We start from the raw sequence: 72,089 nt of genomic DNA, 5'->3' as shown, positions 1-72,089 counted from the left end.
GATTGGAGATGGTCGCCAAATAAATTCATATAAGTAAATGTTATTTACTTCTTCGAAACTCTACTATTTTGAACAAATTCTTTGAAATCTCAATAAAATCAAAACCAAACATTTAAATTGATCGATATTGGTACGCATTTTTATTCCACGTGTGTTCGCAGCCTAACTCTCACCAATATTTTCAACCTGGCTTTTCTTTATGAGCAATTTCTCACGTATTTTTGCGTTAAATGCTCTTTCTTTTTTACTCTCCTAATGTGTTTTAGCGTAACATTTTATACGAGCTCTGCAGAGTTTGACGGAGGGAAACTTACGAGTTTTTTTTATAGCCATTAATAATTATTTTTATGTGTAATTTAACCGAGTATATCTTAAAAAGTGGAAAAAAAATTAGGCATTACTTATTATTTTATATTTTATTATATTTGGCCGCAACTATGCCCACGTGGATTTTTTTTCTTTTTTTCCGGGATAAAAGTAGCCTCTAGCATTCAGGAGTAATGTAGCCTCCTAGTGAAAGAATTTTCAAAATCGGTTCAGTAGTTCCAGAGATAAACCCCTACGAACCTACAAATATATTCGCAAACTTTTCCGCTTTAGATTATTAGTATATATTATTAGTTTAGTAATATGTATGTATATATTATATTAACAAATATCTTTACTATAACCACTATAGTACTCATCATAACGAGGATAAAACCGTCTTGTGTATACACGAAATGTCTCATTTTATGAACTTTAATCTGGGTTTTGTTATGCAGGATTTGAGGCTGTCATGTTTTGATTGTAAACAAAACCTTTTGTAAATATAATAAAGAGGATTTGTGAAATTTTTAACTCGTGGTTGCATTGTAATTTGCGTATAAAAAAAATCTGACTGCACATTTATTTGCAGTCAGAATTTCTCTCCTTAACACATACTTCTTTTTATGTAATTAAAAAATGGTGGTTAGCTATTATTAGTGCCACTTAGAAATATTATATACATATATCAACAAAATCACAGAAAATTTTACTATGAAATAAAAAAATAACACATTTTTCTATGCGCTCCTGTAAACTAGCAATTTTGCAGATAACTCTTTTAACTTTGCACCCGTCAACACTATGTACATAACTAGTATACAACCCAGCTAGTTACTAAAACGTCTCTAACTTAATCAGTTAGCATTAGAAGCAGCTGCATACTCCGTTCTACAATGTTTGCATTTTCTTCATCTTAACCTTTAAGTTACAGTTTGTTGCAATATTATTTATGTAAGTTTTGAAAGCGTGTCTCCGCATCTCGCCGGAGCTTTATGCGCAACAAACCGTGGAGTTTACGTGCCTTTGTTTAAGAAACGCTGTTTAAATAAATATGCGTTTGTGAAATGGTATTTAAAATACGTTTGATGAATGAATTTTTATAAGGTATTGGAGTTGGAGTTTGTTTAAATCATACTAATGTTATAAGTAGGAAAGTTTGTGAGAATGTATGTGTGTATGTGTGTTCCTTTTTCACGAAAAAACTATTGAACGGAATTGGATCAAACTTTACAGTAATATTGGTTGGACATCAGAATAACACATAGGCTAAAATTTATAATGATTTTGTGTAATTTAATCATAATATAACTATACGTATCAAGTAAGTCGGAAAAAATTATCCCGGAAAACTTCTTCACGCGGCCGAAGCCGCGAGCAAAAACTAGTGGTTCATAATATTAAAAGACATTGACGATTGCGTTTTTAAGATCGTTTTGGCTGATGTGAAAAATATCATGGAAATTAAAGTACAAAAAGTTTAAACCTTCATGTCATATATTATCGGCAGTGATACATTACAGAGAAGGTACAATTCGAAGTTTTGATTTTGTTAAACTACTTCTTTGCCTGACTGTACAAAAAGCAACACTAAGCTCAACAATTAAGTAAAATGTTTCTTTAAAATCTTATCACTCTAGGAAACAGTTTCAAGAATAGCTTCCTATGAATCACACTACGCCTTAAAAACAAATACATGCTATTAATATGGCACTCTGCCAGATTAGTTTCATTACTGGCTATTGCCCGCGATTTTGCCATTTTCGTAATTAATGTACCAAAAATCTTCAATAACGACTTTTATATCAAATTTTAGAGTTTCAATATACTAAGGAATTCCCTAAAAAAAATATACGATTTGTTTATTTGTTTTTGGGCGTACTGTTACGAAGTTTCGAGACGAATTTTCTTTTTAATATTGTTTTTCTATATTTAGAACCTCCATTTTATCCCCGGATTGAATTTCTAAATATCTTTATTTATTTCTTGTATATATAAAGAGATCTTCTATGTAAAATTTCAACTTTTAAGTTCAAAAAGAGTTGAGTCGTTGATGAGTCAGTTGACTAGTGATAGGAGCCAGGACCTTTTATATATTTAGTCATTCTATTCAATGAAAGGGCCTACTATATTTCCAATTTTAAAAGTAAAGCACTCAATTTTTCTCTGGCATTTCAAGCATTTTCATAATACTATTATAATACCCACTTACTGATTTGGCAGCCTCCTTCGATAAATGTGATTCAATCATGATCGATTTATACGAAACTCATATTTTACGGAACAAATCGTAAGCATACGTTGGAAGCCGTGGCTACGTAATGGTACGTAAATTAAATTTATTCGAATAATAATCGCACGATGAACTTTCTTTCATATCGACTCGACAAAGTGACCCCCACTGCAGCTGATGGTAAGTCGAGTCTAATAGAATGTCGACTGACGAGAGATGATTATGAAATAATTTATTTGCACCTGTAAAATGTTATACATTATTTATATTCCGTCAATATTAATTCTACTATCAGTTCGGAAAGGAGTACTTACCAGCAAAGAACGGGCAAGAAACTCTGGTATGGCTCTTTTCAAAATAAGTTTAAAGTATTTACCCCTCGGCAGTCGATACAATTAGTTTTGATTAAAGTCGTTATTTATTATAAATAAAACGGCGATAGCCTAGTTGGTTTTGGAACGGACTGCCGAGATGAATGTCCGCAGGTTCAAATCACAAGAGCACACACCTCTGACTTTTCTAAAATTATGTGTGTATTCTTTGTGAATTATCGCTTTCTTTAACGATGAAGGAAAACATCATGAAGAAAGCTGCACACCTGAGAAGTTCTCTATAGGAAATTTCGAAGATGTGTGAAGTCCAATCCGCACTAGGTCAGCGTGGTGGACTACAGCCCAATCCCTCTCAGTAGTATAGGTGGCCCATGCGCAACAGTGGGACAGTATATAATATAGGGCTGATATTATTATTATTATAATATTATTTATTGGCTCTATTACCACAAAATATGAGTTCACTCCATCCATAGTTGCTTAGTCTTACATAATAACATAGGCAAAGGTTTTCACCCCATTGTTCATCTTTGACATTGCCCTTTACAGAACTTTCGGTGCGACTTGGCTGTACTTATGACTATACACAATACAACTTGTTCGAGATTTAAAAAGCAGTATAACTGCAAGCTAGCCTGTGTTTGTATATTTTTTTTCTCTAAATAATTTATTAATGTAGGTTTTGCAGCCAGTATTTATTCTTTTATAATTAATAGTAATATTAACCTTTGAACTAAAAGGCATATTGCTAGACAGGCAAATCGTAATATTGAGTCATTAACAAGAAAAAACACAAAGAGACCCTAATCTTTTACTGTTCGTTAAGCACTGAGCCCAAGAAGTTTGCTTCAGTGGAATTGTCTAACAAAATTAATTAAATAAACGCTGCGCTACGGCTTTTGTCCTTTGAATTCTTTTAACATTATGAAGTTAAAAACATCTGGCTTAAACGCGGCTAATTTTAAATACGAACAACTTCGTTCTGAAACAGTTGTGCACTTCTGAATTTTCATATAAAATATTTATATTTTGTGACGGAAATGTACGTTGCTTATTTTTTTAGAACAGGTTGTGAAGTATGCTTTATTGTAAAGTACAGCTTGGCTAATTTAAAAACGTTGTGCATGCGTTTATTGGAATATATGCTTTAATGGAATATATTTCATCGTCATAATATTAATTGCATAATAATTAAAGCATACTGTATCGTTTTACGTTATTATTTAGTTTTTGATATATTTAGTTGTACGCTATTGCTTAAAAAGTTTTATTAATAATTTAATGTATTTTTCAACTTAAGGTCCTACTTATTAGCTACATATTTATGGATACAATGAATAATTAATATATTATTTAAGAGTAAATATCAAAACTAATTCAAATAAAAAAAAAAACACTCACCATTTATCACTATGGTTCATTTTAAAATTAACCAATCACTATCCACACGTATCAGTTTAGTCAAGATGAAAGTTCACTCTAATCACAAGAAAAATCACAAAAAAATAAATCACACTTTAATAACGAAAATGATTTAAAAGTTATTTTTAATTTCCGAACGCGGCGACAGCGCGGCACCCGTGCGGCAGGCTTGACGATCGCCGCCGAATGGCAGCCACAAGTACCGGCACCTGTTGTATTCGCAGCCTTATATTTTGTCCTGTACGGTATGACACGAACCTTCGCGAACTTAAATTCGAATTTCGAACTCCGATATAATCTCAAGAATAAAATATACCTATTGAACCAATATCTTATTACGCACCTCGTTTTAATAAAATGAAAGAGATAGTGCTTAGACAAGTATTTATTTAGATTTTCGATCCTTCGAACCCGATTTCTTTAGTTGTAAATGTTTGAAATGTGCGCTATTCGTACAGTCTAAAATTCTAGCGTGAAATATAGCGTGATTGGTAGATTGGAACCAGCTATCATCGACTGTCGATGATATGTGGTGATATGTTGAAATTGCGGCAGTGGCGCGTGGTACCGTGTGCATACGTCTTAACCACACAAAGAAAGTAGAGAACACTTAATTGAGGTTCAAGTAAACAAGGAGTTCTTATTTGAGAAACGTGTGGGTGTTTTCCTGGTTTTGATGTACAAGACTCGTGTATCAAAATGACATGGGTAATTGTAAGTGAGGTAGTTCGAAATCTAAATGAGGTCTTTGTGTGATAAATTTGATTATAGGACTGAGTTAGCGGTTCAGATTTAGCAGGGGTCAGTTTTTACCAGATTTTATTTAATTTGCCACTGAAATTTGAACTCTAATTATGTATCGTAAAACACTTACTTATATTCTTAAGTTATGAAATAGAAGACAGTAAAGTGGACTTTGAAAAAGCTTCACGAAAGAAAAAGTTTATGTTGAGTTTTGTAAGGCGTTAAATAAATCGACGTTCTTTTTGAAATGGGTTTCGCGTCTTATTCACGTATGAAGGTGCGTTATTATATAAAATCTATTTTCCAGAAAATATGACATTTATTAGAATACGTCGTATAGAAATGTCAGGAATACGTGGGTGTTTGGGAGTTACCTTTATTTATATACCCAAGTTCCAATGCAATTGCGTGAAAATATAACTGTCCTTCATGTAATATGCTTTGCTATTGTGCACATTTATCAATAAATTCTTAATTTAATATTTATTATGTCTAAATATTTTTTTACAGGAAATACCTGAAACTGTCTTTAATGACTGTTTTTTTTAAAAGACAATCTGATCATTAGGTCTAATTTATTTGTAATTTTTAAATATATCATGCTTTGTTATTAAATATATTCATATATTTTGCACAATTATAGAAATTTAATAAATTATAATTAATTCCACTATCCCTATTTATATCTGCTAATTATCTCGTAGGCTGTGACGCAAGTCAATACTACGCGTAATGGCTACGCTACGTTTGGCTACACGTGCTACATCGCTACGGCCGTAGCACTAATGATTTAAACTTTAGTAGTTTTACTAAGGAAGCGATTAAATTAGCTATGAGCTTGTTGCTGATTAAAGTTTCAAATGCCATGATGAAGCTACTAATATTATCTAAATGAAAACTATTTATATACTTATCAAGGATTTTACTATGTTTTTTGCAGATAACGACCATGATCTTTTCATTTCACTTATAATTTTGCAAAACGAGTATGCACTCGTTATATATTATAAGTGAATACACTCATTATAAGTGAAATGAAATAATGCTATGTAGCCAGTATAATCGGTTGTTCAAGAGTACATTTATAAAATGAAAAAAAAAAATGGTAGAACAACCATAATTACGTAATGATAAAATCAGGTATTAACAAAACTCAAGATCTTACGAAAAAATAATTAATTTATTTTTATTTTTGCAGGGAGTTGCCTCCAACCTACTACTCTTTACTTCAAGCCGTTAATTGAGGCTTTCATAATTTAAAAAGGCTCACTAAAATGCCTATTAAATATAACATACCTGAATCGATTACAATTTATTTCTCATAAGGCGATAGGCTCACCCATCCATATGGGACGAAAAAAGCTTGGCCATAAGTTCTTACACCACTTACCCTTCAATTACAAAAAAAAATAATATTGTTCTGTAATATAACCCCTGCACAATAATTGGGATAAATCTTCTTCCATTTCTTATCCGACATTCAAGATTATAACTTTCTCCTTCAGTCTATAAAGGATGCACGTGGGTGGCGGTAAGCACTTACCATCACGTGTCTTAGCCATACTTTGAATTTTTTTGGTTGTGAATTTCGGTTTTTATTTCGCTGATTACGACGACCGCACTCATTTCATCTTATATAAGTTGCTAGATTCTGTCAGTATATTTTCTATTGTTTCCTAAGTTTTGCCCGCGTCAAATGTTTTTAGGCGATGGAATTTTCACTGTGATATACTCAAGGAATAAAAAGTATCCTGTAAGTTGTTTCCAAGATATAGATATAGGGTATAATTTCGTTTCTAATTTCATCCAAATCCGTTAAGGGTTTTTGCGTTTATTTCTAATAAACATCCCAATCTCAGCTCAAACCTTTAAACATACATAACGTTATCTTTCCATTTAAAACATTAAAGTGCTGAACAGGTTATTTTAAAGCATTATGAACCGACTTTAACAAGAGGAGGTTATTCAATTTGTTATAACTTGCTTAAACATACATAAATTTTAAGAATATGATTGTTTGACCTTGAACTTCGAAGATGAGGAAGAATCTCCTCTAAAATCAAATCTACCTTTGTATTACATCTGCAATATTGTTTTTTATTGCCTTAGTAGGCAAACGATCAAGCGGTCCGCTTGATGGTAAGTAGCGTCAGCCACCCATGGAAGCAATGCCAGAGGAGAGAAGGTGCGCACTCTTTTTAAGTCTTGTTTAAAACGGGACAAGCCATCGGTGTTCCCTTAGTGCTATCACTAAGGGAACACCGATGCAGGGAGCTAATTTCAAAGTATTTTCACCTTCTTAGTATACTTCTGAACCTGCAACAAAAGTTACATAGAGCAAAACTCAAACGGAGAATGGTAAACGATGTTATTTTATACAGCACAATGGCGGTCTATTTCCAGTCCTACAATTTAAACTATTTCAAACGGTTTGCGTCAATTGTTTTTCCTCCCTTAGTTCAGTGTCGCGGGGCTAATAAAGAATGTATAGGTTCAAATGCTAGGTCAGATGGTATGTACGTCAGTGTGGAGCAAGGTCAGAATAAAGCAATAGTTATACTGATAATGTTAATTAAGTTACAAGTGGTTATTGCTACACTGAGACATAAGAATATAACAGGAAATAATATCTAATTAATCAGGATCCAATGGATTATCTCTGACGTTTATTGCACGCCCACGCGCTTTATTCACAAAAGGGTAGGTAGAAGGGGGGAACAAGTGCACACACCTTTTATCATGTGTATTCCGTCCCAAGATATGATAGGGGCCGAGTATACCGCCATATCGAATACTTCGATGTAATGATGGACTTATAATTTATCACGAAAACTCATTTATCCCTCGCTTTAACTGTGGACAGCAATATTGTACTACATACTAAAAAACCTTTGGAAGAATTTCGAATTCGTAAATTTCGAATTCGTATTCTATTTTAATTCCATAGAATTATATACAAATACAAACTGTGAAGTTTTCTCATTAAGGAAAACGATCAACACCTCTAAGACACCGAATTAATGATCGTTTGAATGCTTTCGCTACCATTTTGATATACTATCAACTGGAAGTCAGCAACACAATAACTCCCCCATTACTAATGTCAACTCACTAAAAAGAACTCCATTGTAGATATGTATACAACTTTATCACAACTGTAACTATAAATAGGATTCTTAAATACGTCGTCCAATGTCGTAGGAAAATCAAGGTTGATAACATTGTCTTACATTTTTAAACGATACCATTCTAGACAAATTGACATTGATTTCATTTTATAGTAGGATATGTATAAACGGACACGATAAATAGAGTAATTATATTGGTTTAGTAACATCAAAGATTTACTTCGAACTATTTTAAAAATAGGTTTTATTGACTTTAATAGATAAAATTGTTGTCTTTATATTTGAACTTTATACAGCCTTATATGTATTTTAGGTAATATTTTTATTACATGTAATTAGTTACTCATACTTCTGGTAGAGGTTATTTCAAAGGAAAAGTTAAGGTGAAGCACATATTCTGGTAAAATTGGTCTAAACTATTTTTTTACAAGAGCTTTAAACACACGGCCCTATATAGACTTTATACATCCTTAGGTCTTATTTAACTAAAGATTTATTTGATACTTTATATACAATGAATTGACAGCCTCGCTGGCTACGTTGTAATACATACGATACGAGTAAAACTATCGTCCTGAGGTCCTGGATTCGAATTCCGGGTCAGGCTAAAAAATAATGATGATTGCATTTTACGATTTTTTAAATTACTCAGTTGCAGCTTGATACCCTTGTGCCTGGGAAAGCACGTAAATTCGTCGGTCATGCGCCTGATACCTCTACAATAGTATCGGATGGCTGTCTCACCAAACTATGAGAATAAAGAAACAGAGAGTGCACCTACAATACAATACATAGGTATTGCGCGCACACTTGTCCAGTGTGCACTGTAATATTACCTGCGTACCTGGCTGATCTCCGTTGAAATTGGTCGCCGGGGCCGAAATTTGTCTTTGAGGGATTAGTTTATACAATAAGTGTATATTGGCAGACCCAACTCTTTGCTATTGCGCATTAGCATTTCCGACAACTTGTGGTCCAATTTTATCATTTACTAAAAGATTGGAATGAAATATGCGTCCAAAATCCATGTAATATAATATCTATATAATATAATATCATGAAATCCATGTGAATTAATATTAATATTACAGTTTATAGAAATCCATGTACTCTGCAAAATATAATATGATTGAAGGGGGATTTAATAATAACGATTTTCCACTGTTGTAATCATAATATTAATATCACAACATATTTGAATTGAATTCAAATAATTTTTGATATTAGTATAATTCAAATATTGAATATAGCAAATGACTTTTCATAGTCGAATATTGTAAACTAGTATTTTATATCAATTTATGATTATTAATAAGTTTAACTGACTACCTTAGGCGTAGTTGTATAACAATACGATTGCAGTGCTGAGGTCTCGGGTTCGATTCCCCAGTCGGGCAAAGTGATACTAGATTTTCTACTCATTATCAATCCGGAGTTTGGAATTCGTGCCCGATATGTCGATAGGCTCGCTTCCAGTCATATTATGGGACGGAATATGTAAAGCCGCAAGTGGGTATCTCAGTTGGGTCTCTGCCTACCCCTATGGGGATAAAAGGCGTGAGTGTGTTTGTTTTAATAAACTTAGTTATATTTGTTATCAAATTTAAAAAATAATTTGTTCTACTTCGTTGAATGCACGTCGGTAACCTATACATATGATAAAACAAAGTCCCTTTTCCTGTCTGTCTGTATATTATCGATTTTCTCGAAATCTACTGAACGGATTTTTGTGAACAAATTTCATATGGATAATTGAGACTCTGGGAAGATTATTAGATACTTTCTATTCCGGAAAAATATATAACGGAACTTTCAACCCGGAAAACTACTTCACGCGGGCGAAACCGCAAGCAAAAGCTAGTTTATCATAAATAACAACATTCTACTTATTCTCTATTTTAACATATTATATCTATACTTAAGCAATAACTTCCGCTCCTGACTTTTTAGAAATTACTTACTACTATTTTTTTGCGTAAAACTAATTTACTTTATCATGTATGTAATTTTGAAACCATAAAACATTAAAACCATCTTCATAAATACATGCTATAAACCTAATATGCTGTTAGAGTACTTAGTTCCAAAAATAACCGTTCCATGAGACCCGAGCCCTTACTGTGACCCAATTGATTTTCCATATGTGGGCCACATCTGGTCCTTATATACTGTTTTATCATTTCGCGGGAAACCTATTGGCACTTGGCCTGGGATATTCGTAGAAAATCTTTATCATATTTTCTATACTTTAGTATGAAAAATCATTTTATTATAGGGAAGAATTGAAGGAGAAAGTAAAGCTATTTTTTGTTATTTACATAACTAAATAATTTTAATATAAAATTATGAAAAAACACAATACGCGGCGTTGGTATACAGTAATTAAATATTCAAAAAAAGTACTAGTACTGAATTTCCAGCCCGCCAGCCTTAATTTTAATATCTATCAAATATTTATAAAACTGAAGATATTCTTTGTTTGGTTGAACGCGCTAATCTCAGGAACTACTCAACTGATTTTTTTTTCACTAATAGGCAGCTACATTACTCTTGTAACCTATAGCATTAAAGGCTATTTTATTATCCTGCTAAAATATATAGCGTGAATTTTAACCCGAAATAACTTATCACGCGAGGTGAGTCGCGAGAAATTTACAATAAAAAACACATGTACTAAAAACAATTTAACGAGTATTTAAAAAAATAGCTTGTTATTTTAAACCAAGGCAATCCAATACCCCGATGATTCCTTTGGTTTTGTGCATTAATATGGGCGGCGTTAATATCGTACACGTTCTCTATTTATGATCATATATCCCTGCTTAACAGATATAGAAGGTCTATAGAATTTTAGCACCGAAAACCTGGCTGTCTAAAGATTTTTTTATACAGTTATATTTTTGGCGCCGAAAATCTAGTTTTCTATAGAAATTCTTCCTTTATAAACGACAAACTTTTACTTGCGGGTTGTTGTGGTTGCTTTCGCATTTATAATAAGAGTGATAGAAGTCAGCGCGTATTCTAGTTTATAGACAGCTGAAGGGATTGCGATCTAAGGGTTATAAAAAGGCCCACTATTTGTTTACTTTCTGCGCATTCGACCTAGTTTCCATCAAGATTTCAAAGCGTATGCTGGGCGTCTCGAAACAGATATTAAAAAGTCTAAATTAAAACGTCTTGGGTTTACAATATATTTTAGCATTTTTTTTTTTAATTGCTTTGAATGACGAGACGAGCTTGCCGTTCGCCTGATGGTTAGCAATACGTCCGCCCATTAATAGTAGAACCACCATCCAATACCTTTAATTACAAAGTATTCTTTGGTATTCCACTGTGATCGCCATCTTGTGATTTGAGACATGAGATATTAAGTCTTATTGTGTCCAGTAGTTACACTGGCTACAATGTCCTTCAAACTGGAACACAACAGTACACAGTGACTTCACACTGTTGCTTGGCGGCAGAAGTAGACATTGCGGTGGTACCTACCCAGGCGGACTCTCACATATGAGGAATATACCATTATAAAATACCAGTAAGTATTTACAAGCCTACGACGGCTTTTACACCAGGAGTTTAAGTCCTATTGATAGATAGTCCTACTGATGAAGACAATTTTTAAACAATGTGCTTACAAATTATGGTTAATTTAATTTTCAAAGTTTCCTCTAGAACTAATACTGATTCAACTATTTCTCCAAAGCTTCTTATTTTCTGTGGTAAGTCTTTCTAGGCACGGTCTGGGTAGATACAACCGAAATATCTATTTCTACCATCAAGCAACCGTGTGCATACCAGTCGTGGAGGGTGAAATTTTCCGAAGTAGATCTCGACATAGCGGCGATAGCCTAGTTGGGTGTGGAACGGACTGCCAAGGCGAATGTCCGCAGGTTCAAATTCCAAGGGCACACACCTCTGACTTTTCTAAAATCATTTGTGTATTCTTTGTGAATTTATCGTTCGCTTTAACAGTGAAGGAAAACATCGTGAGGAAACCTGCACATCTGAGAAGTTCTCTATAGGAATTTCGAAGGTGTGTGAAGTCTACCAATCCGCACTAGGCCAGCGTGGTGGTCTAAGGCCTAATCCCTCTCAGTAGTAGAGGAGGCCCGTGCTCATCAGTGGGCAAGTATATAATACATGGCTGATATTATTATTATAGATCTCGACACAACATAAGTACTAATAATATGTGTGAATGCAGTCTTCACAACGTTCTAATGATAATTAGATTACATAAATTACGAAAGGGTAGCCGATAGGAATCGGGTTATATGGACTCTTCGCCATCGGTGTATGTACTGGTGCAGCAGCGAAGGGTGAAATTTTTCAAAAGGTAACCCGTAGCAAAAAAATTGCCTTAGTTAACATATCGCGATCAACAGAAAACAGATAAGATAATACTAAATAGACTTAAAAAGGAAGCCGGTAGTAATTGGGTTGCATTGACGCTTCGACACTACACTGCTGTGTTCCGATTTGAAGAACATTGCAGTAAGACAGGGTTACGAGCGCAGTTGAGTGCCAACACTTTGTAATTCAATTTACTTTATAGTGTTGCTATCGTTTGTGAGTGGACGTAACGCTTACCTTCAGACGTGCGGAATACTCGTCTTGTTATTCAAATTGTAATATTATGATTGTTAATACGTGATGTAGATTTCATACTCAAGATGACCCACTATCCTATTTTATAATAAATATTTGACAAGAATATAATATTAGCTGCTATTAATGAATATTTTTATACAAATATAATAAAGTACAAAGAACATGATTACAGTGCAGTTCAAAGAAATGTCAAGCAACAGAATTGTAAGCGCCCTGACGGTCGCTATGATTAAAATTTAATAATACTGAGAACTAAGACTTAAACTTCCTTTGCTTCTTTTTTCTTTTTTATATATTACCTTAGTTTTTAAATAGTAGCCAGCTATATCTCTGATGATGATTAGACTACTCTACTCATTATTATTTTCTTTTTAAATTAACATTTTTAATAGCATTTTTAAAGCGTTACACTTATTTTACCTAACAGTAAGTTAATATGCTGATTAATTTACATATTTGTTAAAAACTTACACAGCATATTCTTCTAACTAATGCAATCATAAACTCAGTGAGTTTTTCCGTGCATCATTATCACTATCATTGACAGTAATATATTTTTATAATTGTTGTGTACAAGGTAGATTACAATAATTTAAATAATATGATATTGTGTATAACCTACTGAGCCGGCCGTCGCACTGCGTATCGTTAAAAAGTATATAATGCGGCGGTAGATGTTAATTTCAAGTTGAAATAGAGGCTGTTCCTAAGATTTTTAAGTTTCTTTTATTTATTATTATTATTTTTTTTTTTTGCTTAATATTGTAAGCACTTGTTTTTAATGGGGTCTAAGTATTTTTTTTTCCGATTCTTAATTTTTTTTTAGTTTTTTATTAATTTATGTTTTGCAAAAAGTATTTTTTTAACTTATTTTTAATATTTTTGTGAGTTATTTCATCACGCAATGATGATGGTAGTTGATTAATAAGGTAGGGTATTAAATATGTTAATGTTTTTTACCGTGTTGATTTATATACTTTGAAAGTAATAACTTGCCATTAAAGACGCTTCTGGTTAGTATATAATTATCTTGTTTTTCTTTCGTTTTCTTAAGTTTATCATTGAAAAATTCTTCCGTTAATAATGAGAATTTAGTTTTTTCGTGTATAGGTATTATTTTACAGAACTCAAATAAGTCATGGTAGTTACTTTCATACCTTTTCTTAATGTAGTCCGGTACAATAGATTTTAATAACCGTAACTGCAAAGTGTAAATTAGATTAATGTGAGACTTATATGTCCTACCGTAGCTGGATAGACCGTAAGATATCGTCGACTCGACCAATGCCTTATAGAGCATTAACCGTGTAGGATAGGGAATTTTGTATTTTACGATTGAAAACTTAGCCAGAATGCTTCTTAATTTGTCACACACAGCATTTATGTGTTCCTTCCAGATAAATCTGCTATCAATAGTCAATCCTAGATACGTTTGTTTTTCTACGAGATCTATGGCGTCACAGTTACATCGTATTGCTACTTTATTATTAGATTTAATATTATGTTAGCAATTATGACATTGAGCTGTAAGTTTAGGTAATAATGGACTTCTATTCTGACTGGTGCATATATATATAAATTTTGTCTTATTAGTATTGATTATTAGTCCAGCGTCATGTGACCATTTTATGAGAGTATTAAAGTCATCTTGCAGTTGCTCTTGAGCTTCAATGACACTTTGACCTGCAGCTACTAGACAGGTGTCATCAGCATATTGATAAATTTCACACTTTTTAATAATATTTGGTAGGCTATTAACATAGGTGAGGTAATGTAGGGGACCCAAGACAGAACCTTGGGCCGTGCCTTCAGTAACCCGGACTGTATTACTAATCGTATCACTGACTTTAATCATATACGTTCTCTCGTTAAGGTGGTTTTTGCACCAGTTCAACAGTTTTCCTCTTATTCCACTATCTTCAAGACATTCTATTAGCCTCTCATGTCGGAGCGTATCAAAAGCCTTACTATAATCTATGAATACTACTAAAACATGTCGTTTTTCGTTGAGGTGATTGTGTATACTGTCTGTAAACGCTGACAAGAGCTGAGTTGTGTTCTTTTTTGGCTGAAATCCAAATTGCTTGTCCGTTAGTATATTGTTTTTTTCATAAAATTTGTATATTTGTTTACTGATGTATTTCTCTATTATCTTTTCAATCGTGGGGAGTATGGATAAATACCCGACTTAAGACTCCTATACGAATTAGTAATAGAATCGTATTATTTAACTTCAGGCTTCTTGCTTATATTCTGCTATTGTTTATAAAAGCGTAAGAATAAACAAAACTATAATTCAAAAACAAAATATTGGCGAAAACAATTTTAAACTTACTCCTCACTGCAGCTCTTTGATACCTCGTATAAACAACGACGTCTACAATGCATTTTGCATCCATTAGCGTTTCACAAATGGTTTTAAATACCTCGGAATGTTTTCGAATAAAATAGTTGTTAAAGTTCGGAATGGATGTTTTGTTTTTCTGTTGAGATTAATGTTTTAAAAAATTCGGACTAGTATTTTTTTCAAATTTTCTATTTACGTATTATGACAACATTGTACAGTTATCTATTATGTAACTACAACATTTTTACAAGAATTAAGTCCTTATTCCATTGTGGATTTATTTCTAAATCCTAATCCAGTCTGAAACAGAGATGGGGTATATTTTTACATTTACTTTCTTCCGTCTCTGAATAATTGCTATAGCAATATTAAATTGCTATATTTTTATCTCCTATATAGCATAGTAAAATTATTTTCACTTAAAAATGGGAGATCTAGTGCATAAATCCACGTATAAGAGTGCAGTGGTATTTTAAATACACTGAAGTTTCATTTTGGCGAAATAATTTAATTTTAGTAAGCGCGCAATAACTGAGAGCTCTTGTTTCGTAACCTAAATCGTTTAATCTTCTGCAATGGTTGTATCATTACACTGTGTTACTCTAATATTAATGTTATAATAACCATGGTAAGGTATAATTTAAATAACTTATTTTATTGCGTAATACACCTACTTAGTGTCCGTATGTCACCCGGGGTGCCTCATTGAAAATCAGCGCTGCAGTATTAGACTGGTACTGTAGCAAGAAGCTGAATGAGGGTTCCCACTGTTGGCACAATAGGTATAATATATTTCTTTTTAATTTTATGTTTTTATTCTTTATTTGTTACTATGTGCACGTTATACTGTTTGTGTGCAATAATAAAATCTTTTCTTTCTTTCTTTATTGAAGCTTAATCGTTCTTTTATTGCTAAGTGATAGGTCTTTCGTTTTAGTCTTGTTATTTTTGTATACAGGCACGCCAAAATGACCCTTCTGGACCATAGTAAGTGATAGTTCACTACAGTTGGTATTGACTGACGCAACGATTACACCTCTTCACGAAGCACAGTTCTGCAGGCCTGTCCGGAACCAGATATCCAGTATATCTGGTTTCCGGTTCTGGTTCTGTTTGTATATCACCTGGTGGTGATTCCCGGAACGCGACACTAACGTGGGCCAAAATTTCTGGTTTTATATGTTGTATACAGTCATCTATATACAGGGAGATATAAATATCTTATACTGGTCTAGCCTTGTATTATACTACCTCACTATAAGGCAAGACCCTTCTGTACTACAGAAAGGTTCACTACACTGGTCTAATGCAGCTTAGCAGATTTCATACTTATTATTCCTAATGTAATATCAAGTATAACGACATATTTATGTTGGGCAGATTTCTGAAATTAGGTAGTAAGGGCAGCTACCTTAACCGCCGTAGCTACAACATACCACTTCGTATATTGAAATAAAATTAATAAAATATATAAGGCTTTTTAGTTATGTATGTTCTCGGTTAATTATTTAGTAATATTTCATGACATTTCAGCCTATATAAAATGTTATAGCATTAAACTGGACCATAGAGACTGAGACATAACACTGTTTACTACCTTGTTTTGGCACATTTATTACACTAGGGACGTTAAATGTGGACTTAGTGAATTCTTTTTCTTTGGCTTGTTTTTACTGTGTCAAGCGAGTAACTTGCCCCAAGCACTAGCCACAACAGTAGCAACACCAACTAGAACTACGAGGTACAATGGACTCCAGAGCTCGGTACCCTCAGCCCACTGTTATGAACTTAGTGTCTTGTTCTTTTTTCTCTCCTACCCTTGTCTCATTTCAATCTGGAGCGACGGGAAAGCAGACGAGACACTAGGAAAGCGGTCCTGGAAATCAAACAAAGACCTCGCAATCAGTCATTATCCAGTTACATTATACGAGGACCTCTCTAGATATGAGAGTGTTGTGCATCTGTTCCCAAGTTAGGCAAATCTCCAAAGTGTATTAGACTATGTCTTGCGGATAGTCTTCATAATCGTGACACGCGGCTGATGTTTTTTGTTATTTAAAGTGACTGCTTTGCGCCTGATGGTAAGCGCGACGCCGTCTAGATAAAGTATCTGTACGAGCAAGCACGTACAAATTGTATCACCAGCATTTTACGACGTTTAAATTATCATAGTATCATAATATTGTCCAGTCAGTTCGCATTCGGTCATCAATCATTCCGCGCGTATTCATTATCATTGTATCAAAGTATTTCAATATTTCTATCAAAAAAGAACTTTCTCTCATTCTCACAAACAATAATATTATTCTATCATAAAGATACTGTACGCACCGTACAGTATCTGATATTTAAACACATACATAACACTGTAATAATACTCACATATTAAAATACTGCCCCGAGGAGAAGTCTTAAGCATTTTATACTTTTAAGTTGCATGTCACAGGGGGAATCTGCTTTGATTTACTATTATAAGTGATCAAAATATTCTCGAGCAGCGACTGAGTACCAGCAGACGCAGTATTTGCCGCACATCTAAAGCTAGACGACTTGATAAAGGTCACATGAACCTTGATGGATGCAGCTGTTTCTAACAGGTAGGTCTGGAAATCTTGAGGAGAGATGTTCTGCTGTTGACAAAGGCTGAAGATGATAAATGATCAGTTTTAGAGATCAAATCTCACACATTAGCAATCACTTACTATAGCAAACCACTCTCAGATAAATGATACCCGAAATAAGTCCTAGTTGATTTATGGTGATGTCAAAATGGGCATCACAAGTCCGTAGAGCTATACGATTTTATTGGCAGAGACGGAGATTACCCCTAATATATTGATATTGAATTCGATTTTAGAAGGATTAAATTATAGGAAATATAATTATATAAGGCAGTTGGAATTTCATAAGCCTAGTAAATAAGAAGTTGTGTGCAAATCTACTTTAGTTTGTAGAAACTTCAAAGTTTTTAAAAACAAATTCAGTACAACGGCAATTTTATAGAAAATTTATTTAAGGTCACCTGGGTTAACTAATTCAACTTAAGTCTAGACTATTTTAGTTCAATAGGCAATTGATAGACAAAACACTATTTATAGCAAATTAAACGTTTTTATCGACAAAGCAAAAAACAAAACGAAAACCGATCTTTCATCTTGGTTTAGTTACCTGCCAAGAATTATTTCTTCAGAACAAATACTTACAAATGCAGTTAAAAATAGGAGAATTTCTATAAAATACTTTTACTTCACGTATTCTTACGTATGATTAATCCACAACAAAGCGAACAATAGAGAAAAATAACAATGAGTAAACGTGTATGGAAGTGTGTTGAACGTTTGGTATTTATGAATGTAAAAAATTGCTCACGTGTAAAAGGCCGTGTTTGTGTTGCGGGGCGATGACATTAAAAGGTAGGGATTATCGAGTGAATTCGAGACTTATTTCATGAACACTTAAGTTTTGGCTTAATTTGTTAATAAAACTTCGGTGTTTGTCATCTCGTAACTTTTAGTTGTAGTACTGGCAACGTTTCTTGTTATTACAAAGGATAATAAGACCTAAACCCTGTCAGTGTTCCCCCGAGGTAATTCTTATGCGCTCAGTCTCCACATCTATGCACAAGGGGACATTTATCACGTCTAAGCACACAACTAGTCTGTATTCTGCTGTATTCTGTATTCTGTACCTCACATGTGAATTCACAATGAAACCTATGAGGGCTTACGAACATTCCACTTACTTTTTCCCTTCGCCCATTCTAAAGAAGTTTCCACCTTTTCCCCATTCTTCCTTTACTCAAATTTATTCTTTCTTCTCCAAGCCCCTGCAGTTGCTAAGCCGGGGTATCCCAGTATCTCATTCGCAGGTTTGTTGACTGCAGGAATGCCACAAACAAAACCATTTTAATGGAAACCTGGCCCCTAACACCTTATTTGAGTGAAACATACCTAATTTACTTGTGCAAAATAAATGGAGATAATTGTCTGCTCATTAAGAAAAAAATCTCAGTGGTAGAGATCCGTGTCCGCAAAAATTACAAAGCTGGTATTATATTATAACACTAAGTCTCTAGACAGTCATTGTTAACTATTGCCGATAATCGCAAGCAGAAGTAACAAACTTTTCGCAGAACTTCATATGTCTAAGAGCTCAAATAGGTTAAACAAAACATGACGAATTAGCAATGTCGATATTGTCCGGTCATCGGCATAATAAGTCTAAGGCATTATTACCTCGATTAGATTTAACATACCATAAGTAGTGGACTGCTATATAGGGGAAAAAAGATCAAGTATTTTAAGGATATATGGTACCTCTACAAACTTTAGTTCGGTGAATATACTGAAACGTAAAGAAAATTATTGGTAGAAAGATTTTTCGCACATGGCCCCGAAACTTTATGATAATGTACGTATCCTACATTTTCTGAGATATAATAAAGGAAAGTCTTAAAGAAGTAATAAGTCGATTTATTTACTTGGTGTTGCTCCCGGGTTTGCCTGCGTTAAAAACTTTTCCCGTTACAAAAGTCTCTAAAACACTATAACGATTCACAGCACTATTAGCCACCTATTTAAATGTTAGAATAAAAAAATCATAATTTTTTATAGTTTAAAATTCCCGGGATAAAAGTAGCCTATGTTTAAATTCAGGATACGGTCTACTCATGTGCCAAATTTCTTCCAAATCCGTTTAGCTGTTTCTGAATTTACTTTTAACAAACATCTAAACATTTTCACAAACTTTCGCATTTATATTAGTAAGATTTAAATATAATTATCAATTGATTCCACGAACAATTGGCATTTTACAAACTTAACTAACAGCTTCTATAGATAGATGTCCATAGACAAACAAAAATTTGAAAAAGAATATTCTAATAATCCACGCGAGTTATTCGCCATTTGAATTAGTGCCCGAAACGGCAGCAGGCGCGCATCACAACATGGGACGGAAACAAACTCAGCGAACCATGACTGCACTTATAGTTGCGACTGTGTTGTTTTGTTGTTTTATTGTACAATTTATAGTTTATAAAACCTGACAGAAAATAATTCATAACTGCCAAATGACCTCAGTATCCAGTAGCGAACCCCATCGGCATTTTAAATGATTCTAACCTATTACAAAGCTGAAATGATATTTTTAATGCGGCACGAAAAACACAAAAAAATATATATATATTTTAATAGAGCACGTTAACCAATAAAGATTCGCTATCCCTGATCCAGAATGTGTTTTTCGTACCGTATTACACACACACACACACACACACAACATCACGCATTTTATCCCTGAAGGGGTATGCAGAGGCGCAACCATGGCACCCACTTTTCGCCAAGTGTGTTCCGTCCCATGATATGATAGGGGGTGAGCCTATCGCCATATCGGGCACAAATTCTAGACTCCGGGCTGATACTGAGCAGAAAAACCCAAATATCACTTTGAACGACCCGGGATTCGAATCCAGGACCTCAGAGCGCTGCCGTTCCGCGCATGCAGTACAACTACGCCACCGAGGCAGGCAGTCGTACCGTATTAAATATATATTATTAATATATGGCATGAACCGTGCCATCCAGGACCGATTTTATCAATCCGACTGTCCCTTTTTAGCGATTTATTTATGACCCAACTATGTTTCTGTATGGCATATTTTCGTGAGTGCAAATTATTTTGTCACGTGCCGCCACTGGCACGCGTGCCATTAGTTCGCCATCTCTGTACTAGGCCATGCACAAAATATAACGCTATCATTAAAGAGATCTCGAGTCAAAACAGAAGGAAACATTTTCGAAGTTACTACACGAGAATAGTAGATATAATTTTAAGAGAAAAAAAAATAGATTTTAGGGCTGTCGCAGTCGGTAGGATTCGAACCTACGCTCCCAGAGGGAATCTGATTTCTAGTCAGACGCCTTAACCGCTCGGCCACGACTGCTACGAACTTCATGAAATTAATAGCGCCTCTCACTAAAACGACTAGCCAAAAACCATTTTAAATTAGTAAGTAAAGAAGAATGTAGACATTTTTTTATATGGACATGTGCTATGTGACTCAGTAGGGTCGAGTCGAATGATTAGGGATGATTATCCCTCGTTAGTGGACAAAATTATGCCGGCCTGTTTAAAATATAGTAGAAGTTAGATACATTTGGGGCCTTATGTAGTAGAGATTCCGTTTATTCGTAAGTAAAGGCTTTCGTGTAATCAGAATCGGCAACAAAAATAAAATCTAAACGTCGAAAGCGCCTTACCAAAAACAATACACAAATATTTCGCAAGACAATGCAACCAAAAAACCCTTAATACGAGTCGTGCGCTAGAATTCCAAATTCGAATATATTCACTGGCCGAAGTAATTAACTTTAGGTAAACACTGGCTGAATGCGTAGAACGCCGGGCCAACTATTGCATTCCTTTGCTTTTATAGTCGCATAGCTTCACCCTTTGTTACCGCAGCCAAAAGGATGCCGAGCAAAACCGCCAGTTTCGTTTGGGCAATTAAATGTGCCGTAATTTTTCGGTAATTCTTTGGTGAAATGTCTTGGTGTTTCCTAGGTAAAATTAGAACAAAACTATGTGAACAAATTAAAATCATCTACACCTTAACTTCAATAGAAATTTTATTTTATACTAGCTTCCGCTCGCAGCTTCGCCCGCGTGGATCTCGGACTTCAAAAATGGAGCCGGTCGCGAACGTTTGAGAATGTTCGTTTTACGAAGCTACTCGCTAGGTGATTCGCTAGCCTCTCGGTGCCAAGCAAGCCGCCTGCGTATGCGTTCGCGACCTTATATATATATACAAAAATAATCCTTATAGCGTGATTCAGTACTCACGCGCGATGGCTTATTATTAGCGTATTTCATGTATAACATTGGTGTTTCTATACCGATTTCTATGATTCTTTTTTATGGAATATTAAATAATGTTAACTTTTTTAATTAGGGATGACTGAGAGTGTTATAAACGTAAGAGTAGACAAATATAATGAGAAAGTTTCGAACTGCTAAGCTATCGGGAGTTACACGTGTTATTGTGAGTCAACCATAAAAGATAGACATATGCTGTCGTGGGATATTTTTTACATAATTTTAAGGAGAACATTTCCGTCATACATGATTTCTGTGTGGCTTTAACCATTAAGGTTGCACACGCGATGGAAGCTTAAAAAATGGAGAAACTTCTCCCGTTTTCCCAACATTTCCCTTCACTGCTCTTCTCCTATTAATTGTAGCGTGATGAAAAGTATACTATAACTAGCACAGGAGTATGACAAATAATTGTACCAAGTTTCGTTAAAATCCGTCGAGTAGTTTTTGTTTCTATAACGGTTATACAGACAGACAGACAAAAATTTTACTAATTGCATTTTTGGCATCAGTATCGATCCCTAATCACCCCCTGATAGTTATTTTGGAAATATATTTCATGTACAGAATTGACCTCTCTACAGATTTATTATAAGTATAGATTATCTAAAATAAATCCAACATTTTAAAAAAGGTTTTTGTGGCCGACTGTACAACAGTTGAAAATAGGAATGGAAAGTAAACAATCAATACTTCAACTTAAGCGCCGGAGTTTAGAACTTGTGTCCGATATGGCGACAGTCACACTCCCTATCACATCCTGGTATGGAACACACTGAAAAAGGTGGCTGAAAAGTAGGTGCCCTGGTTGCCCCTCTACGCCTTCGGGATAAAGGCGTGATGCGTATTTTTAATAAAATCTACTGAGCAATAATTTTCTCACAGGTCTGAAAGTAAATTTGTCATGCACATCACTACAGTATAACTGAGGCGAAGATAAACTAAACATCCTCGAGCTTAACATGTGTGAGCCAATTTAAACAGATCCAATGTGATAGCACCAACATACAGAATTCAAGAGCTTGTTCGATCTTACACGGTACAACTGCATCTTGAAGAATTTTCTCTTCTATGAAATATCTACTATATATTGGAAGTCGGAGTGAAAATTATGGTACTTAGTAGGAAGATATGAAGTTGACTCGTGGATATAAAGCTCGTTTTATAAGTTCAAAGTTAATTTTATTTCACAGCTGTTGTATTAAACAGCTGATGTAGATAATACAAATTTTATTATAATTTATTTAGGAGCATACATTAGCGTATGCCTTTTGTATTTGGTCGACTTATACATAGGTGACGAGAAACGTTTACCCAGAAGTTATAAAACAGATCTTTAGAGTGATATTAAATATTATGCTATCAGTGGCGTAGCGTCCATATGACCCAATTCCTAAGGGCTTCCCTTTCCTAATTTATGTAAAATATAATTATTATTAGAACGAATTCCAGTCGCATTTATGCATGTTTTAATAGTACCTATAAGATTTGTTGTATTCCCTTTTGGAAAAATTCACCCTTCGCCACTGTATCCTATTTCGTTTCCTAGATTTTAAGATATGAGAATATTTGTAAAGATATTTTAATAGCGGAATAGATTTGGTTAAAATTTAGCACAAAAACAGACTAAACCTTAGATTAACATATGGGTCATTATTTTGTCTTCGAAGAACCCTCAAGTAAAAGCATGTTCATAGTATACGAATGCAAAAAATCTGTGATAAAAATATGCTTCCATCATTCCAAACCCAGCCTCGTTCCGTAGTAAATAGCAACGCTCCAAGATTCCTGGACAATACTTACTTTCCGGATATACCCTGGATGCCCACCAAGTCATTATTGCCAGTAATGATTATTTAAAATCAGGTGATCCATTTGCTCAAACAATTTTTTTATGCTGGTGCTTTAACACTATTTGCAGCCAAGAAATAAGTTAAGTTAGTCTATCTTAGTTCGCTGAGAAAATTACACAATGTACTATATTTGTTTAGTTAATTTGCGATATGCACACAAGTATGGAAATTATATCAGCATTGGGAGTTAAATTAACTTAGTCTTAGGTTTCCATCCGGCTTAACATAGCCATGTCGTTATAAATGGATTTTCAATTCATTCCCTTGCATAAAAACAAAATCAAAATTATTTTTAAAGAAACTGCAAAATTTTTCCTCACATCATATATTTCATGCCAAAAAGCTCAAATCGATGCACCCTATCACTCCACTGTCTATTTCTTGTAAACCGAAGATTATTTTATTTTCAGGAAAATCAATCGTTGCCACTTGTAGTAGAGTCTATTTTAGCTACTTCACGTTATGAAACACAAAGAACCCACATTGTCGGCTACATGCTGACCTTTCTGAACGATGTAGATTCTTCAATAATGTATTATTGTTCAAAAGTTTAAGGTGCTTCAACAAAGGCTAGGAAATGTTTCATACGTGTATTTCTAGGTATAGAATTTTCTGGAATATTAAACTATTACAATGTTTACCTCAGGGAGATAGAATAATGCCTTCGTTTACCTATAATTGTAGTTGTACAAACGCAAGAATTTTTTGGCCTGATTCCTCTCAGTATTAAAGGAGGAGGTCTGTGCCCAGCAGTGGGGCAGTATACGAGTATAATATAGGGCTGATATTAGTATTGTAAAAAGAATTTCGAATAATGATATGACATTGTCATGCTTAATTTGTTTATGATTAATCGTTTCTGGGGCCTTATTTTGACAGTGCGTAACAAGCACGTAACACAACGCGTCATGTTTAGGACTATAGAAATTTGGCTTATAGAATACCATTTCACGCACATTTCTCGAAGATAACGTGACACGGCCGCGTTACGCGTTTACACTACCATACAGAATAAGGGCCCTGGTCGTGAATCGAATATGTCATATAATTTACTAGCTTTTGCTCGCGGCTTCGACCGTGTGAAGGAGTTTTTCGGGATATTTTTTTTTCCCTCTTTTAATATGTGTCGGTTTATTATGACCAAATTACACAAAATCATTATAAATTGTAGCCTTTTTGTTATTCTGATGTATAATCAATATTACTATAAAGTTTCATTAAAATCCGTTTAGTAGTTTTTTTCGTGAAAGTGGAACAAACATACATACTACATAAATAATATATCCATACATCCAATAGATATATTATGTATGTACAATGTATGTTTGTTCAAAACATAAAAAATAAGAATGAAATGAACATTGAGTATCAATGTTCATAAAAGTGGAAAGAAGTTAGTTATGTAATAAATAATTTGAGAACTATTTTCAAAAGTATGCGGCGTGAATTCGAGACTTGTTACAAATATTATTAAATATTTGATTACTGCACATAATAATAGTTGAGTAACATTTCAACTTTACTCCTTATAAATTATTTGTTAAAATATACACGTAAAATTTAATAATCTTTAATAATCAAGCAAAAAATCAAATTCACTATCACCAATCGTCTTCCAAATCTGCTAAACACGTTCCTCAAAGAAGTACGTCACATTACCCACTTCTATCACAATCCACGTCCATTTGGCACAGCGAACCAGAAAAGATTAAAGCCTATCGAGGTCAGTGCCGACAAAGCAACCACTATAAATCACCTACAGGTAATTCCTAGCTATTTGGAACTAACGACTCCCATTGTATGATGGTGCATGGCCGAAGAAATTCACGTCGTACATCCTGTTTTATTTGGCCCCTTTGTAATTTGTTTAACGCGGAATTCAAAGCGCCCTTTGAAATGGATTATAATGAACGTTGTTAAAATCTGTTTGGTTGATGGAATTTTTATTTCGGGACGTGATGTTAGTATGCGAAATTGCGACGTAGTCGGTGGTATATATTGGCAGGCGTCAAAATATGGGTCGCGGGTATCCATTTTCAGCGTAGAAATAAAAGATGAAATCACAAAAACACTTTACTTAATGTTCACTATTTCACAGCTCGCAATAAATTGACGCAATCGCAATGACCGTCGCCTTTAAGGTGGTAGCTCAAGGTCCATTTTCATACATTTTGTTTCGGCTTTAATCTGGGTAACTAAACAAGTATTGGCAAATAAAGAATTTAAATTCACGTCTAGTTAGTGATTAGTTCTCGCAGTTGAAAGAAAAATGTAAAAATAATTAATAATCATGGATATTTCTGCTTTTAAAATTTCGTCATATTAAATTTTAAAGGCCGAAATATCCATGATTATTAATTATTTTTACGTTTTTCTTTCAACTGCGAGAACTAATCACTAACTAGACGTGAATTTAAATTCTTTATTTGCCAATACTTGTTTAGTTACCCAGATTAAAGCCGAAACAAAATGTATGAAAATGGACCTTGAGCTACCACCTTAAACAATATTTTTCTAATGACAATTTATGCGTGAGCGAACACGAGGTTTTAAAACTGGCCATAGTGGCCCATGTAATTGTCGCGTTCCGGCATCAGCCTGTATATATCCGGTTCCAACAGGCCTGCATAATTGTATCGACTGTCTAGGGTAATCATCTCTCGTCAGTCGACATTCTATTGGACCCCACTTCACTTACTATCGAGTGCAGTGGGGTCACTTTGTACATATAAACAAAACCTTGCATATAAAATTACAACTACGCCATTATCATATGTCATTACAGGGCCCTTATTCTGTATGATAGTGTAAACGCGTAACGCGGCCGTGTCATGTTATCTCCGAGAAATGTGTGTGAAATGGTATTCTGTAAGCCAAATTTCTATAGTCCTAAACATGATGCGTTGTGTTACGTGCTTGTTACACACTGTCAAAATAACGTGCGGGATAGAGAATAAGGCCCCAGTAGAAGGTTTACACGGCTACGACCATTGAGGTAATTAACATCATCATTATTGATACGTCACTCTAAATAAATTTATGGAAAAATAAACGTAATTACACATTTCAAAACGACTATAATCAATTTCTCGGGCGATCTTGTGGCTCAATTGAATCTAAACAGCCCGAAAATAGAAAATACTTATTGATATGAGGTGATGGATGGTGCCGTTTGCGGTATTGTCAACGAAATAGTTGACTCAGGTCAGTGACTTGTTTACGTTGGGCTCGCCAATTTATTTAGGGGTCTGGTGAAGTATATTTTATATTGCAAGGTTCAATGACTAAAGTACTATTTTATCAAAATACTTAAAAAATATTGAACTAGCTTGATATCTCACTACTTGTAATATAATTCCCGGCGTCAAAAGACACGACTTAACACGCGTAATGCCATGGCACTGGGTTCATGATATAAAGTCCATGAGAGGGTTGTTATTCCTTGTAGAACCTACAAACAATAACAGACGATTATACAGCATAAAGTCAGGCGAGCGACTCGCTCGTTGCTATTCAGTAGTATTTAAAAATAGGAAGATAGACTGCATTCTCACACTGGAACAAAATAAATATCAATATGAAATATTTTTAATTTTACACAACCTAACACCACTACTACTACTCTAAAAGAATTCGTCGCAGCAGCAACATTATGCTCTCAGTCAGAAATATAGTCACGCATACGCCATGTTTGAACTTGACAACAAAATAACCAAGAAAACGGAAAAGTAACACTGGAATTTTTGGTGGAAATATTGGTTATTCATGGAATATTTTTGAAACAATGTTAGCAGAGATATAGACGAGTTTGTGGTTTAATTTATTAATGCTATGTTCAAATGAGCCTGTACACAAAAGTAATATAATATATCAGCATAAAATACGTAGGCACCAGACCAAATACTAAAAAATCTTGTTCATTTCACTCACCGACGGTCCCAAGTAAACACGTAATGTTTGCTCCCAAACATCGTTCATAATGTAATAACTTTGTTTATTGATTTTAATTCCGTTCGATCTGTCGTGCTACGGTAAAGAAATAATAAATACAGTAGAAATTAATATATCTCTACGTTAAAATGAGGACTATGCTATACACGTCTAGGGGATAAATGCACAGAACAGAAAGGGATAAATAAGAAAGAGAATTCCTTTATTTGATTATAGTCGGAGAACTAGATGGTATTAAATAAATAGGCACCAGTAGCGAAAGGATTTTTTTTAAAAAGATAACCCAAGGCAAAAAAAAATTACCTCGATATATGTATGAAACTTAGTGTTGCAAAAAAATGTCGCTTCAGTCAATTAAAAAAAGTGCCGATAGCCTAATTGGTTGTGGAACAGACTGCAGAGACGAATGTCCGCAGGTTCAAATCCCAAGAGCACACACCTCTGACTTTTCTAAAAAAATATGTGTGTATTCTTTGTGAATTATCGCTTGCTTTAACGGTGAAAGAAACATCGTGAGGAAACCAGCAACCTGAGAAATTCTCTCTAGGAATTTTCGAGAGTGTGTGAAGTCAACAAATCCGCACTAGGCCAGCGTGGTGGAGTAAGGCCTAATCCCTCTCAGTAGTGGAGGAGGGCTTGCCCAGCAGTGGGACAGTATATAATACAGGGCTGATATTATATATTTTTTTATTTATATAAGTAAATTAGCCACTCAACCGTCGATATAAATTGTCAGGTATGTGCGTTCTCGCAGCGTTTACCATGCATACGTATTTTCTTCTACAAAAAGGACTTTATTGATTTTCATCAGGAAGTAATAAAGCGAACCGTAAATGTTATCGAACATCAAAATCTTTATTGCCTCGTGCGAATCTGTGACAAGTAATAAACCTCGCATTGTGTTGTAAATAACGTTGCAATATCGTACTGTAACGATATTTGACATTAATCCGTACATCGAATGTAGAAAGATTTTAGTAATCTGGTTTATCCGCCATATTCAATAATAATAATATCAGCCCTGTATTATATACTGTCCCACTGTTAGGCACGGGCCCCGTCTACTACTGAGTGGGATATACCTCCATATTCGTATTCAATAAACGATCTTAATTCCTTTTTTAGATCAATTGCAAAAATGGAACAATCAGAACAAAGTTTTTTCTAACATGCTCACAAATAAGTTATTTTGATTGATTCGCTCTCGGAATCGGATTGAAGATTGAGATTGGGGTCATTTTTGAAAGTGGCCGTTAGAAAGTAGTAGGAAGAAAGAAAAAAAATAACAAAGTATTTGTTTCGCCAATAAAAACAAAATGTAAACGTACATTTTCGATATCATTAAATAATTCATTGAAATAAATTGTTTTCGGATTTTATCGCAATTTTTTGTATTTTATTTTTCTCCCGACGTTTCAAAGACTTTGCAGCCTTCATAGTCACGGGGCGGACAGTCCACGTCTGACATTCCATTAACATAAGCAATCATTAATTTAAATACTATCGACATTGTAGTAAACATCTATAGAATAAAATATATAAATCTGCAACAATTTAAATCGAAATTACCTAACTTTTTATACAATGAACGAAGTTATATTTGAGCAATTCCACTGATTTACCAGAAATGTCTTCATTTCCATAGAACCATATCTGATAATGGATATAATATTGTCATCCAATGGAATTTGCGTTATGGTGAGTGGCCATTAAAAATGCTTCTTCTTTACATAATTTTTGCCCAGACAATGATGGCTAGAAGTTGTTTGATTTTAGAATATAAATGACCGTCTTTTTAGTCTATGTGGTTACTAGACTAAAAATACTGCCCCACTGTGGGGTAATTGTACGGCATGCGCGGTACGGCGCCGCTCTGAGGTCCTGAGTTCGAATCCCCGGTCAGGCACAGTTATAATTGGGTTTTTCTGCTTAAGCTGATATTAATATCAGCTCGGAGTCTGAAATTTGTGCCTGATATGGCGATAAGCTCGCCTCTTTTCACATTATGGGACGGAAAACACTTGGCGAAAAGTGGTTGCCCTGGTTGCACTTTTGCATACTTTATTTTAATTGAGATATTGGTGAAAAGTGCATTAAAATCCATATAGTAGTTTTGCGCGTTGTTTATACACGGTTTCTATTGCTCTAATAAAGACCTCCCATATTAGTTTTTATTCAAAATCCTCTAATGTACAGACATCAGTCTGTTACAATTTCTTTTATATAACGTAAAGATTATCAAGAATTGCCAATAAAACGTCTCTAATGTGGCCCAACTGAGAAACGTGAATGTTAAGCAGACGTAATGGTGTACCGATCGATTGGAAAGGTCCTCCTGACCTTGAATGGCATAAAATATGTAGTACCATTTTCGTGAACACGCTTTGTCATCGAATTCGTATATCATTATGCAATATTGTATTGGCAAATTTTTCATCATGAAATGTGTTTTAAACCCGAATGAGAAGACAAGAAAGCCGCCGATGATGATGTCTAATGAGAAGACTGACTGCTGGTAGACAGTAGTAACGCAAATCAGTACTTTGGTCTTGAAAGATCTGCAAGGCACTGGACTGAATTAGATTTTTGTCGGCAAAATTAGACATCACGTCGAACCTATCAAGATAAATCCTAACATACAAGAGATCTTTAAAAACTTGCTTAACAATTTACTCATCGCTGTGCTTTCAATTGACAACATTTCAAAATGTAAACGTGCGTAAAACAAAAATAACGTTTCTTAATTTTTCTACCCTGAGTTCGATTATGAATTTTTAATATTTTTTTAATACTTAATTTCGGAAAAAAAAATTAAAAACCGAAAAATGCTTGATGACGTCACATATACGGTTGAATGAAATAGTTCCTTGGTCCACCTTATTATTTATTTTAAAAAACTAAGACACCGTCATTTGTCAATGACAAATGTCAATATTACAATAGATACGTCACAACTGTCACTTTCAACGAGAGAGACAGAAACAAAAAAACTGTCACCTCATTTTTTTTTACTGCAAAGCAAAGGTCATTGCGTTTTGAGCCGTATATGTGACGTCATTTGGAGCTTACGTCGTTTTAGAATTAAACAAAATTCAAAGTGAAAATCATGAATGAAAATATCTGCATTTCGAAAAAAGAAAAAATATGGGTCTCATCATTTTAGATCTAGTTTCATAAAATATAAACATTTTGGTATGTTGAAAAAATGAAATGTTGTCAATTCAATAATTTTACTATATTCAAAATAATTGTTGACTGCTTCGGTGACGTAAATGTATTGGGTGCACGATACGATATTCAATCTGAGGTTTTGGATTCGAACGAGGTTGTGCAAAGTGATATTGGACTTTTCTTCTCTTCAGCGCAGAGTCTGGAATTTACGGCCAATATGACTGTAAGGTCGGTATATCACATCATGGGACGGAATACGTCAACAGTGGTCAAAGGTAAATTTCCTGCATGGGAACCCATATAGTTATAATATGCATGAATATAGACTGCCAATCGTTCTAATAATAACTAGATTTAACATAAATTAGGACAGGGAACCTCACAAAAAAGGAGTTATATGGTCCCATTGCCACTGCACGCAAAAATTGGGTGCATTACTGCTTGTGTTATACCTCTTGGGATGTAAAAGGCTTAAGTGAGTGTAAAAATTTACATAAATATCGATACTTGAAATATTCGACTTCGTCAATTCTATTGAACAAAGTAACCAAGCATTTGTCGCAAACCTTCCACCACTTATCTGCAGGCATGACAGTCCAAACGTTTTCACATGCTCGCACGAAACTCCGAAATACTCTTAAGCGTTATGAGCTGAAGATTATTCCGAAGATAAAGCGTTGACTCCTATCGCCGTCCTTCTCTAACGCGAAGGATTACATTACCCATCTCTCTCTATCATGGCGTGACAAACGTGCATCGATGTGCTCGACTCCAAAAGCTGTATGATTGAACAATTTTGATGACTGTACTTTAAGAGAGTAGGTTTCTTAATGGGTTTTGTCGAATCCTATTATTTCTTTAGAGGAACAGTTCTTTGGTATTGACAGGGGTAGCACTCTATCTGTGATTTCGTTTTGTACGTTTATTTAATGTGTACTGAAATGAGAAATACTTTTTTGTATGTGCATTTCAAATGTAATGTATAAAAAGGTACGATTTATTTTTAGATCAATAGTATGGTCATGAAAAAGTTACCACGTGCATATTTTAAATGCATTACAAAATCTTTTTAGGAAAATTTGCAATTTCGATTACTAAAAAACTTACCTATTCTAGTTACATAGTTTAAACCCCAACTGCTGAACAGTTAAGAAAAGAAATTAATGGGACCAATCTGGAAACATATACTTTTGAATAAAAAAATAATTTTCTAAATAGCTTGACAAATAACGGGATTCTGAGGTAACAATCATTAAAAAAATACACGTCGAATAACCGAATCGATAACCTCCAGCTTTTTTTGAAGTAGGTCAAAATATATATAAATAACCTTATTGGAACAGAAACTGAAAGAATTAATCTTACCCTATTAAACAGTACCATACATTTACTTTAATCATCTTCCAATCAAACTAGTCGTACTAATATTAGAAGTATAATATTATAATATCACCGTGTATAACCCGCACTAATGCACAAAACATTTCCTGCGTGTTATTTGCCGCCGAAATTCGGCTAGAAGGTGATTTACGAATATTATAAACTAGCTTTTGCCCGCGGCTCCGCCCGCGTTATAAAGTTTTTTAGGCTAAAGTTTTCCGTTATAAAAGTAGTAGTTTCCCGGGAGCCTATGTTCTTCACGGGGTCTCAAACTGTCGCCATACCAAATTTCATCTTAATACGTTGGGTAGTTTTTGAGTTTAACACGTTAAGGCAGACAGATGCAGCGGGGGACTTTTTTATATTATTTAGAACTTTTTAAGTGAAACAATCCCGTCATACATCATTGTTGCATAACTTTAACCGTTTACGCAGCGCAGGCAACGGAAGCTCTCAAAACTCATAATTTTCCCCGTTTTTGCAACATGTTTCATTACTGCTCCGCTCCTATTGGTCATAGCGTGATGATATATAGCCTATAGCACTCCACGAACAAAGGGCTATCCAACGCAAAAAGAATTTTTCAGTTTGGACCGGTAGTTCCTGAGATTAGCGCGTTCAAACAAACAAACAAACAAACAAACAAACAAACAAACTCTTCAGCTTTATATAATAGTATAGATAGGAAATTTCCGAAAATTTTTGTGAGAAATTACGCTAAAACAAATGCACGGATTTGGATGAAATTTAGTACGCTGGTTGACTATGTCTTTGATTAAGACATAGGCAAATTTTTATCACGGTAAGTAGTTCCCATGGGTAATAACGGAATTTTAAATGTGATTTTTTTGATATAGCATTGACGTCATACAGTGTTTTAAGAACTATTGAACCGGATAAGGCATTCTACGCGGGCGATTCCGCGAGCAACACCTAGTATAGTCAAATAATTATAATAGTGTATCGGTGTAATAAACTAGTGATGGTAATATTTAATATAACAGCTTTACATATAATAAAATTGTAACAGGCCGATTTCTGTACATTATGTATTTTAAAGAAAAACTAATGTGATAGGTCTTTATTAGAGCAACAGAAGCCAAAACAATAGATTTGCGAATTTTTGTTTGTCTGTTTGTTTGTATACCCGTCACGAAAAAACTCCTGATTTTAATGTACTTTTTACCGATGTATTGCTAGAGGTCTAACTTAAAATATAGGCTCCATTTCATCTGAAAAATATAAAGCGGGACTTTTATTCCAGAAAATCTTTTTCACACGGGCGGAGCTGTGAACAAAGCTAGTGTTATAATAAAATATATTATGAAATATCTTCATTATTAACATATTAATTTCACGTGTAATTAAAGGCTTCTCCCCTTTCTCTACATCTATTCTCTTCAAATATAGTTATATTGGTCTGTCAAGAAGTTAGTTAAACGCAAAATGATTATAGAAAGGTGTATGCCGTGTATAAAACGCATTTATATAACAATTTCTCGCTATTTTACAAAATCCAGAAATAAATTGGACGTTCGTTATAGTCGATGAATTTTAATAACAGCCGATTTTTAAAAATAGCTCATTCGCTATCATCGGACCGATCGTGAAAATAGACCAATTAATTGATTATTACATCCAAATGACTTATTTTTATCGGATTGTATTTAGAGATCGTTTATTTACTACGTACTAGATTTGGCGTTCCGAACATTCACTGTGTTCAACTGAATTGAACTGTTATCCGTTCAAACTGAGTTTAGTATGATGTCAATATTGATGCTTGTGGCTGTGTATGGAGTGCGCTCATAATATAAAAACGCTAATCTAAGTGCAAACTTGGATGTGAATAAAAAATATTAGTGAAATAAGTAAAAATATTTCTTATTTAAGTGAATAAATAGATTTTGAACAAATAGTTTACATGGACGTTCGTATCTATATAATATACGTCAATGACTGAATATTAACTAGTTATATTTTTTTTATTACCGACACTACCTCTATTATAATGGATATTTATTTGCGGCGGTGATCGCTTCCCATCCTGGTGACCCACTTTTAGGTTTACTCCTCTACTATAAAACTTGCCAGTGACAAATTTATAAAAATTCCCGTTTACAATAAACACTTTGTCGTCACGTATACGAGTCATCTCTGCGGATTTTTGGATCTTAGTGTGATCTTTCACTTATCTTCTTTGTATACTTTATATCCCCACTAACGCTCAAACATTCTTGACGATGTACTGGGCGATAAAAATGCAAGACGTAAGCTGTAGCGATAAGTAAAAGACGTGGTTCAAAAATTATACATGGTGGACTTTTTAAACTGCACCTGGAAAGTAATCTAATTATTGGATAGTAAATTTTATTCAAAGGAGAATTACTTTATATTTAAAAAGCCAAACTGCATTCATAGTTTTTTGAAAATACACTAGCCATACTTGGGAATCAAACTGGAAAAAATCCTAAAATATAACTCCCAGTTTTTTATAGCAACAATTGATAGGGTCAATCGTAAGGAACAACTCTAATAAACATTCTAAATGAAATAAGACCTGGATTATCATATAAGTTACAAAGTGCTCTAGTGTTTTATTGTAACGATTTTAAAGCGGGCGGAGCCGCCATCGAAATCAATTCTGTACATAAATCGCTCGCTTATGCCTCCTCCAACGACTATAACTTGAACTAAACACCACGTCACTTATCTCCAAATAAAAATATCGCGCGCTATCTGCCCATGCATGTAGTGGAGCGTAATTTTAATCAAGGTGGAAACCATCTTTAGATTTCGTGATAATATAATTTATATTGAATTTAAAGTTGTGTAGTGAAATGAAGGTGCCCTGTGTTATACCAGGATGCTCTTTAATCGTAAGTACTTTACATTGTAAAATTAGGTTAGTTATCTGTGATATTTGTATATCTTAGTGATGAAATAAGGTTGAGTTTGGCTTGAAGTAGACTGCTCAATGTTCAGAATGGTATCTATATTTTAGACTAAATCAAGACGTGATCTTATAAGACTGTAGGTTTAGTGGGACTTTAATGGCATCTTGTCCCTTTAATTCCGTGAAAATAAACGTCATCAAGGTTATTGAGTGTACGATAATTTTACTGTTTTTCTGGTACTAACGTATTGTAGTCGCCTCTGTTTCATTATAGATATATCTTGAAATTTTTATTTATTATTTTAGCATATTAATTACAAATTGTACTTGTATGTGTTAATGATGGGAATAATTAACTTCTACTTATATTTTAGAATAGTATATTTTTAGAATATATTATTAAAGACGGATGAATCATTGATTGTTATCTTAATTATATGTTTACTTTTATCAGTTATGTATGACATACTGACTGCCATTTGTAAAAGTAGTCAATGATATACAGTTAGACGCTATATAATATTCTTATAAACTCACACTACTTCACTCGATTCTATACTATACTAGGGATTATCTAACACTTCGTTTGTTCCATTCAAAGAACAATTTGATCCATGGATATTCATGTTTAGTAATTTCATTTCATAGTAGGTATGTATAATGATCACCATATCACAAATAGTTGTTATCTTTACATATTATAAAAAAATTGTAACGTGCCAATATCTTTACATTATACATGTAGATATTGAAGTCTAATATTGGAGTCTTTATTAGAGCAACAGAAACCAAAACAACTGTTTTTAGAATCTTTATTTATCTGATGTATGAAATTTAATGCAATGTTCCGTGGTCTATTGCTAAAGGTCTAAGTTAAAATATAGACTATTTTATTATTATTAGTTTCTAAAAAATCTCGTGGGTCGGGATTTATGCGAGAAAAATTATGTGACACACTGATTTATACGCGGGCGAAGCCGCGGCCACAGCAATTACAAATATTAGAAACGACATAAGTAACTAAGGTGGTAAAAGTATTAAAAGTTTTATAGATGAATGATTCATAAATAATACTTTGTTTCATTAATGTCGTGTTGTTACCCGTTGAAAATTTTCCTCGGCTACGTTCGAAGATTATGAAGATAAAACAACTTTGTTTCGGTAGTTAATCGCTAAACTGTTGTTTATTGTTTTATCACAAATCTAAGTCACGATCTTTTAATAGTTTACTGTCTATACATATAGCTATAGTTTGCTATAACATATAGATTTATTATTTCCATTTCAATAGAATTTGATTGAAATGAATATAAACTGATGGTATTCATGATTTACTTAGGTTTTGTCGGAATTTTAAAAAAACGTGCAATTTAGAAAGAAATCCAAATACCAATATCATAAAGCTGGTTGTGATTTTAATTAAAATATTTATGTCTAAATTTCAAAATAAACGTGAAATTTAGAAAGAAATCCAAATACCAACGTCATAAAGCTGGTTTTGATATGTAAAAGCTGGTTGTGGTTTTAATTGAAAAAAATATAAAACGAAAAATACTCGTATAGTCTTCCCTATTCAAGTCGGCCGAATAATTTTCATATATGTTATATAAATAGGTTATTTACGTTTTAAAACCATTGTGAATGGACCTTTACTGGGACCAGATGTAATTCCATACTAATCTCAGATGTAAGGTTACCTTATGACAAGCGTTTCCCGCATTTGACAGACATTTTAAGGTTTAGACAGGCGCGCGCTATTTGTCTGAGATAGGTATGTTTGAAATATTATGTCCTCTAAAAAAATTTCAGTCTATAATTTTAATATTTAATATTGGATTAATTGGTTGCTTTTTATTATTATCTCTTACTTATTACGTAGGTAGAGCTTTTTATTTTAGATGGATATTATTCTGGAAATTCTGTCATTTTAGGCACTTTTGAAAGGCATTCCTTCATTCTTAAATGGTTATCGTACTCAAATGTATTCCGATTCTGGAATAATAATAATAATAATATCAGCCCTGTATTATATACTTGCCCACTGCTGAGCTCGGGCCTCCTCTACTACTGAGAGCGATTAGGCGTAGTCCACCACGCTGGCCTAGTGCGGATTGGTAGACTTCCCACACCCTCAAAAATTCCCTACGAAATTCCTGTAGAGAACTTCTCAGATGTGCAGGTTTCCTCACGATGTTTTCCTTCACCGTTAAAGCGAACGATAAATTCACAAAGAAATACACACATGATTTTAGAAAAAAGTCAGAGGTGTGTGCCCTTGGGATTTGAACCTGCGGACATTCGTCTTGGCAGTCCGTTCCACACCCAACTAGTCGCCGCTATCTGGAGTAAAAGAATTATATTACTTTGATCAAATTAATAACAATTAATTTATTATAATATTTGCCAGTGGCTCTACCACTGTTTACTGTTCAAACAAAAAAATATTTATGAAACTGTTCTGTTGCTCGGCAAAGTGACGCCACTACACTTGATGGTAAGTAGAATGGAGTCCAATAGAAAGTCGACAGACGGAAGATGATTACCCCTTGACAGTTGACACAATTATGCCGGCCTGTTGGGACCAGTATACACAAGCTGATACCTTGTACATAGTGGCCGCTATCCGAGCAAATATAAAATATATCTTTCCACCAACATATAAATCACACATTAAGTACATCTATGTTGTACATAAATATATAACGCTATCGTAGTTATATATTATGTATACATCGTATATAACTTATAAACTATTACAATTCATGCGGCGCAATAGCTACATAATGTTATGGTATACAATTTCCATAATAGGAGTAAAGTAGATGAAATGTTAACAGGTAATTTAAAACCATACAGTAATGTTCTCAACGATATACTAGGTAGTAACATGTTATTTATCTACCTATATACAGGGTCATTTGATATTGCGTTAATAAATGAAATCACACACTTCACCTCTGCTAACATTACGCCAAAAAAAAAATCATGAATAACGAACATTTTCACTAAAAATGCAAGTTTTACTTTTAGGTTTTTATGATCATTTTGTAGTATAGTGCAAAGTTAGCGTGTGCGTGGGAGCGTTTTTAACTGAAAGTGTAAAGTTGCGACAAATTGTCTTTAGAGAGTAGAGGGATCAGGACATGGAAAATTAAAATGAATTTATAAATTTTGTTTGTTTTATTTCAGGTCTTCATTTTATATTAATTAACCAATAAAAAGTAAGCTATTCAGCCTAGAAATCTAGTATAAGTGTTTGCAAATATTACCTTAATTGCCAATATATCTGATAATGTAATTCCAAATTTGCTTTATCTATTTGCTTAGGGATCATTTAGAATCATAGTTTTCGATACAGCCAAATAGAACAAGCCTCAAGATACAGCTGCGGATGAATACTTCTAACGTCACATTGTACTCGATACTAGATGTCTCTAGTATTTTGACGAAGGTAGACCTCATGATAACCGTTTAATTATATTAGTTAAACAATCTCATTTGAGTCTTGAGTGCTTATTACCTCTCTACAATAATTACGTACATGTAATCGTTTATCAAAATCTTATCAGCAAACGATAGAGGTGTTGTTAAACGCGTGTGAAGGAAGGAGTTGATTCTTTAATGTTTTGTCTCGCTTTACATTGCATAATAAGTTGACATATCAGATGCGAATGTGAATTTTCCGAGAGGGAGCCAGACACAACATATAGGTTCTAATGTGCATAAATGAGGTCTGCAAATCTTTCTAATGATAATTAGACACACAACATCACCCATTCATCCGCGAAGGGGTAATCAGAGGCGCAACCAAGGCACCAACTTTTCGCCAAGTGTGTTCCATTCCATAATGTGATAGAGGGCGAGCCTATCGCCATATCGGGCACAAATTCCAGACTGAGCAGAAAATGCCAAATATCACTTTGCCCGCTCGGGATTCGAACCCAGGACCTCAGAGCGCTGTCGTACCGTGCATGCAGTACAACTACGCCACTGAAGAAGTCTAATGATAATTAGATTTTACATAAATTACGAAAGGGAAGTCGGCTGGGATCGGGTTATATGGACCCATGGCCACTATGAAATATGTCCACTTCATAAAAAGTTAGTTGTTTTATTTATTAGTAGCAGCAGTGTAAAAGCATTGTTTTTCTAAAATATTATAGCCAACAGTAATACAATCCGGATATTTTAATCCTTAACCTCGTCATCCTGACATAATAACCCATAATGCAGTAAATAAGGGTCAATAATTAATAGCCAGTCCGTCATTGTCTTGAATGAAACAGCTTACTGGCAGAAAAAAATAAGAACCAGCGTAAAAAATATCAATCCATTTATCTCTATTACTTCTATAAAACATTATTTAGGCATATTCATTTCGTATTTTTATCTTCTTATGGCGGTAATTTACCATTGATATAATTGAGGTCACCTTTTCAACTGTGTCGAGTTAAATTTTGATGGGATCGTTACACGAATGGTAATGAGGTCAAATGCATCATTCACATGTTCTTCGATCATTACTCATCGGAGATTAATTAGTGTCAGTATTTTAAATGTGATGTGGCATCTTTGCCGACCGCGATATAACGACTATCTCATTTGAATCAAATTAACCTACACTTCTAAAGGTTTTAGGTACAATTTTAATTAATTATTCCATTAATTATTGTGAATAATAGCGGCCAGTCTATTGAATTATTTGTTTAAAGATTCGTTGCTAATATTTAGGGAATGAAAACTGATATTAAGAACGAGAAGAATAAAGACAAAATGCTCATCAGTATGATAGTACAGAATAGTAAGTAACTAGGTAACTTCGCAGTTTCTTAATAATTGTGTAAAACAAAATCTGATATCAAAATTGCTAACCAAAGACATTGTACGACCAACTATGAAATCGCTGAAGTGAGACAATGATTTATTCGAATTTTGCTGAACATCCACAAAGTTCTAGACTCCTGGAGCCAATGAAGCGAGAGGATCCGATAAATTTAGATAGTATTTTTGCATAAAATGTAACTTCTGACCGCATTGTAAATACATCTAGTTGGTAGTTTAAGTGATTTTGTTACACTAGCAAATTATGTATAATTTGACTACAAGAGACAATGGATAGTCTAATTAGATCCCAATGAAAGAAAAACAATTTTAAGAACAAATAGTTTCCAGATATAAGTGATAACAAACAGGTGATGTATGTAAAAATAATTTGTTATTATAGAACAGAAAGATGGGATAAATTTCGGAAATATTATATACTTTTTATTTATTTGTCTCTGACTTCACCTTTCGCTGTCCCAAATTTGATCAAAGGCCAAAAATATTTTTTTTTTTCACTCATTCTCATTTGTAAAATTTCCCTAGAACAGACAAAAATAAATTAAACCTTCCTTAAAAAACCTAATTCGTACTTAACAGATGATTCACGATTTTTTTCCCATAATTACCAAGTTCAGTGACCAGAACGATTTTTTATTCATGACAGTCAGTCATCACACCAGTGCGGTGTCATGTTGTATTTTTCATTCTTTGTCCCAGCTCGCAGTTCATTCAGTGTTTGCGACGGACAAAGTTCTTTTCAGTGAGTGTCGTTGGTCTTAGTCAATCTGTATTTTGAGTTAATAAATAATTTTTGGTGTTGGAGAACAACTACAATCAGTAACGGACTATACAAACGTAATATAGGAAACATTAATATCAAATTTTACTATTACTAACAATGAAGAGACTGACCAATAGTAAAAGTTAATATATTGATGATGCTCATGAGTGTTTTGTAACTTTGAGTGTTTGAAATGTTCTCGCCAAACAAAAGAAGTTCTTGCAGTGTTATCGCGGTAAGTTTATCTGATTTGGCTGAATCGGCTCATTGATTCGTGAATCGTACTCGCTTGCGAAGCCGTTGGGATTATAGAGATTTGATTCTCTGACAGAGTATTCTGACATTGTTGTTTTAACCGATACAGTGACTTCATAGTGTAACTCATCAAGGCGTGTACGAACATAAACATTGGAAATCATGATTGCTAGCTTTCTCGGACTACGAAATAGTATGGGTTTTTTAGTTTGTAAAGTTTTGTTCCTAATACTTGTGACAGCATCGGTAGGGTAGTTTAGTCATGTGTGGTACGACATCGCTCTGAAGTTCCGGGTTCGAATCCCGGGTCGGGCAAAATTATATTGGGTTTATCTACTCAGTATTAGCCCGGAGTCTGAGATTGCCCGATTTGATGAAAGACTAGCACCTATCGCATTATGGAAAAGAATGTCCAGGCTACTTCTGCCTATCCCTTCGAGGATAAAGGGGTCATGTGTCTCTGTGTGTGTTTGTTTCTAATAATCATGTTTATGCATTTAAACTCATTTGAGTATATGGCCTAACTTTAAATGACCATTGATCTCAATACAGTCAGTCACAAATGTAGCTAAACAAATTCAAAATTTCAAATCGCCTATACACTTTCATATTCCTACCAACATACTTTACTTCTTCACAAAAAAAAAATTATATGTTTCAATTAAACTTATAAATATATTTGAATTTTTAATTTATTTTGCTCTTTTTGTGGCTCATTGTACATAAATACGATGTCAGAATCGTAATTATTTTGACGACTTTAAAGAAATAAGTACCCGAAGGGACAAGTCTAAACAAGTTTTAATTAAAACAATGAGTTTATTCAGTTAGTGTAACATTTACTTTGTTCTTTAAGTTTTAAAGAGAGTTGTAAATTCTTTTAATTGTCTATTTATAGCTTAAAAAAGGGTGGTAAGAATTTAATTTAAAATGTTATAAAATTATTTTATATTGAAAAGGCTGTGTCCGAATTGTTATTCTAAAGAAAAGTACACAGATTATAATTTTGTATATTAGGCATGTTGTGGCTTAACGGCTCAACGACTGCAGTGACAAGTCTGAACTTAAACTCAAATATAGGATTTTTAATAGCATAATTCTACTTCCTATTAAAAATAAATACCTAGAAAGTTCTAAAAGCCATTTTATGTGTAGTTTAATTGGTGCTTGCATTTGCTCGACTATATTTATAAGCCAAGAAATAAATAAAAAAAGGCAATATACCGAAAGCAATATTTTTTTTCAATTATCACTAATAGACCTCATTGTTCGTATTACTCTTCCAATTACATTATTTACTATCACCATTAATAAGTGTTCTTTGATCCGTTTATTTATCTTATTAATATCAATACAATTATCGTACATTTAGGTAAAATTGTTATCATTGATTATTCTATACACATTTATCATAGCTGGAGTCAGTACCACGAGTTCAAGAAGCGTTCCAACTCGATTTCACATCACGCTTATTGTAATTTCTCGATAAGTCATAAACGGCGCGTGTCGCCGCGGTGAGATAGCGAGGTACAAAAAATGTGGCACTTGCGGCAGATACATAAAAATATATATACAGTTTAAGATATTATTGTTAAGTATACGTCAAAATAATATTTACTACGTATAAATTTTGTTATCAACTACCACATTTATCATTTTCTTCAGATAAACAAATTATTAAGTTATAATTTTTCCTTGTCTGTAAATTAATCGAATTTAATAGATTTGCTGGCGTATAACTTACTTACTATCAAGACGAAACGCCATTGCTTATGTTATTGGATTTCGTATATGTTCGAATTTCGAAAATCGCGGCTTTTCTGGCGTCCATGCTATAATTCTTCACGATGGAACACTTCAAGCCTAAGTAGAGATATTTTTTTTAAAAACAGTAAATAATGATTGCATAAAATTCACGTTATGGTTCATTAAATCATTTGTGCATTATCGTTTCGTAAAACAATAGTAACTCACCGTAGCTTTATCGTGATAACACGAATGTTTCGCAGCAGTCGCACTCGAGCGATAGCAAGGATAAAGTGGGACACATAAATTGGACAGGATCTTGGACGTCATCTCTCATATTTTTATCATCCGTTGATTGGATTAAGTGAGTGTGCCGTGGGAAACAATGGTAACTATCATTTGTTTGATTTATGCTACCGGCTTTTTGTTAGTGTTTTATTTTATGTCGATACACGTAGCGAATCTGTGACAGTGATTCATTCAGTTTCGTGTTTTGTGATTAGATATGAATGAAATTAGGTACCGGTGCGGCATGTCGATTGGTACTAGTATTCGGTAACCATAATAGTTTCGCTGTTTTTGGTTGTATTGTATTAAAATAGTGTGGAAAAATTATTATTGTGCAGTTTATACAGATGTCAAATGTTTTATTTCATACAAATAATATGCAAATACATTCAAAAGGAATATCACGTTAATTTAAAAATTCTATAGTGTAGAATTGTTTCTTTGGCATACATAATGTTGAGTATGATCCGGTTTTAGAATGAAATTACTAAAGTTAATAATATGAGAAAAAATTATTGATACTATTTTGCTACGTAGCACGGTCATTACGTTATTTTATATGTAACACAATACGCATCCTTTAAATTTCATATTCCTATAATAATAATAATAATAATAATAATAATTTATTTCCCACAAGTTTTTACAATAATAATTTAGTTCCCTGACTTCTATGCTAGGTATAAACCCGTGTTTCAGAAGTAAGTGAATTCCTTAACTTACTTTTTAAAATATTTTATTAGATTTTGCCCGCCGCTCCGCCCGCGTAAAAAGTGTGGTATATTAATGTAGCACTTAGGAGTAATGTAGCTTCATATTAGTGAAAGAATTTTCAAAATCGGTTTAGTAGTTCCTGATAGGCCCGGCGATAGAATAAAGCGGCGATAGCCTAGTTGGTTGTGGAACGGACTGCCGAGACGAATGTCCGCAGGTTCAAATCCCAATGGCACACACCTCTGACTTTTCTAAAATTACGTGTGTATTCTTTGTGAATTATCGCTTGCTTTAACGATGAAGAAAAACATCGTGAGGAAAACCTACATACCTGAGAAATTCCCTATTAGGAATTTTCGAGGGTGTGTGAAGTTTACCAACGCGCACTAGGCCAGCGTGTTGGACTAAGGCCTGTTCCCTCTCAGTAGTAGAGGAGGCCCGTGCCCAACAGTGGGACAGTATATAATACAGGACTTATTATTATTACTATAGTTCCTGAGATTAGCACGTTCAAACAAACAAACTCTTCAGCTTTATAAAATAGTACAGATTAGTTTTATTTTAGAATAATTTGTAATCTTGTTACGGGTTGCCATGAAAGCAAATAAAGAACCTGGCCAAGTAATACATTTATTAACTTACTCACTAACTAATAACAAATTAAACTATGACTACGAACTAGGTTTAAATCTATATAACTAAAATTGGACGCCAGGAGAGTTTTTATTTTTCGGCAACGGAACTCTGCCAAAACCAAGACCCGACCAGCAGGGTGTCTCAGGGATGTAATTAGTGATGAACCTCACATAAAGGGGCATGTCCTAAGTCTAAAACAAGTGAAAACATATTTTAGCTCTTCAGTTAACTATTTCAGCTCACCAGCCTTATTAACAAAAACATATAAACTCACCCCCACTGTGCACAACACATTAATTATATTAAACTCAAAACATATTCCAACTGTCAAGCAACGCACTAAACTGTTATGCTATCTCGGTATAATTAAATGTACCGGTAAACACTGCGGGACGTTACACGTCATTCACACGCCAATGTCCTCCCGACAATGTCCGGAAGGTCATTCCTAATTTCGTCACTCGAAGTTAAAATACTTAATTTAAAAAAAACATTAAAAACCTGCTACTCGATTGAGTGGATTTGAACTCGGGTGTCGAGATATCTACCGACCAGTGCAAATACCACCGAGCCAATAGCTCATTACAGACGCTTAACAAAACTTTTTATTAGTTAAGGTGCACTCTCTAAGATTTTCTATGCTTATACTTTGCTATGTGAACCTACCCGTCATTATAAAATAATAATATTATAACAATCTTTTTTTTATTACACAACTTAGGTAAAGTTTACTAACAAAATACTTATGCGTTATAAATAGGTTTAAGTAAGCATAATAACAATAGGTTGCAGTTTAGCGGCAACATTATAAGTTAGATGCAAGTTGATACAATTTAAGAGTCTTCCCGCTAAAACTCTCACGTTTCACTTTCTATTAGTTAACAATTAAGTAATAACTCTATACCAAACTTATTTGTGTGAACGGAAATCAAAAGTAGTCCAAAGATAAGACAATAGACATTTTCATATTTGCTCATATACTAAAATACCTAACGTGCATAATCTTAATTGTGTTCATAAATAATTTTATCAACTAAAACCATAAATTATGATATTGCGAGAACATTCTCTTTATGAATATAGTAATATATACCTATTCGATGTTAAAAAGTACATTAAATATTTTTTTAAACAAGTTATCTTTTAGACCATCATTTTTATTACATTTAAATCGAACATTTGTTGTGCTATCGTTTTTAAAAACAATTTAATTAAACTAAACGTTGTCATTAGCTGATTTTGTGGTATCAGTAGACTTGCTATAAATACAACTTTAAAAAGTTATTTGTTTCTAAAATAATTGTTAACATATTAAAATATAGAAAGAAAGAAAATATTTATTTATAACAAGCAAGATTACATAATAATTTTAAAATATAATTTAAAAAACTCTTAAATCTATTTGCTTGTCACAGAAGCAACCCCAGCTCGGCATATTCTAATAAAAGCCAGCGCTGATCTTCCACTGGGCCGTTTTATACGAAAAATATATACCTATCTATATATAATAATAGTATTTACCTATTTCTTAATGTCAATCTTCCAATGGCCCGTTTTATACGAATCAGTATATACCTATATAGGTTTAATAAAAACATTTATGTTAATGTCACGTAAACACACAAATTATCACATATTTTATCAGTTGCAGGACAATATAATAATTATCTTTGACGTGGGCAGCGACTTTTTATACCTACTGTATTGCACCTCAATATTATTTACTAATTATAACAAGTGATGAATACTTACTTTCAAAGAAATCTGTTATAACAAATCTTTCACTATTTAATTTAAAAAAACTCTTATATATTATATCAAAATTAAGCTAAATAACTATGATCTGAATGTTTATTTCTAAAAGTATTCAACGTCAAGCAAGCTACCACTTTAATGTTGATTTCTGACACAGCAATATCCAACTTTAAGCACAGTTGTATACGAGTTATAATTATAGTTCAATGTTATGATAGCGTTGCTTCTTATTAGCAGTTGTCATGCTTACCATCAGGCGACCAAGCTCCTCATCTTGACGTTCAAAAGAAATAACCTGTTAATACGGCCATGCCATTATTAAGCCATGGTAACTTCAAAATAAACTTAATTACACAAGACTCTTAAACTTGTCATCTGCACCCGACAATTAAAGGATTAATGGATCCTATTACGTTATTTTTAGTCTGCAATTAAGATCGTGTGACGTCACTGACGTTTATTTTCGTGACTTCTTCAATTTACTCGGAAATGTTATAACAGTGTTGTTTATAGCCGTAATGATAGCTTACTTCTGTGATGCCAATGATGTCATCCTGTCTTGTATGTTGTCAGGTTTGACCCACAGGACAGTGAAACTAAATTTTGTAATATGATTGATTTCTTTCAAATAACCATGTTGTTCTGGTTGAAGCTGGTGTTTAATTCTTCTTGATCGTATTCTTCAATGAAAGTCGTGTCCGTCTTGAAACCTCTTGACGGAATCGTGACGAGCTGTTTCCAAGCCTTCCTGTCTTCTGCTTTCCTCAGGGCAGTGGTAATAGGGAGTCCTGTTATACTTTATATTTGATTAACCAAGAGGGTAGGTGCTTGCCCACGTGGTCTTCTGCCGTCTACTTTCCCTATAACCAGCAGTTTGTCAATCATCTGGTTGTCTTCGGCCGATGTGGCCAAAATAACTTAGGACTCCTTGGTAGCATATTATGGATGGTCTAATCATTCTTGTCATTGTGTTTAATATGCCGGTATATTTTTTATGTAGAATCTGTTCTTTATACCTTTCCTAGTACTTCCAGCAGGAAGAGAAGACGGAAGACGGTGATTAGACATAATTTTTGTTGGAACATTTTATGTAAAGGTGTCAAAGGCGCTGCTTTCCATTACGCCGGAAAAACACCAAATAGTGAAATATCAATAGGTTGCTCTGATATTCTTTGGGGCAGGGCTATGGTCAACAATGACATGTTGTCTGTTGATGCTGATTTTAAAAATACAAATCTATAAAAACAGCTATAGCCTAATTGGGTATGGAACGGACTGCCGAAACGAATTTCCGCAGGTCCAAGAGCACACATCTCTGACTTTTCTAAATTACTGTATGTTTTCTATGTGAATTATCGCTTGTTTTAACTGTAAATGAAAACATTGTGAGGAAACTTTCATACTTGAGAAGTTCTCTATAGAAATTTTGAGAGTGTGTTAAGTCTACCAATCTGCACTAGGCCAGCGTGGTAGATTAAGGCCTAATCCTTCAGTAGTAGAGCAGGCCCGTGCCTAGCAGTGGGATAGTATTTAATATAGGGTTAATATTGTTATTATTATGAAAATCCACGACATTTGCTACATTTTCAAAAATAGTTCAGCAAATGGATATCAGTTGCATTCTGTCTTAGAAATTCCTTTGCCTCAATCGGGTAATAAATATCCATCTTAAATCGAAATGGGTCTCATAATTCAGAAGTAACGATATTTCACACTAAGCTAAAAGCTTATTGACAAATAGGTTTTTGAACAATGATGATGCAATGCGGTTTCGACGGATGTGCTAGCTGGGAGCCAAAACGTAAGCCGCAGGGCTTTTGGCACGGCTTAAAAATTGTCGCAACATGTCGATATTAATTGAATCTCTGGCGGATTATTGTGCAATTTGTGCGACAGTACAAAACAATGTGGAAATATTTCATTTATCAGTGTTGCGTTTTTTGTAAAGTCTTTGATATTTGAGAGTATTGTTAAATAAGTCTGTCTGCAATCAATGTGAAATTCTTATTCGGATATTTAATATCGTCTAACTAGGTACTGGACTCTATGATACCGAACATCTACAGTTATTTTAAAACACATAGGCTCACGTCTTTTATCCCCAATGGGTAGGTAGAAGCTCAACTGGTGCTCATTTTTCGCCGTGTGTGTTCTCCGATAGGGGACGAGCCTATTACCATATCGGGTACAAATTCCAGACTCCGAGCTGAAACTAGGTACAAAAACCCAATATCAATTAAGATTTTGTACTTTAAAATTTACAGTTCTTGGTAACGTTCAGTAGTTATTATTGATAATTATTATGCTATTATTTATTATGAGAATAACAAACATATATGAAAAGCAGTTATAGCTGCATATTTATTGAGTAATGTTGTATAATATTCATACATTTTCTTGACTATGCACCCGTAGGCTCATACAAATTATACAGAAAATTATGTAAAATAAAGTTATTTTTCTATATTCGCCTTGAAAGATAAAATTAACAGTTTATTTTTCCCTATAAAACACATTATTCAGTTAGTCATAGCGCGCAGAAGTTATCAGCAGGTAATAGCAAATGGAACTAGAACTCATTGTGAATGTAAAATGAGTCACCAGCCAGCGGAAACTATGTTGATAAGAATATCAAATCTCAATGTAAACTCGTGAAGGTGTTAGGCGATTATATTGCGAATAAAAGTAACATATTCAAATAATCACAATGTATACCGCCTTAGTTTTTAATATTAATTCGAAATAATATATTTATGTTACAATATCTTAAATGTGGTTCATGTGTTGTATGCGGCTTCGCTTGCGTGAGAATCATTTCTTGCGAAAAGTCCTTAAAACAGGGTACGACGCTAGCGCCATCTATTTTAAATACTATTATTTCTTATGGCAGCAAATAACTAAGATAGAAACTAGCCTGTGTGCTGGAAGCGGTCTACCCGTGTGTCAAATTTGAACCAAATCCATCCATTTGTTTACCAAACATACAAACATATTTACAAACTTTCCCATTCATAATATTATATAGTACGAAGTAAAATATTTAATTTATGATTCTAAAACTATTTCTTTTTTGGGATTTCAGAGTAAATTTTTCGGCTCCAAAAACAATGACTTCGAAATCGAAACGTTGGAAATACACAACGAATACAGAAGGGATCACGGAGTTCCACCTTTAACACTCAATAAAGACATCAGCAAAATTAGCCAGAAATGGGCAGAAGAATTGGCAAAGAAAGATGCGATGGCATACAGCTTAAATCCAATGTATGGAGAAAGCGTCTACTGTGGTTGGTCCGCAGATCCTAATACAAAAATCAAACCCAGGGACTGCGTTGACAAATGGTACAGCGAGATCAACGAGTTCTCTTTTGGAAAAGAGCCTGACATATTAAATTGCGGCCATTTCACACAAATTGTATGGAAAGGTACAAAGGAATTAGGAGTCGGCAGCGCTAAAAGCAAAACTGGGAAGCTATATGTTGTAGCTAACTATTATCCCCCTGGAAACTACAGCGGACTATTTGTAAAGAATGTCCTACCACCAGGAGCTATGCAATTCAGGTCAAGCTTCAATAGCTCTCCTAGAGGATCAAGTAACAATTTATCACCTCCTTCTCCCAGTCGACTGTCCTCTAGAAGCTCCTATGACGGCTCGAATGCATCATCGCCTAGCCAAAGAAGTAGTAAGAATTTGGGAGAACTTGCAACAGATTTAGTAAGCAAATTCAGATCTTCTTCAATTTCGTCTGAGAAATTTGAAGAGGAATTCTTGGCAGCTCACAACGAGTATCGACAAAACCACGGCGTCCAACCTCTTGAGTTAAACAAGAAGTTGTGTAAGTACGCCGAGGAATGGGCGAAGACGCTAGCGAAGAAAGGAAAGACCGAACCGAGGGACCAAAATGAGTACGGAGAGAATATCTTCTACGCATGGTCTTCTGACCCGAACTTCAGTGTATCTGGACGGGATCCTGTTGACAAATGGTACAGTGAGATCAACAATCACAAATTTGGTAAAGAACCTACTAATCTCAACTCCGGCCATTTCTCGCAAGTTATTTGGGAAGATAGTAAAGAGCTTGGCGTAGGAGTAGCTAAGTCTAAGGAAGGTCAGGTTTATGTGGTGGCTAATTACTCGCCCCCTGGCAATGTCATCGGCAGTTTTAGTACTAAAGTAAAGCCTCCTATTAACTGAGATCCATGATATTTAGTATGTGATTGCCAAAGATGAGATTTGTATATTAAGAAGTATTTAGTCTATTTATTGTGTGGTATGAGAATGAATTTAAAGATAAATTGGTATGATATTTGGTCTAGTGTAAGTTAATTCATATATTTATATTCCACATAATGTTATTACTAAATTTATACATTCCGTAACTAAATTATATTAGTGTATTAAGGTTTAACGACGTAATACTTGTTTTTGTATCGGCATTTCATTTTATTACAAAGTTATTAGCCTTCATACGCTGTATTTCAATATGAATTATCTTTAGAGTTAAAATATACTGATTTCATATTTTATAGCACGATTTGATTTCAAAAGCTTTTATTTATCTCATAATTTAAAAATGAGAAATTCAGTGAATTAGCAGCTAATTTTGGGCTTAGTAAATAAAGTGTTATATTCCGTCTTACTAGATACATTTGCGTAACAAAAATTGTGACAAAAATATCAACCCATTCAGCGATTAAACACCACTGTTCTATCTCTTTAAGCAGTATATTATATTTTTATATTAAATACATACACTGTTAAGGTATATAATATAATACTAACAAGAATAGCGTTGAAACATAATCTTTAAATATTTTTGATCTATCAAACTTATGCCAATGTTCGTTGTACATATCAAGCCGTAGTCAGATAGTAGATAACAAAATAATTAAAAATTCCAAAAATATAAACCCTTGATTAATCTTAAATTTAATCCAACCGTTTCAAATAGTAAACGTGATCGTAAGGTTTAAAATATTCCGGCCGTGGAAAGGCCATCAAGGGTTCTCCAGGGCGGCCTTCAATTGCTGGGGTTAGAGTTAACCCGATGTAGATAAGGCACGTGTGGCTACCAGGGTAAAAGTGTAGTACCAACTAAACTTTTACTTATGTTAATGAAAGATATTTACTACCATTATCCGTAAATAGACAGTAGTAAAGGCTATTTTCGCTCTTATTTATTCTAATTAAATGCACGCATTAAAAGTCTTTTAAGTTGTAAATTCGACAATACTAGCATGAGATAAAGATGTTTATAAAGTTCAAAAGAATACTTAAAAAGATTAATGATGTAAATATAAATGTTGAAAAACGGTCTTAAGTGATTTTATTGTTATTTAAGAAAGTATACAAATACTGAATAATATTCTAGACTGACTTCACATGAATTATGTACTAAGAAATTACGTACTCTAAATGGTGGCATTATATTACCAGCTGATCGTTCGGCAAATATAAAATTTCTGCAAACTCAAACCGAAGCATACATTATTATTATAATTTTATGCCGTATTCTCCTATTACGAACACGTGTTTCAAATCCTTGCAAAAATACATATTTCACGGTATGCCTTTAATGTAGCTACTGAATGGATTGTTGAAACGAGGTTCTCGTTATTTGACTTTAAAATTAGAAATGGTAGATTTTTTGAAATATTTTCAAAGATACCATGGAGTGGACTGTTAGTTATTTCATTTTGTTCGTGAGTACTTGAAATGTTCTACTTAAATTGATCATTATGGATATCGAAAAAAAAAGATTATCTTAGTCTTGAGAAGCAAAGATATTTAATTCGTATTTATCAGAGCAAAAATCTGAAACTATGTAATGTATATTTTTAATAGACCATATAGAATAGATAATATATATTTTTTTAAATCGCTGATAGACCAAATACACCCAAATTCCAATTTTATTCCTTAAAGAGTTGTGTCGCGATAGGTGAATATTCTGTAATATGAGAAATAAATTGTGCTTATACTGCGCACGTATAATGTTTCTCCTTTTAGGTTTAGCCAAAATTTACCCAGGATGACGATTTCAAATTTCTTCCAGCTATGTCTCTCCACACAAGCAGCTGACCATGATCTCATACTAAACAGAATAATTGATATCATTCAGGTAAGTAATAAATATTTCGGGTTCAAGGATCATGCATGTTATGAACCAATTGTTGCTATCGCAATAAGCTGGATTTCTATACATTAAATACTCGCAAATCTTTTGTAGTAGTATATAGCTGTAATGGTGTTACCAATAAGATTAAATAATCTATGAGAAATGAGGAATCAGAGTAAAACAATAATCCTTCGTCATTATAAATCTTAATAACATCCAATAATCTGAACTCACTTTAAAAACCTTGTGTCATGAGTATTAGGGATTACAAGAGATTTAAGCGTCACAATATCCATAACCAGGACATTTATCTCGAAGCAGGTATCAAATCCGTTATCTTCCTTGGTAATAATTTCGTATTCATTAATATTTTTGGATGAAACTTTATACCTTTCAATTCTTATTTTGGTTTGATTAAAATTCTATTCAAAGATAATTGGAATACCTAAAATATCTATTGGGATATGTTTAACGTAAATGATCATAATGAAATTACCGATAATTGCGCAGACAAATTAACTTATGATTTCAAAGTTAATGTGTTCAATCGCTGCATTGATAAGTAATTGTTGCTAATTGATATTAATGATTGTGCGAGAGGTTTTAAGTCAGGCGCGAAATATTCTGTAATTAATTTAAATTTATAAAAATTGGAAGCGACGGTTCTTTAAACAAATTTTTAACCTTTTTTTTCTATTATTTAAATTGTCAATAGCATTATGGAGTATAAATATTTGTTCTTTTCTTTTATGTTTTGCAAAAACAAAAAATCAAAACAAGCGGGAACCCTTTTCTTCTTACTTAATGTGTTCCTTCCTTAGTTAGTAGTTTCAATACCATTTAATCCGAAATCTATTGAAAACTGTATCCGTCGTGATTGTAGCTTTTGATAGTGAATTTGATAGTTTAGGTTTACTTGATAATAATATATAAATAATAATAATATGCTGATATTATAATACTGTATTATAATACTGTCCCACTGCTGGACACGGGCCTCCTCTACTACTAGGAAAAAATATAATATTTATGTTAAGTGGAAAACATCACTGCTGGCTTATTTTTTCGCAATTCGTAATATTTCTGCACCTATTGCATTTATAACATTATTATAATGATATGATGCTTGTATCTCGTGAAATGCCACTCCCCACGATCTAAAAGTACTACTTTCGCTTCATATACTGTAATTATTCACTTCATTCATTACCCTCGATTTTGGGTCACTCTCGATATATACATGTGCGAAGGCAGTCTTGAGTACAACTATTCTTTTACTCATAAAAGTATACCCAAAATATTTTGTAACGATTAAATTACCTATTCTCTCATGTGCTAATTGTTGCCAGTATTAAAACACGTAGAAAATTCGCATTTAGTCGTCGCATTTACTCTTAAGACTTAAGTCTTGAAACAATATGGTAAATATCGTGAACACGTCTATTATAAACGTTAATCTTCTATCGACACCAGCACCGGGAAACCCGATCACTGCTAACTTTGTTAGACGCAGCGCACGGATAACTTTGTTGCCATCTTGAGAGCTATATTTAAGGATAATCATAGATTTGACGTTACTTAAGCGATTATATTCTATTATTTCCATCATTAATTTGCACTTGCACCAGGACCATTATTTTGCACTTATTATACACAGTTCTAAACCAAGAAGTATTGTCTTCTCCTCTTCTGTATATGCATACAAAAACAATATTATTGAACGCATAAAATACTGCTCGAAGACTTCAGAAACTTAGCACCAGTCACATGTGCCACGTCCATTTGATATACTATAAACATCTTGATACCAAGCAATCTCGATCGATTTTATGTTAAACTTGTTATGTGCCTGCATAAACCTAATGGCTGTTGCACAACGTGTCACTAACCTGGTTAAGTTTAGGAGTGGTTTGGATAACTCCTTGAGACCCGGTCGGCAAATTTGTCTACATACATTTTATAGAATTTCGTAAGGTGAAAGGCTAGGTTGATTAAAGAAAATTGGTCTTTTGATAGTGTATTTGGACTGTGCACTGCGAAGTAGTGGCTGACACTCCTAAGTCGAGCAACTAAAATTTGTTCATACATAGCATCACGCTTTTTTCCTATTTGAGGCAGGTAGAGGCGTAACACATCCACATTTCACCACCTATGTTATTTTCATTTTATAGCGAGCTGGCCTATTGTCACTTACCGGTAAATCCCGAGACTTCGAATACTAAGTAGGAAATCCCAATACAACTTTGGCGGAACCAGGATTTGATTCCAAAACCTCAGTACTATAGTCGTAGCGCACACGCCATATACGCCGTTACCGAAGCAGTCAGTTACATTTGTAAGTGTTTTCAATTAAAAAGAACATATCTGGGTTCTAATACACAACAGTCACAGGCGTACCGTATGTCATGTCTTAGCGCGATGCAACTTTGAAAGAAATAAGAAATAAATTTATTTTCCAAAAAGTTACACAAATTATACCAATTAGCAACGATGTCCACACTAGGCTATGCCTGTATCGTGGACATCAAAAACAAAGTTTAATAGGAGAAACCATATACCATCTAAATTGTAGAACATAAATTTTAATAAAATTAAAAAAGAAAACAAAAACAATAAAAATTCTAACACAAATAAATAATTATACAGAAATTTAAAACTAAAAACACAGTTGAAAAATTTTAAGTGGACGACCTGCAGAAGTAGGAGCCTCGGAGTGTGTATGCGTGTGTGTAAGTGTGAGTGTAAGTGTATGTGTGAGTGTGTGTGTATCTGAAAGAATCTGAAACCTGCATAGTGCCACGGAGATAAAGGCGTGAGTTAATATTTTCTAAGAGCAATATTCCCAGCAAACCAAATTGCTTGTTTGCTGAACTTGCTTTTGCTTTATTTATATTTCCATATAACATTAATCATGGAGTGAAAACTTACTTTAGCAAATGCGAATTCGTCCTTATATTGTCGTCGTAACTTGAATTTTGCGATATTAAAGTTTTATACTTTTACGTAGTCTATTATCACTTGCCTCACATTTCCTATCTCAATTAATTCTTTAGTACTCTAATATATTGCTAAAATACAGCTCTGCTATATATATGTAATTGTTTTTCGTCAGGGTTTCTCGCAATAGCGCCTAGCATTTTATTCCCGACACTATACGGTTTCGAATAGGTTCTTACCAATTTTTCCTTCCATATGTTGCAAAACTAGTTTAAGATTTGCCATAATGTTTATTCAATGAAAGCGGAGTGATATTACACTGACCGAAATAAAGACAAAACATCTTTTCAACCAGCTCAAAAGTTTGTTTAGAATAATAATGTAACGTAAATAATGAAAGGCATTAGAGATATTGACTCTATTTTTTTTTCTTCCTGCCATTATTACCATTGAGCATTGCTATTTGATGTTCTTGTAAATCATTTACCACATATGCATCAGGTTTATTATTAAACTCGGTCGATAGCTCAAAGTTAACCCTTTTTAGGGCATCCAAACTGGATAATTAAAAGTGGCGATAGCCTAGTTGGTTGTGGAAGGGACTGCCGAGACGATGCCCGCTGGTTCAAAATCCCAAGGGCACACATCTCTGACTTTTCTAAAATTATGTGTGTTTTCTTTGTGAATTATCGCTTGCTTTAACGGTGAAGGAAAACATCGTGAGGAATCCTGCATGCCTGAGAAGTTCTCTATAGGAATTTCGATGCTGTGTAAAGTCTACCGATTCGCACTAGGCTAACGTGGTGAACTAAAGTCTAATCCCTCTCAGTAGTAGAGGAGGCCCGTGCCCAACAGTGGGACCCAGGGACAGTATATAATACAGGGCTGATATTATTATATTATTATAAACTTGATAAATAGTCTTGGTAGTAGTCTCAGATACTACTCGTACACCTTTTATACAGTTGTACTGGTTTTGACATTATATGGCTATAATTAACAGAAATGAATAAATTGCATCAACTCAAATCTACAAATCTCAAGCAATCTCCACTCTCCGCAACACTGATATCTTTTACAAATGGTAATAAAGCAATTAATGACTTTTATTCAATTAAAATTCAATTTTTATTTCATAAAATATATTTAAATAAACGAATGTTCCATCGGTTACACCAATCAGAGACAAAAAATGCATAGAGATGGGACTAGAATAAAGATGTACACTGACTGGTGAGATGTCTATGGGGCACAGGTTATTGCGTTTACTCCAAAAATAGAAGTATATTTAAGCCTTTGCTACAAACATAAAGGAAATTTTTATGTTAGCTTCATCGATTTATTTGAGTCCATAACGTCCACTGGACCGGACAAACTAACGATAAATAAACATGGTGTCTCTTTGATCGCTGCAACGTCAAAGTATTTGGTATTACTCTTGTTAGATCGAGTAATGTGTTTATACATGTTTTTAAATGAGATATTAGGTTGAAAGGTATACTTGGTAAATGAAGTATATGACTTATTAATCCTTATTAACTTGCTCTTGCTTTGGGAAAATGTTTGTTTAAAGTGATTGCAGACGGCTGAACGGATTTGTAGGAAATTTGGCGCTGAGATAGGCCATATCCTGGATTAAAATATAGGCACTTTTGTCCTGCCAATTTGCCCCTATCTAAATATTTTTTTTTTTTTTTTAAATAGATGCCTTCGTACAGTAGTTAATGGAGCTTTGTAGCGGGAATGGTTTTTTTACGCTCGCAAATGCTCGAGCATCATATAGTGTTACATATAATTAACATAAATTCATAAAAAAAATAATAGAAAAAACTAGTCAATGACTTATAGAGGATTAACGAATTTGTACACAGTACAAATTATGGTCCAGGTATCAAAGGATTGTCAGTAAGAATTTTTATGACATATACTTAGGAATCTTGGAATAAGTATTCTCTTGGAATAAGTTTGACGATTATAACGGTAAATAAATATAAGCAAATTGTTTTTTTTTTTAATGGTGATTTGAAACTAAAACAATATCAATAGCTAAAGATAAGCTTGTAGGTAATTAAAAAGTGGATAGTTGTTTATTTAAATTTATCTTCAATCTATGACTTTTACCCCCTAGGAGTAGGCAAGGGCGCAACTAGTGCATCCACTTTTCGTCGTGTGTATTCCGCCCCATGATATGACAGGAGGCGAGCCTCTCGTCATATCAGGCACATACTGAAGACTCTTGTTTGATACTTAGTATAAAAACCCAATATTATGGCCGCCCCCAGATCGAACCCAAGACCTAAGCATTACAGTCGCACTGTATCACCACATAGACAGTCAACTCCAAATTTCCCTAAATATTATGGTATATTCTCTGCTTGGGCGCGAGATTATTTACTAGCGTATAGTATAATATTGAAATCAATTAGCAAGACCAAAATTTCAAATACATTGCTGCATAATTGGTTACGGTTTAACTAATCCAAACAACTACAACTAATATTTTAGATTACTGAGCATATTAGCCCGCATTGAACCACAAATGAAGGCAAACAATTTAATTACATTAATTTATCCACAATCAACGCTCTGCGCAGTCGTTTAAAACCACAACTGCACACAAAACTTATCTAAATAACTCGCACAAACAAACTATTGTTCATCCGTATATACAATAGTTTGAAATGCATTGTTTCCTGAGCCAATGTTTCTGTAGGAGGGCTAAATCCTTTTATCTTGCAAGCAAATTACCAGTGACTGGAGGGTAGAGTGGTGGCCGAGCGAACTATATACCTCGAACTATAAAACAGCTATTTGTCACTTGCGAAATGTCAACTGGCGACTCGCTCCGATGAAATATTACAGTTCAAGCACTTTAAAGTAATTTGATAAAAGTTTTTTCGAATGAAGATAAATATTAACATGACGAATTACTTAAATTTAAATGTTTCAAAAGTGTTTAACTTGTTAATATTAAAATATAAGAAAACATAGCTGTTGAAACATACAGTTAAAGTAATAAAAGGTATATACTATCTAATTATATCTATATATTATAATGTCCTGCTAGATGAATATTAAATAGTCGGTATTTTTGTAACTCAAGTCGAGTCTAGATTGATAAAATAACGTGCAATGTGCTAATAGTTCTATATGGCGTTAACATTGCATTTCGCCGAAGTGTGAAGGAGCACTTAGGCCGATAGAATTATGGTGACTATCAAGAGCTATAATGTGTCTGCCGTTCAATATTTTACGTTGACTGCATTTTCTATACTATTTTTGAACGTTAACTGTTTGATATTTTTTCTTTGTGTTTATCGCATGATCTATATCTCGGAAAATATACTTTATTTACATTGTTCGAAATAAGACAGAATGTGTAAAGCATATCAAATAACGTAAGACGATAAATGTGAAAGTTTCGATCATTAATAATGCTTATAAAATAATGCCATTCCGTATTCTTCGCGCCTCTCTCATCGAAATCGAAATACAAAGTTCTTGTTTTAGCGTTATACTATGATTTGGCGTTTTTATTTAGTCATTACATTTTTATTATGTAATAATATGTTTTGTGAACAAACTTATTATACACTTATGGATGTTGCATTTCATTTTGAACCATCGTAGTTGTCTAGAATCTAGATAAATCGGCACGTCACACGTACTGAACATGCACATAGGCTCTATCCAATGCAAATGAATATCTTTTTATATGAATCGCGCGCCATCTAAGCCACATAGTAAAAGCCACGAGTATGCAAAAACACAAATTTCACTCCCAAGAACTTGGTATTATATAACACTATACTACACCCACCCACCAGCTCCATTAAATACTAAGTTTCACCAGTCTGTGGACAGGCTGTAATATCCTTTAGATCAAAACACAATAGTGCCTACAAAGCCGCTTGGTAATAGACAATGCATTACTACGAAGAGACCGGCGTACAAAGACCTATGAAGCTCTATTAAAACTTTACTAAGCACATGAGTCACTTTCCACGGCCAACACTGCACAACGCGAGTGCAAAACTTCGACTTAGCATTCCTTTGTTTCATTGTATTGGCCAAAATTGTTTTGTCTATAAAAGTTATGAACCCACTCAGAGTTCACTGTTCGTATATTGTATTTCTTTGTAGAGTCAAGCTTGCGGGCAACATGTTATGATGAATATTAATTAATTACGCTTTTAAACGGTTGGATGTATACGTAGTCATATTAATTACTTGACATTCCAATTCACTAAAGTATAGAGTTAATTGCAATAAACATTTACAATCATTGTTTGAGTAGGAAACAAAAATAGATTTTTTTATATTGAGCCACGAGAAGGACAAAACCTTTAGGCTATTTACATACTGTAGGATCAAAATAATTCAATAAAAGAAGCGTGCAAATTACAAGTTTTTAGTATATTGATGCTGACTGATCAATGGTCTCCACTAAAAATAAACAGCTATAATTATAACTCCATACATAATCTCAATTTGGGTTCTATACTTATAAGTGATAATAATAATAATAGAAGTCCTTATTGCACGACCAATAAAACATACAGAAAAAACATAGAAGAAAACAAATACAAGACATGGTTACATAATGGGCGGTCTTATATTAATATCGATTTCTTATAAGCGACAACCTTTGGATGGACAGAAACAAGTGTAGATTTCGTACGTTACTATATAAATTATACTAACTGCGCTTGATATTATTAAATTTGAGTTCTGAATGTCGTGTGCGAATTTTAATAGGTGATTTTGCCGGAGTTTATTACCCGTGGAGAATTCTAAACTGTTCATTTTCACAGCGGAGGAACTTTCTAGAACGCGAACCACTGATACTAGGTGTGCCTCAAGATCCAGAAGATTTGCCAGAGGCAGAACCAATATTGCCGGGGCACACACTAATCCGACCAGCAAGAGGCATGCTTAAATCATCAGTGAAGTTCCCACAAAAAGATTACGGCAATCTTGTGTACGGAAATCTTGATAATTTGGGTATAACGTACGTATATATATTACTAAACAACATGACAAAACAAGAGTCAACTTGTTGGTAAATGCCGGCTTAGTTTTTAATAATAATATCTAAAGCTGTAGATTATAAAACAATTCATAGTATTGCACTTGATATCTTAGGGGCCGTTCAAGTATTACGTAACGCAATTTGGAGGGAAGGAGGGGTCTTGTAAAACGTTACGATGCGTAACAGGCGCTTGGGGTTCGTACAACGCGTTATGTAACATTGGATTTTTTATTTAAAAACAATAACAAAGGTACCTATATGTTAGCGATTTTCCGAAAAAAAATGTAATCTTAGTTACATAACTTTTTGAGGGTGGACGAGGGTGTACAGGAAAATTACGGCGCGTTACATTGGGGGATGGGGCGTCAAAAATGTGAAAAAATTGCGTTACGTAACACTTGAACGGCCCCTTAAGACATTAACATGAGACAACTTACAAAATTTACGTAGAATTACGATTTCCTTCAAATTGGAGTACAACTTTAAAATGTTGGCGATAAAAAAAAATTATAGCTAGTAACCACCAATTTAGACTCGAATACGGACGAATAAATGTACTAATAAAATAAATTTTATCGCAAAAAAACATTTACGTGGTATTAAATAAATCATAAAATAATCCACACCTTTTTACAGATATGGAAAAAGTGGTTACAGAACATTGTATACAGGTTTTAGGAAAGCTAACGATTTATTGGTATGATATATTTATATATAATATATTACACGTATGATTTATGGATAATTAATTGCGCTCGGTATATGTATTTATTCCCGACTGGATGGGAAATACAACATAAAAAAAGCCTGTCCGCGATTCTGTTGGGCAAGCTGCGTGACAAAATAACTTGATGCGTTCCTTTTAAATTTATAATCATAACTGGGTTTTTATATAACTCGTTATACTTTTCAGGAAAATTTGTTACACGTAATGAAGAATACAAATAGGTTAGATTTTGTACATTTACTTCAATATATTTTGTAATTTCTTCCATTACTTTGTTGATTTCTTTATACAGAGTTAGGTCTCTGTTATAATATTTTGAGTGTTTTTACAGAAAACCAACAATAGTAAGTATAATCTGCGAATAACATCAGCCGATGTAAAATAATTAGAGACTATATTTAGCAATCGCTTACTGATTGACGAAGTTTATTAATCAGTGTTTTAATTAATGGAACGTTTGTCGCTCTCTTCCGTACGTCAAGGAACTTGAGAGTCAAACATGGCGCTGATTAAAATTAATCACTGATTAAAAGTGATTAATTTATTAAGCTTCATTTTCAGAAAGGATGACGGAATTAGCACGTTTATATCCCCGAAGGGTGTAGGGAATTGAACAGTACAATACTTTTTATAATAAAAGAAAATTGACAAATTCCTAAAAATTTAAATGAGAGGTTGTGAAGTTTCTGATTTTGTCACAGGTTATTATCAAAATTGATGACGACGAAACGAGATTGTAAGTTATATTTTAACAGTCTTTTACATAATATTTTGGAGTTACAAATATTAGACGATTTAGCGAAGCTGCAATTCGCAGGAACTAAATCGCCACTCTACTTTCAAATCTTAGAAATAGGAAAGTTATTTAATTATTTGTTGAAAATAAACGCAGGTACTGCTGCATTAATTTGACAACATTTAGCACACAGATATACTAAAATTGGTTGTTAACTATTGTATGTAAAAGGAATCGTGCGGGCGGAGCCGCAGTAAAACTAGTTCTAAACAATGCACACAGATACGTTTTATCCCGGAAAAGGCAGGCAGAGACTCAACACATGCATCCATTTTTGCCGTTGGTATTCCGTCCCATAATGTGATAGGGAGCAACCCTAATGCCAGAATACCTGTCTGAGTAGAAAAACCCAATATCAATAACCCGACCCGAGTATCGAACCCGCGACATTAGCACTGCACTCGTACATACATGTACGCCGCCGAGGCAGTACTAGACAATGCATACGTAGTATCACGCCTCTATTGCACAAGGGTAGGCAGAGACTATGGATTGCCACTTTGCACTATTCTTTCATACTTCTCGCGTTTCTTCCACCTTCATCTATCTTTTCATGCATTCCCGCCGGTTCCGGGTACTTTTGACCTGTACTCCATTAAATGAAGTATTTATTATTGCTTTACTAAGAATGTCAGATATATGACATTCGAAGGTTCGGTGCGGTCTACCCCGGCTCTTCCATCCACATTCGCCTTCTAAACCCTCTTTGTCAGTGTCATATTATCATCCATCCTCTCCAAACTAGAGAATATCTTTGGTATAAATCCATATACAGACAAAATAAAAAAATATAGCATAATAATATCAACCACTAGTTTTACCGCGAAAAACTATTTTCTAGATCATAACTGAATTGTATCAATTGAATTTATAGGTTAAGCTTTCATAAAAATATTTTTATCATTCCAGACAGGGAATATCGCTAGAAAGCCATCTCGCAAATCCTGATCAAGTTAGTATTACTTTATTATTTTTCTTGCTCTATTCTTGAGATAGGGTTGCAAAGTATTTTTCCTAAAGTAATAAGATATTCGTAATCTTGATGAAAAAATATAGGTTAATAAAGAAAGTAAAAGAAAACATAACATGCGTTAATCTGATCATTTTATATTTTTTGTAGATTTTAACATCAACAATTTGTGACGCAAAAATAATAATAATAAATTTATATTAAGAATTAATTAATTTTTACTCTACTCTAATTAATACTCCAATAAATGAAGTATTTATTATTTATTTGTTTAATGAACAGGCATAGACCAAAGATAGGAATAAGACAAGATAACAAGGAAATAAACAATATTATAATACTGTTTATCTTTTTGAAATTGAGGTGTGTAGGTAACTATTTCCATATTTTGGAGTTTTACATGAAATAGAGCTACCCATTTCCTAATATTTATTTTGATATAACAGGAAACGGAAGAAGAAAACGACGCAAGTGAAATTTTAGACGAGTAAGTGTGATGTTTGCCACTTCGTGCGACATCAGATATTTCTTTTATAACGGTTTTTCCTGGTACTTGATAGAAACGAGAATATCTACTTGTTTACTTTTACTTTGTTTATTGACTCGTATATTTTTTAAATAAAAAAAATATACACCGATAGTTATTATTAATAAAAGAAATGAGGTACGTAGAACATGCAAAACATTACTTATGTGTAGTAAGAATTTTAGGTATATGTAAAAGACAAAAAAGAAGAAATAAGGTATGTAGAAAAGGTAAGAGAGACAAATATTCGTAATCAGTCTTACTTATAAATTTGTTTTGGCTGTCATAAACATCACCGGTTTCCTATTTAACACCTTGTTAAGAGGCAAGATGGTTTAGACTTACAGCTGATCAAGTCAATTTGTGTTTTAACTAAGCACAGTTTTGCAAAATTTATATAAATAAGACTGAATATGTACAGACTGAATTTAATTAAAAATATATTATTGATAAAGCAATGACGAGTTAAAGTTTTTATAGATCCTGCATAAAATGACGGCCACAACATGTAGTAACAAATACTATGTACATCTCACTTCTGATTAATATATGTTAATGAATACTAAATGTACGTAAGAAACGATTTTAATGAATCACAATAATACATAGTAAAAGCTATCAAGTTGTCAATTAATGAATGGACTAGAAAACCAGAATTATATATCAATGTAATTTTTTACCAAAAATTTCTATTTGAGGCATAATTTTATGACATTGTATTTTTTTATCCAATATATGTTCGCTACAATATCTCCTGGGTAGGTATATAGGAGATAGAGTGATCATCGGACGGAATTGTGCACCGTGGCCGAAATTCGACTATAGGGGAATCATTTATTAAAAATCAATGATTATTAAAAATTATAAACCGAATATCAAAATGAAGACGTATTTTTTAAAATTTGTTCATATTTAACTTTTCCTACGAATAACTATAGTTTAATAATTGAAATATCACCTTTAAAAGTAGTTTATTGTTTGTTAATAGTGAGAAGTCAGTGGAATCAAATGGAAACTACAGAAGAAAATTAGCACATTCTAGAAGCAAGTTTAGAAATCGAGAAAGGATGTATAGCAGCAGTAGTTCTGCGACCGAATCGTCAGAGTCCTCCGACTACGAGAAGAATCCTGGCAACCCCTACACCGTCCATAAAAATAAATACTTACAGAACTGGCTTTGGAATCATGTGGCAAGTTTTTGAATTTGTCTGAGCAAGACTTTAACATTCTTCCCAGGGCCGTTACGTATGCGTCGAAGAAGACCACCGCGGGTTTTGGTTGGTATGCCGGTGTAGTGTATTGAGTTAGAGACTCGGTCCAATGTTCGCTCGGATGATGCTATAGTCCCAACTATCGACATTGGGCCGTAACACTGGTGAAACCAACATAGCCGTTCCACTTACCCCTCAAGTTATGGTAACGCGATTTTTTTTTGATAAATAAAGGACATTCTTAATTTGATCCAGAAGGTAGTCAGTGGAGTTGTGTTCTTTCTTCAGTTTTCTGGTTACATTTTGCCTATCTCGCAATATGAATAATGTTATTTTAATGTTCTGCGGAAATGGAGCTATTGATGAATAATAATGTTTCCGATGTCTTTAAATAATGTCTTTTTAATATTACTTTTTACGTTTTATAGGTATACATGTGGATACCACCACGCATGCCTACGCTTTATTTCCTGATCAATCCATTTTCTTCTGAGATTATTGGCAAAATATATTTCAGTCTTTAATTTCCATCAAAATCCACTTTCAAACGCGCTTGAAGACATTGCAATATCTAACCAGTATTTCTTCAACCATTTGAAAGGCAATAAATATCACAGAGGAACAGCTGCTCACGATTCCTTATTTCACAGATGGACGGCGATCACATGAACGTAAACCCATTCGCACCTCAACTAAAAGGCAGCGGCCCGTCCGGAGCTGAAATATTCTTTGGCAGAAAATGGTGGTATTTCAATCAGGTATATCTCTTTCTAGTGTTTTAGCTAGAAAAACTACCAAATCTAAGCCATCTTTTTGTAGTATATTTTCTTCAGTAATATTATACCTGGTATAATTTATTGAAGATGAAGTAAATGGCCAAGTATCATTTGATGTTTATCATTGACAACCATTAAGATTTATCAAAAAAAAAGAAAGCTATAGATATACCAAAAGAATCATTGATGGATTTGGATTGGATTGGACAATTGGATTGAATTGCACGATTTCTATAATGGCATTGGCCAAACTTTACACCACTGGCTATCCTTTCATGACTAGGCTTCGAATTAAAATGCTACAATTTATGTCTAAATGCTTACAAATATATATTTGTCAGTATCATATGATACTCCTAATGACTTTGATTAGGAACCTATGGATGTCGCTATTAGACTACAGATTATACTCATAAGGGAAAATTTTGGTTATAATATAAAATATCTCCATTCCTGGAAAATAAAATTAAGGTATCGATATTGTTTAGACCGGCGTCAATTTATAACCAATTAAAATTAAGAAGTCTAACGGTTGGCCTAGATAGGCCACGTGTAATTAATTTTTGGTAATTTATATTATACAAGCTATTTTCGTTTTTATTTTATATTTACACATAAAAAATACGTTGTACTATTTATTAAAAAGCAGTCCTAGAAATTGATTACGTGAAGGTCCATTGATTAACGTCTACATTCTTAGACGAATTGTTTCTGCCGGCCCTTAAAAATGATGTGGACTGAAAATAATTTGCATTGGTATAATAAGAATTTTTATATCGAAACCCACAGCTGCTTCACGTCAGGTATTTTGTGAAACAGATGTATAATTTTTTACTCCGTGGTGTAGTTGTATTACGGTGCAACGGCAGTGCTGAGGTCTCTGGTTCGATCCCTGAGTCAGACAGTGATATTGAGTTTTTCTGCTCAGTATCAGCCTGGAGGCTGGAATTTGTACCCGATATGGGTAAGGCTTGCCCTCTATTACTTCATGGGATGGAGGATGGCTGAAAGTGGGTGCACCAGACACGCCTTAACCTACCCCTTCCGGGATAAATTGCGTGTGTATTACCCGGTCAAACCTTGGTAGACTAGCTTCAAACAAAGCACTGACTACTTCATAAAATTCCTATCAAACCATTATTGTTTGTTAGTTGTATAAATTACCTAATTTAAGATTAAGTAACATGTAACTTTAAATTTAATTGTTATCCTATAGGAGTGGGATTATCGCTTCAGCGATAAAGGTCCTAAATAAATAGAAAAAAATGTTTATTTACAGGAACAGTTATGATCAAAGTTCAAAACAATTCGCCGCCAGTGTTCTAAAATTTGTTAACATTATTTACATATTTTTCAGGACGATTACAAACCGATGGGGTGATTAAAATACTTTAAAACAATCCGAAAGCGTTTCAATTATATCCAGAAGGGTTTCGGAGAAGCGATATTTGGGCGTCGTCCCACACGAACGCCTCCGCAGTTAGCGAAATTAAAAGTTTCGCAGTCACACAATCCCACACATGAGATGTGGTTAAATTAATTTATTGTACCCGTGGGTTGTGCTTAGAATAGCAAGTCTAATAAGACGGTGGTTGGACACGTTGTAGCAGTAATGTGTTTTACTAGATTTTGCTTCTGACTTTGCCGGCGTGAGAGATTTCTGGGATGGGAGTCCCGCTGTTTTACTAGCTTTTGCTTGCGGGTCTGCCCGCATGAGAATTTTTCGGGATAAAAGTCCCTCTTCATATTTCCTTGGGATAAAATGGAGCATATATTTAAGGTTAGATCTCTAGAGATACACTGGTGAAAACTGCATTAAATTCCACCTTTTGATATCGAAGAGGATATTTAATAGGAATATACACCTACTCATATATACATATCGTTTATACACTTGCTTGTTGTAACCACATTTTTTTTACAATAATAAAATAAAAGGGATTTACTTTACTTCACTCACATAAAAAAATGTTTCAGCTAGACTTAAGGTACATAAGTGATTTGAAATTTTGCTACTGTTACTAAAATTATGACTAAAATATGACTGACTGTACCTATAGGTATTCAACGTTCGACGGAATTCCAACTTTTGTGGAAAATATTCATATGGAAGCGAATCAAATCCTCATCAAACTTTAAGTACCTATAAAATAAAAAAACACGTGTTCAATTCTAAGTTTAAATTTGAATTTTTCGTAACGGTATGATGAAACTATTTTAAACCAGAGACAAACTTAGATATTTTTTAAGCGCAATATGTAATTGGAGTTGAAGTGAGAATAGAGTTGCCATTATCTCTGGTTGTGACTGGCAACACTAACCAATATGTTTACAAAAAAAATATTATCTACAGATATATTCCATATTTAAATATTATAAGTATATAGTACCTTTTTTAATAAAATAAATATTCCCAGTTTATATTCCAAACATGTATATATCATAAAAGCGGAGAAGTTAAAACTGACACGCTTGCGATACAAGCAAACTTCGGATGTGCGCCTCAAAAACATGCGGCGGAACGTGAAGCTGCCAAGGTAAAAATAGAAGTGGAAGTTTTATGAGAAACGTTGCAAGTATAACTGTATACTAGAGTCCTGTCTGAATGTGACTGAATCAGTTATATTACAGTTTTCCTAGTTTCCAGAAGTATATTTCTGAAATTTAATCAATATTATAAATAAATATGTCTGCAGTGCAATAGTTTTGCTGGCTTTAAGCTTTATTGTGTTTTTCTGTAATTAAATTAATATAATACAATGTAGTAAGTGGGAATTCAGATTCTATAATTAAAACTTTTACACGTCACTTACTTAGGTTAAAACGAAATAAGCGGCGTTCTCGAAAAATCACTTCAAATCAAAGTTGACAATTTCCTTACTATATTTGTTATAATTTTTACATAAAATATGCATGGTTATGTTTACCTTCTTCTATAAAATATGAATCCTTCGTAACTTGTTGTTCTATGCGACTGCAAGTTATAAGCGGATCGTAATACTAAAATATTTGATCAGGAATTCAAACTAAACCACATTCCATGGCACTGCATTGCGACTAGCACCCGTAGTCTGATATCACGCAATAGGTCTCATAAATCCGAGGATTCACACAGGCTCTGTTTGCTCACAAACGCTTTACGGTAGACGGTCTACAACCGTTTAAATGTCACTTCCTTAATTTTTTTTTATTGCTTAATTTCCTGAAACTACGCCGGCGTGAAGTAGTTTTTCCGGGGTAAATATTTTCCCGGGATAAAAAAATAGCCTATAGCGCTCAAGTGGAATATATTAGTGAAAAAATGGTTTAAAATAAACAAACTCTTCATCTTCATATATTAGTAAGAATTATTTTCACAAGAGCCCATAGTTTGTACCACATCAAAACTTTTGGATTACCCAGCAACGCCATTATCAGGTGCAACATTAAATTTTAACCCTTAAAATCCAAAGCTTAAAACTTCCTTAATACGTTGTGCATGCCTCTTTATATACAGATCTATGGACATCAGACCTTAAATGTACAGTAAAAGGGTTGAAAGGAAGTCAGACACTGGAACATTTAAGATAATGATCAGTATTTTTAAAAATAATGCTCATTATAATAATCTCAATTTTCATTTGAGATCATGAGCTGGTAATTTTAGTATTCAAGAGGAGATAAAGAAGAACGTGGCAATGTTTGGATATTTGAAGAACATTAGATCTAATGAGTGGACTTCACTATAAAACACTATAGGAACTTGAGCTAAATAAATCTTATGATGGCACTAATAACATTGTAGCCAGCGTAACTACTGGCTAATAAGACTTAACATCTCATGTCTTAGGATGGCGAGCGCAGTGGAATACCAAACAATACTTAGTAATTTAAGTTATTGGATGGTGTTTCTACTGGTTATGCAGTCGTATATTTTACCATCAGGCGAACGGCAAGCACGTCTCGTCGTCCAAAGCAATAAAAAGAAAAAAAAATCCTTAAAGTCAAAATGTTAATACATTTCTTAGGGGCGAAAAAAATTAATTCTGGGTAAACCTGAAGCAACTTAGTTATTCAAATTATACGTATATTAACATCAAAGAGTATTACATAAACCCAATATCCATTAAATTAATTACCACTTTCAATTAAGGTAAACCAAACAGTGGATTGTGCGTAAAATTATAAATGGTAAACAATTATATTCCTCGCGATATAACACCTTAAATGGTTAAATAAGTGATTGCTGCGAACCCTAGACTGGTGAATTTCAAAATATACATTTTATTTCGATTGGATTAATGCTATTCGTTATGTATTTTAATTTTCAATACAAAAACATGTAGTTAGTGAATTGTTATATAAAAAACGAAAATCAAGGTCAGGTGCCATGTAAATGCTGTTAATTTATTGCATAAGAATTACGATAGAAAATATGGCATGGACGAATTGTCAATAGTTCTTTTTTTGTATGGACACGACAAAGTGATTTCACTGCGGTAAATGGAGTGGACAATAGAATGTCGACTGACGAGAGATTATTACGCCCGACAGTCGACGCAATTATGCCGGCCTGTTGGAGAAACGCGACACACTTACTTTACTTTTCGTATGGCAATAAAACGAATATTTTGTAAAGAATTGAAGCGACCCTCAAGTAATAGTCGTTTATAATGAACATTATAGATAAGACAGTCTATTTCTGTAACACCACTTTTAGGAAGATCGTTTACGAAAACGAATCGAATTTAGACATTTTGATATTAGCAAATAATTTTATCGTATTAAAACAAAAGGACCTTAATTCTTCCATTAAAATAGAAACTTTTTGCAATATACGCACCATTTAATTTTTTGTTTATCTTACACGGCAAAATTGACTCAAAATAGCCGTCAATGTTTTCATATCTATTCCGTATTCCAATGCTTGATCTGCATTTTACATCTGAAATAACATTGGTACCGCTTCTTTGTCATTGGTATTATAGCCTACAGTTAATATTGCACATAAAATGCTGGCAACATACAATTCCAATGCATTATTCTTCAGAAAATAAATGTTGATGTATTTTAAAAGTCTCCGATTTTGAAGTGAAAGTATAATATGAAACTCTTAGATTGAACCCGACTAGATCGATTGTGAAAATGGTTTTATATTCATACTTAAATTTAAGACTTTGTACCCCTTTTTAAGCACATTGCACGCGCGGAGATGTGTGAGATTTAGCACAATTAAAATTCATAATATAAAGGAGTGCATAAAAATAAAATAGGTATATATTTTATATGGTACAATTATATTAGGTATATCAGTTAGTTTTTTCACATTTAGAATTACTTTATATAGTAATAACATAATGTGAAACCTTCTGGACGACCAAATAAAATAAATAAATACGACGTTAGAATTTCGACCACTGCAGAACCAATAGTTTTTGTAATTATATCAACAAGGGGATATCAACAAGGTAATTTTTAGGTTAAAATTACTTACGGAAAGCTACTAACTACTAAGCTTACCCTGTGAATTTAATTATACACAAAAGAAAAGGCAAAGCATTTCTTGAAAATTAACTACAAAGCTTATACAAACTAGATACCTACTTCCAGTGGTATATTATGTTGCTACTACTAACAAATATATGTCATAATATTTAAGTATGTAAGTATATTATGTTTATCTTATGTTACGAATATTAGTCTTTACTATAGTAAATAACTCATTTGTATTAGTTTTATATTAATTACTTATATCAATTTTTATTTTGTTAATTAATTGTCCACAACCTCCTCTTGTTGTATACTATCTTTAGTCTGTGCACCACCTAAAGGTAGAGTGGTGGAAAATGTCTTCGGCATTAAATTCGCCTTTATGCATTATATATATAAAGTGTAAAGTATAAAAAATAATTCATGATATTATGATTGTTACTGACCATCAAATAAGTAATATTGATTTCACGGAGTGTGGAAACGCTAATGAAATTAAAATTGGATGTCATGACTTGCGAGTGGTTTTTAATAACTATAACGAATTAGACAACAACTGTATCCTGGAATATGGAGTGACCGATATGGATATTACGAAATGTATTGTAATGGCTTGGGTCTGTATAGTTTTAGCTTCTATTCATACAATAAATTAAAAATAATCAAATGGTAAGCAAACGTGTTATGATGTCTTATGTTTACGTGAATGTTAGACATTAAAATTAAACTATTTTTCGGACTTTATCGCGGATTTAATATTTTAGTGTTTTCCCGACGGGGGGAACTAAACTGTTGTGACCAACAACTCATTCCTCCCCGTGACCACGAAGGATGCAAAATCTTCGAAACGTCAGGAGAAAACGTGTTATATTGGATTATTTCTTTAAAAATTGATCGTCTAGAACATGAAAATACCAAATAATAGAATATTTGTAGGTACAGTGTCTACCTTCGAGGAGTGGTACTGCTCTTTCTATTTAGGTAATATTGGGTTTATAAGGTATGGGGACCATGACCAGACTAAATGGTAGGAGACGCGGCAGCAAGTCCACTACTTCATAAAACTCGTTATATCAAGATGCCAACCCTGTCTAACCAACTTTAAAGCAATTCTTGTGCGCTCGGTCTTCACACCGAATACACGCCCATGCATACCTCGTGAGAAAAATAACATATTGAGGCCTAGTAAGGCCCCCGAACATATCCCCTTCTTTTCCTCTGACCATCCTTGAAACTTCCCATTTTTCTGCCATTCTTGCGTCCTCATTTCCTTCCCC

At 33.7% G+C, this 72,089-nt stretch overlaps 3 protein-coding genes and 1 non-coding gene across 5 annotated transcripts in view; 3 read left to right on the top strand and 1 right to left on the bottom strand.

The window, feature by feature from the left end:
* Positions 1-20,985: 20,985 nt before the first annotated feature.
* On the bottom strand, positions 20,986-21,067 carry Trnas-aga. Its single transcript has one exon. It is a non-coding gene; the product is annotated as a tRNA-Ser (tRNA).
* A 14,019-nt stretch (positions 21,068-35,086) lies between these two features.
* Positions 35,087-50,968, top strand: LOC115442085 (repressed by EFG1 protein 1). Of its 2 annotated transcripts, none has more exons than XM_030167054.2 (2): positions 35,087-35,233; positions 49,332-50,968. In XM_030167054.2, exons 1-2 carry the CDS (start codon positions 35,195-35,197, stop codon positions 50,442-50,444), a joined length of 1,152 nt encoding a protein of 383 aa, XP_030022914.2. In that variant the 5' UTR covers positions 35,087-35,194; the 3' UTR covers positions 50,445-50,968. The 2 variants fall into 2 exon arrangements, with proteins under 2 accessions (XP_030022914.2, XP_030022915.2); XM_030167055.2 differs by lacking the exon at positions 35,087-35,233 and adding an exon at positions 43,098-43,244.
* Positions 50,969-51,718: 750 nt separating this feature from the next.
* LOC115442086 lies at positions 51,719-66,742 on the top strand. Its single transcript, XM_030167056.2, has 12 exons — positions 51,719-51,952; positions 52,306-52,371; positions 60,120-60,316; positions 60,974-61,034; positions 61,251-61,285; positions 61,396-61,408; positions 61,766-61,800; positions 62,770-62,812; positions 63,277-63,317; positions 64,345-64,546; positions 65,218-65,325; positions 66,701-66,742. Exons 1-12 carry the CDS (start codon positions 51,920-51,922, stop codon positions 66,722-66,724), a joined length of 858 nt encoding a protein of 285 aa, XP_030022916.2. The 5' UTR covers positions 51,719-51,919; the 3' UTR covers positions 66,725-66,742.
* A 4,550-nt stretch (positions 66,743-71,292) lies between these two features.
* LOC115442120 overlaps positions 71,293-72,089 on the top strand; it is a 7,202-nt gene continuing 6,405 nt past the window's right edge. The window contains exon 1 of the mRNA XM_030167093.2: positions 71,293-71,429. Coding sequence (XP_030022953.2) covers positions 71,397-71,429 — 33 coding nt within the window. The 5' untranslated portion in view covers positions 71,293-71,396. The remainder of the gene's footprint in view (positions 71,430-72,089) is intronic.

The sequence above is a fragment of the Manduca sexta genome, chromosome 28 (genome assembly GCF_014839805.1).
Source record: "Manduca sexta isolate Smith_Timp_Sample1 chromosome 28, JHU_Msex_v1.0, whole genome shotgun sequence".
Taxonomy (NCBI): Eukaryota; Metazoa; Arthropoda; class Insecta; order Lepidoptera; family Sphingidae; genus Manduca; species Manduca sexta.
This window is presented reverse-complemented; position numbering and strand designations above follow the sequence as displayed.

Excerpts from the sequence above, each read along its gene's own strand:
- LOC115442085 (XM_030167054.2), top strand. The coding sequence starts at position 35,195 with ATGAAGGTGCCCTGTGTTATACCAGGATGCTCTTTAATC. Across the intron at positions 35,234-49,331 it reads TACCAGGATGCTCTTTAATC|AGTAAATTTTTCGGCTCCAA; the intron begins GTAAGTACTTTA and ends TTGGGATTTCAG.
- LOC115442086 (XM_030167056.2), top strand. The coding sequence starts at position 51,920 with ATGGAGTGGACTGTTAGTTATTTCATTTTGTTC. Across the intron at positions 62,813-63,276 it reads ATCTCGCAAATCCTGATCAA|GAAACGGAAGAAGAAAACGA; the intron begins GTTAGTATTACT and ends TTGATATAACAG. Across the intron at positions 64,547-65,217 it reads ACTGGCTTTGGAATCATGTG|ATGGACGGCGATCACATGAA; the intron begins GCAAGTTTTTGA and ends CTTATTTCACAG.